This window comes from Cupressus sempervirens, chromosome 9 (assembly GCF_028749045.1).
Source record: "Cupressus sempervirens isolate cs-2001-9-10 chromosome 9, ASM2874904v1, whole genome shotgun sequence".
Taxonomy (NCBI): domain Eukaryota; kingdom Viridiplantae; phylum Streptophyta; class Pinopsida; order Cupressales; family Cupressaceae; genus Cupressus; species Cupressus sempervirens.
Genome location: NC_143126.1, coordinates 662,270,308 through 662,342,396, shown reverse-complemented (window position 1 = coordinate 662,342,396; position 72,089 = coordinate 662,270,308).

Here is a 72,089-nt window from a genome sequence, read left to right as displayed (position 1 = left end):
AACCTTCTGTTCATCCTGCTTTAATAGTGGAAAATACTTACGAAAACTATTAAAGGATGTTCTTCTAGATCTTCCAAAGGTAAAGGAGTTAACCTATATGTTTGACCATCCTTATGTACCATGTATGTGTTATGGATCCATCATGAATTGTCCTTCTAAGGTACTGCCATGGTCTTCCTAAGATGAAGTGTGTAGATGTCATAGGAACCACATCACACAAGACTATATCTTGATATGAACCAATGGAAAGATTCACAAATGCTTTCTTCCTAACCTCTACATACTACTGTTGGTTAACCCAATTGGCCTTGTAGGGATTAGGATGATCAAATGGGACAATTCCTAACTTAGTGATCATATCAAGAGACACAATATTATTCCTAGATCTTGAATCAACAACTACTTTACATACCTTGCCTTTACATAAACAATTATTCTTAAAAATGGATACCTTTGGCTCTTGATAAAGTTTCTCTCCTTGCCTTACTATCAAGCATTCACCTTGTTCAGGGTTTTTTGGCCTTGATTGGTTAGGAAAAACTATTTGCCACTCTTCTTGCTAAACCATATACACTCTTCTTTCTTTGCCTTGATCTGAATCATTCCACTTTGGACATCTGAATGACCGGTTCCCAACTTCATTGTAACGAAAACACTTACCTGTAAACACTCCATGTCCTCTTCCTCCTCCAAATCTTCCTCCTCTATTACTATATCCATGCCTAGGTTCTATAGTAGATCCCTTGTCTTTATCCTTCTCTTCCAAGTCTAATTTGTTCTTTCTCCTCTTCCTCTCATTGATCCACCTCCTCTTGTACTTCCTTGTCTCTCATTCTTTATCTTTATCTTCTTCTCTGCTCTGATTGCCAACTGAAAGCATTCCCCAAGGTTTCTAGGAACATTCAGACCAATTTCATCTTGAATATTGTACTTCAGCCTACTCATGTACCTTGCAACCTTTTCTTCTTCATCTTCTACCCCTCCTCTGATTCTGAGGGTATGAAATCGCTCAGTATATGTCATAAAATCCATATCCCTCTATTTCAAATTATTCTTGCTCATCTTCATCTGTCTAGCCAAATCTGATGGAAAAAATTGACTCCTTATCATTGTCTTCATCCTATCCCAATTTGAAATCTTGTTAAGCCCTCTAGCCATCCTCTCATTCTGCAAACTTGTCCACCATGTAAGGGCTATTCCCCTTAACCTTTGCTTTGCCACTTTCACCTTCTTCTCCTCTTCTATATCTTCTAGATTAAAGAAATTCTCAAGTGCCTCTATCCAGCCTAACACTTCTTCACTCTCCATCTTGCCTTGGTAAATAGGTAAATCCATTCCTTTCTTTAAACCAATACCTTATGCTACCTTTAGTATTCTCAGAAATCTTCTTTCCTTAGGAGCATTTGCTACTCCATGTTGTTGTCTTGCATCATTGTCTTCTTCTCCTTCATTACTCTCTTCATGTTCTTCTTCTTGTACAACTTCCCTTCTAGGTTGTTCCTACCTTTCTTTGTCTAAGGCCTCTATCCTTGCAATCAACTACAATCTCTCCCTTCTCATCTCACTTTCATCCCTTTCTTTGGATGCTTCAAGATCCCTTCTTTCTCTTCTCTCCTTTTCCAACACTTGTCTCAACTCTTCTAATTCCCTAGCCATTTTTACCTTAGGAGGCATATTTGAAAACTAGTGTTGTTCTACTGACTCAAGAACCTTCTACCTGATACACCTTTACTATACCTTTCAACTCTAGGACACTTAAGGAGGGATTAGCACTCCAAGGTTTCAATAAAGGGACCAGTATATAAAAGATGACAAAAGACTCCTATGATGATTAAATCTTCAATGTTCAATTCCCCAAAAGACCTTGCTAAGGCTCTGATACCACTTGATGTAGAGTTCTTAGCAGAAGTGGTGGAAATATACAAATGCTTCTTAAATGACACTAAATTCCCACTAGCTCTTCATGTTCACTTTTGGCTACATAATCACAATTTACTTAATAATGCTTCCAAACACCTAGGATAGGTTCAAATGATGTAAAAAAGATAGATTTAACAAGAATAAACCATTTTTGATATCCCTTGCAATATTTATTGATCAAAACCCTTCAAATTGACTTCTAGCCCTATAAGCCCCAATTAGCCCTGCTGGACCAATTTTCACACGTTTTCTTTGACTTCTTCCAAACAAATTGAGAAAAAAATTACACTTTTAGATACTCTTTTCAGGGCACCACAACATATCAAAATTTTAACATGGACTCCTTTGGACCAATGTTGACCTCCTTCATAAGGTAACCATCAAATAGCATTAAAAACAAGCATTTAACATAGCAACTATCCTTTTATCTTATCCCCAACACTCCAAATCTTCAACACAGTTGTGATATGACATAAAATGATAGAATTTAAAATATTTTTGACTTATTCTTCACAAAACACTCAAATCACTCATTACATAACCCTTATTGCATAGGGTTTTCTCAAACACCTATCTCCACACTCTTTGGTGATCAAATAATGATTCAAACACCTTCACATCAATGCCCTAGGACATTCCAAGTCAATAAACAACCCACTTATTCAGGCAGAATACCCATTGCTATATTGTTCCCATCAAACCACCATGGCACACTTCCATTGTTTTCTCCAAACTCACTGTCTTGGCACTAGTGCTGCATCAAAACTTGTTGGATTTCTATTGTACATGTCAATAACATGCCTCCCATGAAGTCTAGGCCCTTGGATTCATGGGAGGTTCATTTATTTAAAGTAAACTTTTGACTGTCACAGGAAAAACTCAAGAAAACAATCTAAAATGAAGAAACAGTCGTATATGTTGTTTCAAAACAAAGTTCTATTCATTCAATAATGAGTGAAATGTATTTAGATACCTTTCTAGTTCATGTATTTGATAGTCCTAGACAAAAAGAAGTTCAATACATTGAATGGAACAACACCAAAATGAAATTATATTGCTTGTTGTCACAACAGTCCGTACAACAGGCTTTTCCTCACTGTCCTCTACCCATACAAAGGATACCTTGAAAATTTATTGAACTCTATCTACCTGCCTCAACTAACTCCAAGTAGTTGGAGGATTAATTAAGCTTAAAAACCTTTTAAAACCAATTTCCCTCCAAAATTCCATGTAACCATTAGCATTTAAAATTCAAATTTCAAACTTTGCTTTTTTATACATTTTATGACTTTCCTAATTGCCTAATCGATTCTACTAACCAATGAATGGTCTAATGAACTTATTTTAGTGGATTTAACTATGAACCCACCTAAATCTACCCATATGGCTTTATCAACCATTACATTGCTTTTATTCCCATTACACTGTATTGTCCTTCTTATTACATTATATAGTGACCTTTAGGACTCTTATACAATTTATTGTTTTCAACATTATAATAAGCCATTATAGGCCACAAAACGTTCAAATTGACTCCATTTGATGAAATTTGACCTTTCTTGGTCCTTGGCTCCCTCTCTTGTCCAGTTGTTCTCCTAGATGCCTCTGCATCATACTCCCCAGCAACAAAGAAATTCTTGTCCCAAGAATTGCTCCTATGACCAATCTAGCTTCTTTGTGTCATCATCCTCTGAATAGGGATCAAGTAGTCCCCAATAGTAACCTCTTTCCTACCTTTCCTACCTATATTCACATCACACAAAGAGTTAGAAACAAAACATGTTTTAGTATGTCCTTTGCTAGGACCCTGCTACTCATAATTAGTCTGTACTTCTACCTTTCTCTAGCTCATTTGTTGACTCTACAATTTCTTTTTCCCATTTACATATCTCTATCCACCAATAGGACATTTTACTAAACCCACTTGCATATAAGACAAATATTTTTTCTACAACTTTGGATTCTTTTCTTTTGGAGGTTCCTCATCCTCTACCAATATGAGCTCAGGTGATTTATCCTTATCTATGTTTTTCTCCTCTAGTGAAGAATCAATTGTGATGGTGGAAACACTAATGGTCTCATCAATTTTTTACTGATTAATGTCTACAAGTGAATTGACTATTTTTTGAGTAGGTTGTGTGCCATTGTCCTGTGTGACTAGTGGGGCATTATTCAATTTTTTCAATATTTATAGCTTGAGTCATAGGAATTATTTCTTTTGTTTGAGGTCCTATAGACTTTTCTTAAGTGGCTTATGTGACCTTATGTATGTCTTCCTTTGGTTTCTCTTCCTCTCTTTATAGACTAGGATTTTCTTGTATTCCTCCTTTAGTCCATGTGTCTATCTTAGTTCTCGTATTATGTTCCTCAACTATATTTTTGACTTTGTCTACATATTTTCCTTTTGAACCAATGTTCCTTAATGCTTTCTTGTGGCTGATTTTTCTTGATATAAGTGTCTATTTCATGCAAAATTATTTGTCAATATTGAGCTATTATTGATTCTATTGCATTGACATGACCAGTTATGATATCAAACATGTCCTTGTTAGTATTGAACTTTCTTCTATATACTACCATAAACAATATTTTTTGTGCCTCTTTCATGTTTGGCCTTATTTAGGTAAGAGATTCTTGTACAAATATTTCATGGTTCTGTACACCTATACTCCACTTTTCATTTATTATCTTTTGTAAATATTTGGGTATCCATACCCCAACATCTAGTGGTTTCTCACCAATTTCTCTCATTCTTTCTACAACAACCATTTGGCTTTATTTTTATTTTCCTTAGAATATTTTTAGAATATATTCCTCAACATTGAGTAATTGTGCTTCTTAACAATTATCTCTACTATTTCATTAATAGAAAGTGATTTGGATTTCTTCTTACCTTTCTTTGGAGTCTTTTCTACTTCAACATCCTCTATTACCTTTGATATTACTATTGATTTTATTGCTTCTTCATTAGTCTCAGTCTTTTATGAGTCTTTTATGAGTCTTTTTTCTAGTGGAAACTTGTGTGGGGACTCCTTGTGAGTTTAAAATCTATTTCTATGGTGCTTATCACTTTGGCCACTACATTATTTTGTGGTTTCAAGACTTAGCTTCTTGTTACCCTTGTTATCCCCAACTAATATGGTAAATGGGAATGCTATTATTGTATGTAAAATAATCATGTAAGTTATTATATTGTCATTGATGTTAAGCCTTAGTTAGTTAAACATGATGCCAACTCAGTAGAGTGCCATATCATTTTATTGATGAAGAGGATTCAAAGAAAGCATGATGATGATAAACTTGATAAGTATGGGTATTCAATGGGCACTTGAATGAATTGGACCCTAACAATATATTATTGGTTTGATTTTTTTGCAATCATGTAATATTTTTCACTAGGAAAATAGGTTTTGAAGGGCTCCTAAAACCTTGTACATAGAGAAATTAAAGATATATCATTAAACCCTCAAGAAAAAAACATGACTAAAAGGGAAAAATCCAACAATAGAACAAAATCCCGCATCAAAGGAAAACACCCCTACCACTAACCACTTGACAACAATAGTCAAGACACAAAAGCTAGAGATAGAAGGACATAATATGGGAACTAACCCATTTTTTTAATAATCTTTTTAGCTTGCTCCTCTAGCTAATCCATCTTCTTAGTAGCTTCCTTGATCTTATTAATGTCTAAAGAGACCCCTGTTGAGTTGTCATTATGCATGATGCTAAACTGAAGGAATTCTTGTGAACTCCTCTCTTGAAAAGATGATCTTGTGAATCAACTCCAAGGTTCTAGGTGATCTTGCGACCTACTAGAATTTGTTCAGTTGAAGATAAATATGATTGTTCATGAGGAGGCCTTTGTTGGTATATTTTATTATGGATGAGATGAAGAATCTACACATTGCTTCAAGGTAAAACATGCAAAAAAAAAAAAAAACAATGTTTTTGTATTTTTCTATTTTTTATGAATGCAATCTAACAATGCAACTAGTGTGAAGTCCTATTCTAACAAGGGGTTTAATAAAGAAAATAACAATAATTTCAAAGAAAATAACATGAAATTAAAATCCTAATGGACATAAGCTATAGAAAACAACATGTTTATGAGTTAAGCTTTCAAAGAAATCAGTAGGTAACCAATGAAAGTAGGAGTAGTGCTTTGTGAATTCCACTGATGAAATCATTAGTGAGAAACTTAGTAACCATATGATGTTTCACTCTTCATAAAATCACAAGGCCATGGAAAGTGTGCTCATGCAAGACAAAGAGCTATGCATGTACAATTTGGTGATTTATTCTCGAGCTAGATATGTCAACAAAATTTGTAAAACCATAGCAAACACCAGAATTAAAAAATTGTACAACCAAAAACAAAGTAATAAACTTTTGGCTCAATCACATTCCATGAACATACATCCACAAAAATATGAGACATTTATGCAAGAATCACTACACTCCAATGTGAGTAGCAAAAGCATAATTTTATTACAAAACAATGGTGGCCCCAATTACATATTACAATGGATTATTTATAAGAAATTGTCTCCTTAATTTGTGTTGATACTGAGAGATATCTTCATGCAATAATATGCTTTTAAATTAATAAAAAAAACTAATTATATACAAACTAACAATCTAACTAGTGCAGACATATTTTAGATTCGATTATCATGGTGCATGAAGTGATTCACTCTATGGAAGATGGTAAGAAAGAAGGGATGTTACTCAAACTTGACATGTCTAAAGCTTACGACCGGGTGGATTGGTCCTTTTTGGAGTTGGTGTTGAAGGCTTTTGGCTTTGATGTCAAATCTTGCAAGCTAATTTCCTAGTTGGTGACCACCCCCTCGCTAGTTATTTTAGTGAATGGATCCCCCTCTGATTTCTTCAAACCTACTAGAGGACTTCATCAAGGGGATCCTCTATCACCGATTCTCTTCATCATCCTGGCAAAATGTATTGGCAGACTCATGGAGAAGAAAAAGAAAGATGGGAGGATCAAAGGCTTTAAACCTTCTTCCAAATGCACCCCCTTCACGCATCAACAATTTGTTGATGATACCATTATGGGAGGAGAGGCTTCGGTCAGGGAGGCCAAGGCTTTGAAAGACACTTTGGACACTTATTCCAGAGGGTCGGGGTAGCTCATCAATTGGGACAAAAGCTCTATTTTCTTTATCAACACTCTGGAGGGAAGACAATAGAGAATCTCCAGAATCTTGGGTTGTCAGGTGGGGAAGCTTCCTTCTACCTACCTTGGTCTCCCCTTGGGCACGGCCCCCTCTGATTCCTTCTAGAATAGCATCTTGGATAGATTTAGTAAGAAGCTAGCTGGTTGGAAAGGAGCCTCTCTTAGCCAAGCTGGAAAATGTCAACTGGTTAAATCCATCCTTCAAAACCTGCCAATATATGCCTTGAGCCTTTTCACCATACCTAGAAAATATGTTGAGAGAATGGAGAAAATCCAAAGGGATTTTTTATGGATGGGAACTGATAGGAATAAAAGGTACCCCCTTGTTGCTTGGGACAAAGTTTGTCTCCCTAAAAAGAATGGGGGTATGGGGATCAGGAAGCTCACTCATATCAACAAGGACCTCCTGGAAAAGAAAATTTGGTGCATCTTTAGTAGCACAGGGGAATAGAGAGACACTGTGGTGAACAAGTATATAAAAAGGCCCTCTTTTTAGTTCACTCTTTTCAGTGAGGATTTACCTAGAGGCTCAGTTGTTTGGAATGGCTTCTTAAAAGCTAGGGATTTGGCTAACTCTAAGGTCTCCTAGAAGCTAGGAAATGGCGAGAACATTCTATTTTGGTTAGACAACTAGCTTTCTCAGGGCCCACTCATTAATAACCCTACCTATGGTGTTTGGGCTAATGATTGCATCAACCTTTTTGGGCACAAAGTCAGTAACTACAACACTGAACAGGGATGGAAGGACCTTTCTATTATCTCAGAGGAACTCAAACCAATTATGATCATGCTTAATTCCTTATCCCTCAGCACCAACAAGGATGAACTGGTTTGGAGGGATAATGCCAATGGGCTCTATTCGGTTGCCTCTGGGTACTCTGCCTTATGGAGTACAAATGTGTCCCCCCCTTGGTCGAGGGCCTAGCTCTTAGGCCTAACACCAAAAGTCAACATGCTTTTTTGGTTGGCACTTTAGGAAAAAAATCTCACCCAAGAAAATCTCATTAAAAGAGGTCATATCATGCCCAACGGATGTGTTTTATGCAAAGATGAGTCAGAGATAGGCAATCATTTGTTCATTCTTTGCTCTTACTCTAGAACAGTCTGGGACTTCCTTACCCAGGACCTTGACCATAGATGGTGCATTCCTTCCAACCTCCTGGACTTTTTCTGCCAATGGCAAGGTATGTTCAACAGGTTTTCCTTGAAGGAAATCAGCTCCTGGCTCCTGCCCCATTTTTGTTGGAGCATATGGAAGGAGAGAAACAACTAGATTTTTAGAGATAGGGAGTAGTTGGCTTTGGTTTTTGGAAGGAAGATCTTCAGTAACATAAAGGAAAATTTTTCCTTGAGGAAGGGGGGAGCTTTTGAGATAGGAGGTAGGAAAAAGGAGAAGGTAAAAGACAAAATGAGAAAAAGATAGGAAGCCAAGTGGCACCTCCCCCTTGAAGGTTGGCACAAAGCCAACTTTGACGGAACCTCCAAGGGAAACCCTAGATCCTCAAGTAGTGGAGGTGTGGTTAGAAATGAAAATGGAGGTAGTATTGAAACTTTCGCTCTCCCGTTGGGTTTCTAAACAAATCATTTTGTGGAAGCCAACGCTGCGTGCAATGCAATTAAACTGGCTTTTGAAATTGGGGTCACCAATTTATGGCTAGAAGGGGACTCGAATGACATTATTAAGTGCATTAATGGCAATTCATATCCATCTTGGATGATTGCAAATCTTATCAATGAGACGAGAGAGACCCTTGTCAAATTCAAAAAATTCCACGTCACCCATACTTTCTGGGAAGCAAACCTGGTTGCCGACAAGTTGGCAAATATAGGGGTCAGCACAGACCAAAAAATGACTTGGCTTCCCGAAACTTCTTTTCCAGTGGATGTCAAGTGTCTGATTGACTTGGAGAAAATCCAAGGAAGTACGGAGGATATCAAGTTGTAATTATGAATATGAAAGGGTTAAGATATATGGGTACTTTTCATAATAGAAAATTGGGAATTTGTAAATGTAGATATCCTTCATTGATTAATTGCCACGCTTTGTAGGTTGTTTATTGCAATCATTTCAGGGGCAACAATAGAGTTATTTTTCTCTGCTCCTTGCTTAATCTCAGTGGTTCTTTCCAGTCTCACAGTGAAGAGCTTATGAGTAAAACGGTTGTGTAGAGTGAGGAGGTGGTGGGTGAGAGATGTAGAAAGGAGTCAGTGGGGGACTTTGAGAAATGGAGAAGTAGGCTAAAAGTTTGGGAAAAGTTGGATGAGGCTGGGGTAACCAAGTATCTCATGAAGCTGCATGATTTTGATCAGGAGGTGACTAATAGTATGGTAGGGTCTTGGAAAGATGATAGGGTTAAGGTGAATGGCATCTACTTCCGAATAACAGAGGAGGTGATCATGACTGTCACCGAGTTCCTTATCGAGGGTTTCAAATTCTTCAGGGATAAGAAGCTCTTAGCTAATGTGGTTAGGGATTTTGTGGAGAGTGAGAAGGAATTGAATGCGTTAAAAAAAATTGACACCTACTATGTCCCCAACTCCATGAAGAAGCGGTGGAGGTATGTGCTGAAAGCTATTATTGAGTATATCACTTTGGACCCAAGGTTTGATAGAGCCCGTACCCACCACTTTGTTATTTTAAATCATTTCCAGAAGAAAACCAGAATTTCTTTTCCTTTTTATCTATTAACCTCTATGAGTAAGGCAATGGACAGCTTCAAAAAGAAGCCCATTGCAAACTCGGCTCTGCATGAGGGGCTGCTACTACTTATCCATGAGCACTTCAAAGCTCAAACTATTAGCAATGCCCCTCCTCAGACAGAGACTGTGGAGGCTGGAAGTTCCAGTTACTCCTCTGACTCGGATGAAATTCAAAGCCTTAGTTCTGAGAAAGGTGGGATCTCCTCCTTAGGGAAAGTTGCGACTTACCATGTTGTAAAATCCCCCTCCCCCATAACCCCAAGCAGAAAAAGCCCTAGGTATCTCGGGCAGAAGTAGGATGAGAAGGCTGAGGAGGGAAGTAGCGATGATGAGGAGGATCCAGAGTCTAAGGAGGTGGTGAAGGAGATGCAAGAGGAAACTAAGGTGGATAGTGGAAGGAAGAAGCACAAGAGGGAGAGTCTAGAGGATGTGCACTCTCAATATGAGGAGATGTCTGTGCTGCCTCTTTCTCCTGTCCAACTCCACCCTGAGGAGCAGAAAGAGGAGAAAGCTGGGTATGCAGAAGGGGAAGTGCATACCAATGACAGGAGGAAAGCATGGATCAATTTCAATGTCAAGACTACCAAAATGGGAATCTTTACAGAGGCCATAAATCCCCAAATCCTAGTGGATAATCAAGAAGAGAAGAGGCTAGAATATTTAATTAATATGACGATTATGGCTATTTTAGATAGAGCCAGGGAGATAGGGATGAATCTATTAAATAATGCTTGCAACAACATGATTGATAATTTTAGATCAATAAAATGGCTTTTCCATGAGCTTGAGGAGGTTAAAGACTAGGTGAAACACATTGAGGCAACAAGGAAAGGTATGGATGCCAACAGGAGAATAGATTCAGCCAATAGGCTCACTTTGGTGGAATAGAGGATACACAATCTGGAAAACTACGATCACAACCTTGTGAATTAGATGTTTTCCTTGTTAAGCTCCATCAACAACAACATCATCTCTCTCATGGGCTAGATCAAAGACAGAGAAATCCACGATGATGAGGATGGAAATGATAGGGACAAGGCTAGAATAGAGGATGACCCTGCAAAGGACAACTCCACTCCTGCTTAGGACTAGGGGAATCAAAGGGTGCAATAGATGGAAATGGAGGAGAATCAATAGGCCTTTGAGGTTGCTCAAGTGATTCATGATCTGGAGTGAAAGAACAAGGAATAACTCTTGCCTGTTCTTTTGTTTATCGCTATCTTTTGGCTTTTTGTTCTGGCTTTTGGCTGTGGCTTTGATAGTTTCCTTTTTTTGGTCTTTTCTCAGTACTCTTTCCTTTGGCTGGGCTTAATGATTATTTTCAGCCTTTGAACTTATACTTTTTTGGCTGGGTTGTCACGCTTATTATCAACCCTCTTATGTACTAACTTTTGGGTTTCAGGTTCCCTGTAAAACCTGTTTATCTAATAAAAAACAATCTAACTAGTGCTTAGTAGGACTCCATCCATTTTATATTCATTAATTGGATGCATGAGCCTTTACATGTCAAAAAAAAAAAATTTATGAGAGGAGAAAGAATAAGAAAGCCTTCAGTTGAAGTAGAAGTGTCTAGAAGTGCCAAAAATGGAAGTTGATCCTTCACCAGACATCTGTCAAATTTAAACTATCATTAGAATGCATTTTCAATGCATGGAAAGCTCTATTCTTGTAATTGATAGTTCACTATTAGTACACCTCTAGAAAAGTGCACCTGCGGACCCATGGACCTACAGACCTACACACCTCAAAAGGGTCCAAAATCTCAAAATTTTACTATGTCAAAATTAAAATTTTGGCTTCTGGGTTTTGTTTCCCTTCATCCCAAAGCTATGTTGGGATGTTTGCCCTTGAATTTCTCTATAATCTCAATGATCTTGGCCACATCCAACAAATCTAAAGCCTCATACTTTTCTTTTACCTTCTATTTATAGATGTCTACCTTAATTTGAGTCTCAACAAAATCCTCAAGTTTGGTATCGAACTCTAATAAGGCTTCCTCTATCCTATAAGCCTGTTGGATGTCCTCATCATTAGAAGATTCTTTAAAAATCTTCCTAAATTTCTCCACTACTACCTCTACAGGCATTAACTTCTCCCATTTCTTATCCTCAAAAATCTTTAGAAACACATCACAATAATGCCTCTCTAGCTCCAAAATTTGCTTTTGCACTTAGTCCTTGAGCCGATGAATCTTTGCATGTAATGTCTCCATTACTTTATTGCTATCTACAATCTTCTCAATCCAATCATCAATTAAATATAATTCTTCCACTATATATACATCTATCAAAATCCTATACCTCTTCCAGTTTATAGCTTGCAAACCTTGTAAATCTTTGCTCCAGGCATGCACTTCATCCATTATATTAAAATCCAACTTCAAAATTGCTACCATCTTATTTATATTATCTTGCATAGCATGCAGCAACCTCAGATTCCCTTAGATGATTAAGACACCCTCTTCTTCAAAACTTTCCTACCACTACTGACAGGCTTTCAAAGATGGATTTAGATGCACACCTCCCCCTTCTCTGAGTACAACATTTAGAGTCTCCTCAAGGTGATCGAGATCTAGGGGACCAACAACTTTGGCTAAATATCCTCTTAGGATTTTATTTTTCCTTTGAAGTGTTCTAAGTTTGGCCCCTTCTTGGTCCATGCTTCTAAAAACTTCACTTATTCCCATGGTCACCATTAATCTGGCCATATCCAATGTGGGCTTCCCAAGCATGACCTATTTTATTTGATAATCTTGTGCACTTAAGCTTTCTACATCTACATCAAGAGGAGGGATAGCCACTTGAGTGAATAAATCTTGATCCCAAGTGTTGTTGATGAATGCAAATGCTCTTGCTTCTTGTGATGGGGACTCAAGTTTATTCAAGACCTTATCTAATTTAATGATATCCTCCTCATCAAAAAGGAATTGTGGTTTCATGTTTCTCATCATTTATTTCCTCAGCCACCTTGGAATTCATTCAACTGAAGGCCCACGGATGAAGGAGTGTGCTTAGCTACCTCCTTTCCCTTATCACTCCTCCATGGAGTTATTTCTCTTTCTGAAGGCTCTCCTTCTATGGTCTTTGTTTTCATGGAACCTGTAGTTTGCACTTCAGTGTCTTGGAAGGCTTGTTGAGAATATTCAACCATTTTTCTCTCTTTCAACACTTCATCGATTGCCATTTGTTGTGCTCCTCATCTTGTGAAGGTTTCTTTTGAACCTATTCCTCTTTGGGAATTGGAGGTGGAGGAGTAACATAGGATTTATCCACCACCATGACTTGTCGTGGGGATGAGAGAGTAAGATTAGGACCCTATGATTTTGGTGGCATCTACATCTAGTCCTCCTGTTGGGGTATCCCTAATCTTATCCCTAATCAACTCCATCCCTATGGGCATAAAATCAAAATTTGACATCTTGAATATGTCATCACTCTCTTTACTTTTCTCATCCACCCATTGTTTTACTTCATCTTCTGAAGAAGTTACTTTCAAAGGTTCCTCTAGGGTGGATGGTAGTGTCACCATGGAACTTCTCCTCCTTTCTTGTTCTGTGGCTCTAGCTAGCTAGGTTCTTCTTTGTATGGGTATATCCTCTCCTCACTTTCCTCTTATTCTTCTTTCTTCTCCCTCAGGAATAGGTTCTAGGATAGATGGGAAAGGAACCATCCTTCTAATCACCCTTTGCCTCTTCTTCATCGGGATCTTAATCTTCTTCTATTTCTTGGAGGTAGAAGGGGATGCTGGTTTTGCCTACAAAGGAGGACCAATTTTTTGGTTTTCTCCCTCAATTTCTACTTGGCTAGGTGTAGTTGGTAGCAACTAAGGGTCTCGCTGGTCTTGAGAAGCTCCAGTATCTTTTGACCCTTGCACATTTTCTTCCTACTTCTAAGGAGGTGCTTGTACTTCACCCTCTTCTATTTTGGCCCTTTGAGGAGAATTCTTCTTTCTTTTTCCCTTTCCTTTCCTTTTTGGAGGGTGATAATATCCAACTAGGTAGTCAAGTTGGTATACTATTTCCAGCCTTATCAGTGATTGGGCTACAAAGGTAGTAATAGTAACCTTCTTTCCTCTACCTTTGTTTGGGTGGGCTTATGCATGAAAAACCACTATGTTAGGTATTGGATCAAGCTGGTTTCTTGATCTAATCCTACATCATATTAATGATGTTCCTTGCCCTATGATTTAAATCATCACTCTTCTCCCTATCCACCTTATTGTTCATTATGGGGCTTTCCCCAATTTTATCTGTGTTGAACAAAGAGTCCAACAACTCCCTAGAATCTTGCTACAATATCTCCTTAGGAATGCTTATTTTAAGAGCCTTCTTAGCCAAATACAAAGTCACATTACATTAGTCCCTGATACGAACATCATACTCATTTGTTGCATTCATCCAATGATCCTCAATAGCCTCTTCATGCTAAAATTCCCCGCCTATGAGACTTTGGACTTTCCCAATATTATCAACGCATGACCTTAGAGAATTGTATTCCTCTAAGGGATACTGATCCCACTCCCTTTTAAAAGATGAAATATCTTTCTTCTACTTCACTTGATATGGTCCTATGACTGGGGGCAATGTCCAACATGGTCTTCATTGCCTCCTTACTCTGTCATATGCAGACTCAATCTATTGTGCAATCTCCAATAGGGCAAGTCTATCACTAGGATATCTAGGGAGCTTCTTTGGGTTAATAGTGGCACTAGCTACCCTTAGATATGTGAATGTTTTGAACTAAATGTAATAGGCCTCAAGAGCTATTATTTGTACTACTACATCAATAGATAATCTTTTTGCATAGTCTCCCTATATGAATCGAATGATGGCAGATATGAACACTTCATTCATGATTCTATATTCTTTTCTTTATCCCCAGAGCTTCTTCTTCACCAATTGAGGGTAGATGATATAAGGCCAGGCATTGGAATCCTGCATGCTACCCCTTTTGTATAATTTGATATAGTTTGCTGCCCTAGTAGCTAATAGATATAGTAAATATGAGGTCATGTAGAACTTCTTCTTGTCCTTGACTACCTCCAATTGTTCACATAAGTTTTTGCTCAAGGTGGTGGCCTAGTCAAGTGTCATCCTTGCCATCTTAATAGTCTCAATAAAATTTACCATGAAAACATTCAAGTGTCCAGTTGCTAGCAAAACCATCACTCTACTCAAAAGAATGATAGAGTATCCAATATCTTCCTTCATATAACCCCTTGTCATATCCACCTTTCCTGTTACCTTTCCTAGAGAAGTCTTCTAAATAAGATAAGATGACTAGATGATCTCAATTGCCTCACATAGGTGTTCTCTATGCCACCTTCCCACTGCCTCATAGGTGACTTTGATGAATTGATCCACCCTAGGGAGATGAAATACCCTCTCAATGTTGTTAGGTCAGAGGTCAAGGACAACTTCTCTAGTCATACTCTTTACCACCCTTTCCCCAAGAACAAAGTGTTGTGCTAGTGTCATTATTAGCTTTGAGGATTGTACTGATGTCGAGTGTGAAGCTGTGTTCACCAAACTTGATCAGATTAATGTAGATACCATAATTGACCTCTCCTTGGCCTTGTTATGATCCTTAGGGACTCTCTCAAATCAGTGTGTCCCAAATTTGAATCCTTAATTTTTGAATAATCATCCTGGAACCTTGACTTTGATGATACACCTTGGAACTTGAATACAATGGGCTTTGGTGTCATTTTCTCGTAGAATGAAGATTTCATTATATCTACATGGAAAAAGAAAGATGTCTATTAGCTAATTCTCATCCTAAAAAAAACCCAAAAAATTAAATGCGCAAAAAAAAATCCTATTAACCTCTTTTTCTTAAAACAAAATTTAAAATATAAGGTGCACACTCGTGCAACAAATCAAGCACACAAGTGTGCACCTCATTTGGTTCTTTCATTTTATGTTATGGGTGTGCACTTGCACACTACATTAGGTGTGCAAGGGTGCACCCCTTTATAGTTTTTATTGTTGTCTTTTGCAATACCTGGTGTGCACCTATGCACCAAGTTAGGTGCACAACTGCGCACTTGATTTCACTCAAAATGTCAAGTGCGAGGGGTGCAAAGTAGCACACCAAGCCGGGTGTGCTATTGTGTGCCCCTTAATTTTTGTGAAAGTTAAGAATTTCATTCTTTTTTTCAAAGTTTTAACTCTCTTGTAGAGGTGCACACTAGCGCACCTGTACGGGTGTGCCAGTCCCCACCTAGTTCTTTGAGGCTTTTTGGGGATGTTTCTTATATATAGGAGTGCATAATAGTGCACCTAATTAGGTGTGCTCCTACATACCCTTGTGAGTTTGAAGTTTCTTCAATGTTTAGAGGTGTAGATCGAATTGGATACAATACTACTCTTGGTGTATGCTAAGATGTAGAGGTGTGACTTAAAGTGTGGAGCTCACATATATGGGAATTGTGGCACAAAGGAGCTTAGTGAGGATTTTATGACACAAAGATAAGGGTAGAAAAGGTGAGGAATGAAGTAGGTGGGGGGGTTTTATAGACCCCAAGTTGAAAATGTGTCACGGAGCCATGTGGGTGTGTAGCTACGTGATTGCACAAGTGCATAGCTGTGTGACTATGTGGGTGTGTGGTTACACAACTACATAAGTGTGCACATATAATGTTTACCTCCCTTGCACTTGGCACATCTGATTAGGTGCATAGGTGTGCACACTTCTACTTTTTCAATTTTTACTTATTCCTTCTCCAAATTGATCTTTGACAATGGACCCTCCCCATTAGGATAATGAGATGCAAACTTGGGGGGCCCAGGCTTCCAAAATAATCCAAGACCCTGGACTTGGGCCTTAAAAAGGCCATAAAGTAAAAAGAGGGGGGGGGGGGGGGGGGGTAGACATTTCTTCACCAAGAAGCATTCTTTCAAGTGTGTGTCAAACATCAACCAAAACTTAAACATTTTAGGAAAATTTTGATTGACTTCACAATCAAAACTTTAGGATCCAAAACCTTTGAGCTCAATGTGTGATCCATGTATTGATTCCCTTCAACATCTCAGGATGCAGTCTATCAAAGTTTTTTGAATCATGGAAATGATCTTCCACCCCTCCTGGCTTATCTATTAAGAATCTTCACAAAGGTTACTTATTGATCTCTTGCTTGACCAGATGAGAGGATCATTTAGAGGGCTTTCAGCAAGATGTCACTTTCTTTTTAATTTTCTATCAAATTTTGAATAATTTCTTTATGTAGTTCATAATTTCACTACTTGATGAAGAAATGTTTTAGTACAAGATATTTCATTTTGAAAATGTATCTTTTTCCATTTCAGATCTTTTAGAATCCTTCAGTCTTAACACTATTCTTTTCTTTTATTATTATTATTTTCTTTCTTTTCTATCCTGACTATGCTTAGACTATGTAGCTAGGACATCGGTGTCATTTCTTGGATTTGATCCTTTGTGAATATCCCTCATGTTCCTCTTTTAGAACTTTTTAGAAAATCTCACACCAAACAATGATCTTAGTAATCCTTCAAGAAGACCCCTCCTATTTGAACCAATTAGGGTTTGAATCGTTCCTTGCTATCTTCAACCTCAATTTGACAACACCTGAGACAATCATTTTTAAAGTCCACATATTTTTTAGAGCTTTTTGGTTTAGAATCTTAAGTTTAAGACTGAAAGTCTCCCTACTTTTGCAAGCAACATTCATTCCTCAGTTGATATAAGACACATAATTGTTTGAATATTTTGACAAAGAAATACCTCTTCCTATAATCAAAACAAAAAGAGTAGTTAGTAAAATATCTCAAGATAAAATCTCAAGTGAACCTTATCCCCTAGGATTGAGACAACTTTGAAAGAAAACACATGACTAAAAGCAAACACACAACTAAAAGAAAATACATAGCTAAGAGAAAACACACAACTGAAAGCAAACATGCTTGTATAAATAAGATCTAACCAATTGTAGAAATAAAATCGAAGTACTTTTGTTTTTGGTTTTTGTCATTTCTTTTAGGCCTCAAAATAATGTTTCAGAAATTGCCCATTTACTAGTAAGGGGAGAAATTCCCCCCCTAAGGAACTAAGCCTAAAAGTGTTTTCTTTAAGAATTTCCACGAGCTGATAAGGACCAATCCATAAGAATTGAAACTTGGTATGGCTACCCAATTTTTCTTTCACCTTATCCCAAAGTAGAACAAGGTCAGAAATCCTAAAGGATTTTATTGTGGCTCTCTTCTTGAACCATCTCTTCAAGATAGCTTGACGTTTAGCCATGTGCTCCAATGCAGCTGTCTATTTCTTGTCCATCTCTAAAAGATTCATCAACTTGATTTGTACTTTATCAACATCTTTAGCATATCCACTCATGAATTTCAAAATAGGAATCCTAAGGTTGAGCAAGAATACTAGTTCTTTTCTGTAGACAAGCAAATATAGAGAAATCCCCAAAGCATTCTTGACCCTTACTTGATCTGTCCATAGGGCATATTTGAGTTGTGTATGCCAATCTTTAGGATTCTCTTTCAATAACCATCTTATTATGTGATCAAGTTCTTATTTGTATATTATGCTACCCCATTTCCTTGCAGGTAATAATTTGAAGAGAACTTATAATGACTTGATTCTCAAATTCCCATTAAGTCAAGAATAGCCATGCAAAAGCTATTCCATTATCACACACTAAAGTGAATGGCATCCCAAATCTAGTATCAATTTATTCCTCCAAGAAATCCATTACTACCTTAGCAGTACAATTTTTGAAAGTTTCTACTTTTGTCCATCTTGTACAATAATCAGTGGTTGTAAGAATGTAGGTGTGTTTATTTGATGATGGTGGATTAACTGGACCAATGAAATCTAACCGCCACTTTACAAAAGGGTGCACCTCATATACAGGTTGTAGTGGCATTGCCAAGTGTTTTTCTCTATTAGCACTAGTTTGGCAAACATGACAAGAGTGCACATGCTCAAAAGTGTCCTTGAATATTATGGGCCAAAAATAACCCTATCTTGAAATCATAGGAGCCATCACTTCTATTGAACCATGCCCTCTACCATACTTATCATGAAATTATTCTAGGACTTCCTTTACTTCTTCTCATCCTAAGCATTTTAAGTAGATCCCTTCATAATTCCTTTTGTATATCTTTTTGTCTTGCAACATATAGGATTTGCACTTTATTTTAAGTCCTCTATGTTGTGAACTATTCATCCAACAGGGGCACTGATTCTGTAGGAGATATTAAACAATATCTTGGTACCATACATCCATTACTATACCTTGGCCAATGTCAACTTGGGATACTATCATTTTCTTCTGATCTTCAATATCTATTTCTTTCTCAAACTTAAATTTCTTTTCATTGCTAATATGGTTATTAGCTATCATTCTTGACAACCCTTGACCTCTAACTAATTTCATAGGTTGGATCTCTAGGTCAAACTCTTGGAGTATCACCATCAATTTATGTCACCTTCACCAAGTTAATTTTGCATCAATAATGTCTTTACTATTGGGTTAGGTATGATAACATACACCTTACTCCTTAATATGTAATGGCAAAACTTTTTTACCACTTTAACCAAGGCAAAAGACTATTTATTGACGCTAGAATAATTCAACTTATCATTTCTCAATGGGAAACTCATAAAAGCAATAAGTCTTTCATCTTCCTTCTCCCTTTTCTTGGTCGAGATCCTTGCGCATGAATGCTCTGAAGCGAAAGAGTATATCTTAAAGGGAAGGTTATAATTAGGGCTTACCAATACTAAAGCCATACAAAATGGCTACCTTAATATCCTTGAATGATTTCTTTACCTTAGAGACCCATTCCATTTTAGCTCCCTTTTTTAGCAAATCATTAAGAGGACACACAATCTTTGTAAATCCACTTATGAATTTTTGAACAAAATTTATCTTTCCAAAGAAGGACTTGAGTTCCTTCTAACTATTGGGGGGTGATAACTTCAAAATATCTTCAACTCTATCATAATCAATGGAGAATGCCAACTTTGAAAATTACATGACCAAGGAGGTTTCCCTTAGTGACCCCAAACGAACATTTCTTGGGATTGAGAGATATGCCATATTTACGACACCTATCTTAGATTAGCAATGTGAGTAGTTTGATCTTTTGAAAAGATAGTCAAGTCATCCATATAGATAACTATACATCTATTAATCAATCGCTTAAAATGTTCATCCATGGCCCACTAACATGTAGCCCCTGAATTAATCGATCCAAATGGCATCCTCCTATAGGCGAAGGTTCCCCATTTGGTCATAAATGTAGTCTTTAGTCTATCTTCTTCTTCTACTATTACCTGATTATAGCTTGAATATCCATCCAAGAAAGACACAATTTTCAAACCATTCACAATTTGTAAGACTTCATCCAGTGAGGGAAATGGGTAATTGTCCTGCTGAGATGCCAAGTTCAAATTGTGAAAATCTATGCAAAGTCAAATCTCTCTAGTCTTCTTTTTTACAGGAACTAAATTAGTCACCTTTGTAGAGTAATGCACAGGGAAAATAATTTTTGCATCTAGCAATTTCTTGACTTCCATCATTATTAGAAGCTCAAGGATGAGGTTGATGGGTCTTTGCCTTTGTCAAAAAGGTTTGGCATTAGGTTTAAGTGGAATATCATGTGTAATAATTTGAGGATCATACATCTTCAATTCTTCATAGCTCCAAGTGATGATATCCTTATATTCTATGAGCTATTTGACCATGTCTTCCCTTTCCTATAAATTTAATGCTTTCCCAATCCTTACCATCTTGGGATCATCCTCTGTTCCTAAATTGTATGAATCGCATTCCTTGGTACCCTTTTCTTTAGTGGTTCTTTTATTAAATGTAGATTCATCACAACCAAAAATGTACTCCAACTCAATCATCCCCTTGGAAATAGTATAAGTCTTCAAGTTCAATATTCCATCTTCATCTTGAGTTGTGATATTCTTAGGTGCATCATCCAGGGTGTCATCTATTTCTTGTCCCTTAAAATGGCCACTACACATAATACATTCTATAATATGTTGACCATCCTAAAAAACTTGGAAGTTTGTGATAGTGTCAGGAATAGATGGAGCAGTGACCGATTCAACTAAAATCATTTCAATTTTTTTCCTTCAACTGGTTGTAACATGCTTGGTGAAATAGCAAGGGCATCTACTACCATGTTTTTCCTTCTTGGAATAGACTTTATGTTCAAAGCTTCAAAATCATCTAATAGATCCCATACCCTTTTCCTATAGGCAAGCAATCTCTTATCATTACAAGAATATAGTGATTTTATTTGTTGGATAACCAAGAATCTCCTTCAACAATGAGAGCTATAACTCATTTCTCCAGTGCAAAGAGAAGTCCTCGAATCAATGCTTCATATTATGGAACATTGTTAGTACATCTAAACTGCAATCAATATGCTACAGAGAAAGACTTTCCTTTTGGACCAATTAACTCAATACCTATACCAGCTCCTGATTTGCATTTGGAATTATCAAAGAAAAGTGTCCAAACTTGGCTTTCCTTGGGTTTTCTAACCCTATGCTTATTTGTCCTCAATTTCTCTTTTACCTGAGCTTTAAAGGCTTGTTTCTTAGGAACCAATTGTAATTTTCTAGGAGGTGGACTTGATGATTCTCCATTGTGAATTCCTGATAAAGGAGGTGTGTGTTTTTCTTGTTTGTCTTGAATTTCCCCTATCAATTCTTTAATTTCTTAAACTTTAGGTAGAGGATGAATGACCACTGAAGTCCATCCCTAGCCTTTTATGTACTACCTTCTTCTTTATACTTTGATCATTCTAGGTGGAGGAGAAGACAAACCTCCACCATCTGAAGAGGTATCACTATATGATGCATTTAGATCTTCAATTTCCCCTTCAATCTCTTCAACAACATTATATGTATTTGTAAGACTTTGGTTTTCTATAGGTTCATTTTGTGGGTCATCAACTTTCTTTACTCCCACCATTTGTGTTAATACCTTAGCAACTGCTTCTTGGCATGATGAACATTCAAACTCTGAATGGTTGACTTTATGTAATCGACAAAATCCTAGAAGGAGGAGGATATTGGGATCAACTTCTTCTCCTAGAAATTTTAAATTAGCCATCATATGGTCTATGAATTCTGTTATGACCTCATCTTTTAGGGTTGAAATCATGGAGTCCATATCTTGATCATCTGATTTTCTGGTCAAAGTTGTATTAAAAACCATCACCTTGTAGGAGCCTAAATCTATTTGTAAGAAGGCTACCTCATTAGGAGCATTTTAATCTGTGATCATCTTTTTTAACTTTGGCTCTACATCTATTTTGATTTGATTTTTTAGACCTTTTCACGGTAACCAAAGCTGATTGAAATCAATGGAAAACCATCCCCTTAGACACTTCATCCCTTCTCTAGTGAGGTGTAATCCATACATCTCTGGGATATCAACCACATGTATATCAATGACATCTTGAATTTGTGGGTTGACTACCAACTGTATTCACACATCCTTCAATACACCTATGAGTTTCACCTCTATTTTGTCCAACTATATCACTATCTAGTTGGTAGGTTGAGGACTGACCCCTAACTTTTGTGCTATGGATAACAACATGACATTGCATGAAGCTCCCAAATCAATAAGGCAATTGTGAAGATTCTTCTCGTGTATTTTGATGCTAAGCAAAAATGGGGGCACCTCTACCTTGTCTTTAAACATAGTGGGCAATGCCTCCGCAACATTAACTTGTTGCAACACCATCTTTTGAGGGGTCATATTCGCATTGTGGGAATTTTTTGTATGGTCCAGGGTCTTCATGAGTGCCTCTCATTGTTGTGGATAGTTTTGCAACATGTCAAATATGGACATGTTGACCTTTTTTCATTTCAAGTCCTCCATCGCACTATATTTTTTGGTAGACCAAGCAAGATTTTTCAATATTGTTGGTACATTCACTTGGTTTTGATTTTGTTGTCCTCAACATGGTGGTTTAACTGGTGTCAGATTTTTGCTCACCCTTGGATCAAGAGGATTTGGTTGTAGCACTAGGGAATTCCATCTGTCAGAGGTTCCTTTCTACTTCTTAAGTTGTACGTATTCTAATTGTCATTGTGAAAAGAAAACATCTCTTCATGTTGAAGGTTAGGTTCTTGGCTGAATGGAAATGAGAACTCTTCATCAATCGAATATTCTACCTATGTTTTCTATGTGGAATTGTAGGGTTCTAACAACATAGCATTAAATTGCACAAGAGGAGTATGATAATTTACTTGTGAGCTTTGAGCCATCTCTTGATTTCCATTATAGTATGAACCATTGTTGTTAGGTGCATTGTGACCATCATCATACTGATTCATATCGACATATTGATTATTGTTATTGTTATTATCTGGAGGAATACTTCCATTATTTGGATGGGTGTTCCATTGTCGGTTCCATCTTTGGAAGCCATTATTTCAATTAGGAGGATTGAAGTTATTTCCTCCATTATTATTTTCTGCATTGTTTTTGTTTCCATTGAAGTTTTTGTTGTAATTTTTCCCATAATTGTTGTTGTAAGGACCAACATTGTTTCTTTGAAAGTTGTTATTCTATTCTTGTGATAACCTAAGATGAGTCAATTTGTTTTGCATTTGTGACATAGTCTTTTTCATCTGACAAAATTCAAAAATAAAGCCATTTTTTGCCTTAGTAGATACTATTGCCTTTTACTCAAAGAAGGTGACCTTTAGAGGTTCATACTCTAGATATGTTAGAGCAGGGTTCTATAGAGTAGGTACCTACTATAATGGAATTGGATTCATATGTACAAATTGACTAGGCACAATGGGTACTCTGACAGGGTATGTTAGCATTGCCATGATAGCTTGGGTTGGAAGCATCAATCCTCCTCCATTAGAATTGGCTTGCTTAGTGAAAGTTATTGCTTCTATGAAGACCTTTTCCAATATATCAAAATTTGCTGCAGAAAGCCTTCTTAGAAAGATAGCAGTAAGAGGGTCCATAACATATAGATAAATTTAAATAGTTGCTTCAACTGGTATAGTATATGGTGTTTCCAACCTACGAGAAGCCATATGAAAGCAATGATTGAAGCATGAAACTGTCTTAGCTGGATCCCTTTTGATTGATATGAATTGTTGATGTATTACTGCTAGGTTGAAAAAAGTTTTAAATTGTTCTAGGAACAATTTCTCAAAAGTGTCCCAATCTCCAATACATCCAGGTGGCAAATTAACATACCAATTGTAAGCAACTTCCCCCAAAGAGTAGGGGAATAAATAAAGGACCACATCCTTGTTCACAATCTATTTTTGGTTGCAAATTTCTTTGAATACTTTAATATGATCTTTGGCAGTTCATGTTTCTCCATAAATAAACCTTGGGCAAAACTTCTCAGGATTCTTAGGGAGGTCATGGAGTGCACCTCTCAAGTTTATTAGTGAGTCTACAATGTTTGCAAAAAATGCCATCGAAGGATTTGGCAGACCTAAGGGTGGTTGTTGACGTGGAACTATTGGAATATGTTGTGGTCCACTAGGTGGTTGGAGTGGAGGTAGAGTTGAAGAAGATGATGAAAGTTTGAACGAAAGTGGTTGAATTCAAGGTATTCCTTTATCACTATGTGGTTTGTGAAAGTGGGTAAGCTCAAGAAACTCATGGGCACTTGGTGAAGATCTTACCACTCACTAAAATGGGGATTCTAGATCAAAACCCTCCAGCTTGCATCAAGTCTGGAAAAAGCACACCTCTACAAAAGTACACTTTCTCACAAAAGTACACTTTCTCACAAAATGAAATGCACCATAGAATTTTGTGCACCTATGGACTTGTTGACTTGCGGAGCTATGCACCTATAGAGTAGTGCACCCAAATTTCTAAAAAAATAAAAAAAATTTGTGAATTCACAAAAAATGAAGAATTTCAAAACTTTTGGTAGACTTTTCTTCTATTTTAAAAATTAAAATATGGCCCTCCTTCTAGCACCACTTTTGTTGAGCTATCATTGTGCACGATGCTAAATGGCAGTAATTGTTGAGATAATGGGTGTTGCAAACATTGCATACTATTGTTATATTTATTTTATTTTATTTTATCATGTAATGTTCCACCTAGATGGACGTGCAACATGTAAAGATTCCCATGGAATATTCTTGATGAGTTGTATTGTAACATTGTGATAATATTTTATGTAATTATTTAATATTGGGGAAAAGAATTAAATGCCCAATATTAAATGTGGGGTTAGTGGGTTAGGTAGCATATGGTTTTAGCACATGGTTTATGTAATACCACTTAGTGGTTTTGTGGGACTTGCTACTATATAAGTAGCCACAAGGGTAGTTGTTTTAGAGAGTAAGAGTGAGAAAGGCAAGAGTCGAGCGGGACAAGGCTTGACAGGTTAGCCAAGGGAGCATTTGTGAAGGTTGAAAGCATGGCATGGGATGTGTAGATTCATGCTTGTTCACATAGTTTGCTCGGTTGTGGCTATGGCCATGAAGGCTTCCATGGTTGTATGGCAATGGTATTTTTGTTGAATAATACATGGTGATGGATGCTTTTGGAGGCTGGGTTTTTCTCTCAATGAGGGTTTCCTAGGGTATATCTTGTGTCACACTTTTGTGGGTATGTTGTCTAATCTCTTGCATGTGGATTTTAATTTCATGTTTATTTCAGATCTATTATGGGTTATGTGGAAATAGTCATATTCTTTGTTGCCAAGTTTCCTTACAGTAATTCTTGTGAACTCCTCTCTTGAAAAGCTGATCTTGTGAATCAACTCCAAGGTTCTGGGTGATCTTGTGACCTACTAGAATCTATTCAGTTGAAGATAAATATTATTGTTCATGAGGAGGCCTTTTCTGGTTCATTTTATTTCGGATGAGATGAAGAATTTGTACACTGCTTCAAAATAAAATACACAAATAAAAAAACTATGTTTTTGTAATTTTATATATTTTATGAATGCAATCTAACAATGCAACTAATATGAATTCCTATTCTAACAAGGGGGTTGATAAAGAGAATAACAAGAACTTTAAGAAAAATAACATGAAATTAAAATCCTAATAGACATAAGCTACAGAAAACAAAACATCTACAAGTGAAGATTTCAAAGAAATCTGTAGGTAACCAATGAAAGTAGGAGCAACACTTAATTCCATTGCTACAATCATCGGTGAGAAACTTATTAATTGTATGATATTTTGTCTCTTCATCAAATCACAACGCCATGGAAATTGCACTCATACGAGACAAATAATTATGTAGGTACAATTTGGTGATTTCTTCTCAAGCTAGATATGTCAGTGGAATTTGTAAAACCATAGCAAACACCAGAATTAAAGAATTGTACAATTAGAAACAAAGCAATAAAATTTTGGCTCAATCATATTCCATGAACATACATCCACAAAAATAGGACACATATAGGCAAGAATCACTACACTCCAAATGCGAGCACCAAAAGCATAATTTTATTGCAAAATAATGATGACCCTAATTACATATTACAATGGAGTATTTATAAGAAATTGTCTCCTCAATTTGTGTTGAGAGTGAGAGATATCTTCATGCAATAATATGCTTTTAAATTAATAAAAAAAACTAATTATATACAAACTAACAATCTAACTAGTGCTTAGAAGGACTCCATCCATTTTATATCCATTAATTGGATGCATGAGCCTTTACATGTCAAAAAAAATGAATTTATGAGAGGAGAAAAAATAAGAAAGCCTTTAGTCAAAGTTTTTGGAAGTGCCAAAAATGGAAGTTGACCCTTTACTAGGCGTCTGTCAAAGTTAAACTGTAGTTAGAATGCATTTTTGATGTATGGAAAGCTCTATTTTTGGAACTGACAGTTAACTATCAGTACACCTCTAAAAAAGTGCACCTGCGGACCTGTAAACCTATGGACCTGCGGACCTATGCACCTCAAAAGGGTCCAAAATCTCAAAATTTTATTGAGTGTAAAAAATGGAATTCTGGCTTCTGGGTTTTGTTTCCCTTCATCCTAAAACTATGTTGGGATGTTTTCCCTTGAATTTCTCTATAATCTTAGTGATCTTGGTTGCATCCAATAAATCTAAAGCCTCATACTTTTCTTTGACCTTCTAGCTATAGTTGTCTACCTCAATTTAAGTCTCAACAAAATCCTTGAGTTTGGCATCCAACTCTAATAAGGCTTCCTCTGTCCTAAAAGCCTACCAGATGTCCTCATCATTAGAAGCTTCTTCAAAAATCCTCCTAAATTTCTCCACTACTACCTCTATGGGCATTAACTTCTCTTGTTTCTCATCCTCAAAAATCTCTAAACACACATCACTGTAATGCCTCTCTGCCTCCAAAATTTTCTCTTGAGCTTGGTCCTTGAGCCAATGAATCTCTGCATGTAATGTCTCCACTACTTTATTTCTATCTACAATCTTCTCAATCCAATCATCAATTAAATCTAATTCTACCACTACATATACATCTATAAAAATCCTATACCTCTACCCTTTTATAGCTTTCAAAACCAATAAATATTTTCTCCAAGCACGCACTTCATCCATTATACTAAAATCCTATTTCAAAATCACTACCATCTTATTTACATTCTCCTATATAGCATGTAGTAACCTCAGATTCCCTTGGATGATTAAGACACCCTTTTCTTCAAAACTTTCCTGCCACTACTGATAGGCGTTCAAAAACGGATTTAGATACACACCTCCCCCTTCTTTGAGTACAAGATTTAGAGTCTCCTCTGGAAGACCGGGATCTAGGGGACCAACAACTTCAGCTAAATATCCTCTCAGGATTTTATTTTTCCTTCGAAGTGTTCTAAGCTCAGCCCCTTCCTAGTCCATGCTTTTAAAAACTTCATTTATTCCCATGGTCACCATCAATCTGGTCATATCCAATGTGGGCTTCTAGAGCACAACCTCTTTGATTTGATAATCCTGTGGGCTTAAACTTTCTACATCTACATCAGAAGGAGGGATAGCCACTTGAGTGAACAAATCTTGATCCCAAGTGTTGTTGATGAATGCCAATGCTCTTGCTTCCTGTGATGGGGACTCAGGATTATTCAAAACCTTATCTAATTTAATGATATCCTCCTCATCAACAAGGAATTATGGTTTCATATTTCTCATCATTTCTTTCATCATCCACCTTGGAATTTGTTCAAATGAAGGCCTACCTTTTGAGGATGAAGGAGTGTGCTTAACTACCTCCTTTTCCTTATCACTCCTTTTTAGAGTTCTTTCTCTTTCTAAAGGCTTTCCTTTTATGGTCTCCATTTCTATTGAACCTATAGTTTGCACCTTAGTGTCTTGGGAGGCTTCTTGAGAATATTCAACCATTTTTCCCTCTTTTGACATTTCATCAGTTGCCATGTTTTGTGGCTCCTCCTCTTGTGAAGGCTCCTTTTGAATTTTTTCTTCTTTAGAACTTAGAGGTAGAGGAGTAATAGAGCCTTTATCCACCACTATGACTTGTAGTGGGGATGAGGGAGTAAGATTAGGACCCTGTGATTATGGTGGCATCTATCTAGTCCTCCTTTTGGGGTTCACCTATTGGGGTATCCCTAATATTATCCCCAATAAACTCCCTCCCTATGGGCATAAAATCAAAATCTGACATATTGAATATGTCATCACCCTCTTTACTCTGCTCATCCACCCATTGTTGTACTTCATCTTCTGAAGAAGTTACTTCCAAATATTCCTCTAGGGTGGATGGTGGTGTCGCCATGGAACTTCTCCTCCTTTCTTGTTCCATGGATCTAGCTATTTGGGTCCTTCTTTTTATGGGCACATCCTCCTCCTCACTTTTTTCTTCTTCTTCTTCTTCTCCCTTAGGAATAGGTTCTAGGTTAGATGGGAAAGGAGCCATCCTTATAATCAACCTTTGCCTCTTCTTCATAGGGATCTTAATCTTCTTCTATTTCTTGGAGGTGAAAGGGGATGCTAGTTTTACTTGCAAAGGAGGAGCAATTTGTTGGGTTTCTCCCTCTATTTCTGCTTGGCTAGGTGTAGCTAGTGGCAATTGAGGGTCTAGCTAGTCTTGAGAAGCTCTAGTATCTTCTAAATGTTGCACATTTTCTTCCTACTACTGAGGACATGCCTGTACTTCACCCTCTTCTATTTTGGCCCTTTGAGGAGAATTCCTCTTTCTTTTTCCCTTTCCTTTCCTCTTCGAAGGGTGATATTATCCAACTAGGTGGTCAAGTTGGTATACTACTTATGACCTTATCGGTGACTAGGCTACAAAGGTAGGAATAGTAACCTTCTTTGCTCTACCTTTGTCTAGTTTGGCTTGTGCATGAAAAACCACTATGTCATGCATTGGATCAAGCTGAAATGGTTTCTTGATCCAATCTTGCATCATCTTAATGATGTGTCTTTCCATATGATTTATATCATCACTCTCCTCCCTGTCCACCTCAGCGTTCATTATGGGCCTTTCCCCAATTTTATCTGTGTTGAATAGAGGGTCTAGCAGCTCCCCAAAATCTTGCTATAATATCTCCTCAGGAATGTTTATTTTAAGAAGCTTCTAAGCCAAATACAAAGTCATGCTACAATAGTCCCTAATATAGACATCATAGTTGTTTGTTACATTCATCCAATGATCCTCGATAGCCTCTTCATGCTAAAATTCCCTACCTACCAGACTTTTGGACTTTCCCAATATTATCAAAGCATGGTCTTGGAGAATTATATTCCTTTAGGGGATACTAATCCAACTACCATTCAAAAGACAAAATATCTTGCTTCCACTTCACTTGATATGGTCCTATGACTAGGGGCCATATCCAACATGATCTTCATTATCTCCTTGATATGGTCCTATGACTAGGGGCCATATCCAACATGGTCTTCATTGTCTCCTTACTCTATCATATGTTGACTCAATCCATCATGCAATCTCCAATAGGACAAGTCTATCACTAGGATATCTAAGGATCTTCTTTGGTTTGACAGTGGCACCAGCTACCCTTAGATATGTGAATATTTTGAACTAAATATAATAGGCCCCGAGAGCTATTATTTGTGCTACTACATTATCAAATAATCTTTTTGCATAGTCTCCCTCTATGAATTAGATAATAGAAAATATGAATGCATCATTCATGATTTTGTATTCTTTTCTCTGTCTCAAGAGTTTCTTCTTCACCAATTAAGGGTAGACAATATAAGGCTAGGCATTGGGATCCTGCATGCTATCACTTTTGTATAATCCAGGATAGTTTTTTGCCCTGGCAACTAATGGATATACCAAATATGAAGTCATTTATAGCTTCTTCTTTTCCTTGACTACCTCAAATTATTCACATAAGTTTTAGCTCAAGGTGGTGGCCCAGACAAGTGGCATCCTTGCTATCTTGATAGTCTCAATAAAATTTACCATGAAAATGTTCAAGTGTCCAACTACTAGAAAATGCATCACTCTACTCAAAAGAATGATAGAGTATCCAATATCTTCCTTCATATACCCATAGAGGAGTCTTCTCAATAAGATAAAATGACTAGATGATCTCAGCTGCCTCACTTAGGTGTTCTCTATACTACCTTTTTGCTACCTCATAGGTGAGTCTAATGAATTGATCCATCCTAGGGAGATGAAATACCCTCTCAATGTTTTTGGGTTGGAGGTCAAGGACAACTTCTCCAATCATACTCTTTACTACCCTTTCCTTAGGAACAAAGTGTTGTGCTAGTGTCATTATTAAAATGAGGATTGTACTAATGTTAGGTGTGAAGCTATGTTCACAACCCTAATTAGATTGATGCAGATACTATAGTCAATATCTCCTTGGGCTTGTTGCAAATCCTTAAGAACTCTCCTAGATTAGTGTGTCCCAAATTTGTATCTTTAATTTCTAAATAATCATCCTAGAACCTTGATTTTGATAGCACTCCTTGGAACTTGAATACAATGGGCTTTGGTACCATTTTCTCACTGGACAAAGATGCCATTATATTTGCATGATAAAAGAAAGATGTCTATTAGCTAAGTCTCATCCTAAACAAAACCCAAAAAATTAAATGTGCAAAAAATCCTATTAACCTCTTTTTGTTAAAACAAAATTTAAAATATAAGGTGCACAGTCGCACACCAGATTAGGTGCACAGGTGTGCACCTCATTTGGTTCTTGCATTTTATGTTATGGGTGCATTCTTGTACACCACATTAGGTGCAAAAGGGTGCACCCCTTTATAGTTTTTATTGTTTTCTTTTGGAATACCTGGTGTGCACCTGGGCACCAAGTTAGGTGCACAAGCACATACCCAACTTCACTCAAAATGTCAAGTGTGAGGGGTGCAGAGTAACACACCAAGCCAGATGCACTGCATGCCCCTTAATTTTTTTTAAAATTTAAGTTTTTTGTTCTTATTTTCAAAGTTTTAACTCTTTTGTAGAAGTACACACTAATGCACCTGACTGGGTGCACTAGTGCGCACCTAGTCCTCTAAGGCTTTTTGGGGATTTTTTTGTATATGAGGGTGTGGAGTAGAGTAGTGCACTTGATTAGGTGCCCTCCTATTCACCCTTGTGAGTTTAAACTTTATTTAATGTGTAGAGGTGTGAATCAAAGTGGATACAACACCACACTTGGTGTATGTTGAGATGTGGAGGCGCAGCTTATAGTGTGGAGCTTATAGATAAGGGAACTATGGCACGAAGGAGCTCAGCAAGGATTTTATTACACAAAGATAAGGGTAGACAAGGTGAGGAACAAGGTTTATAGACCCTGGGTTGAAAATATGCTACAGAGTCATGTAGGTGTGTAGTAGCATGATTGCATAGGTGCGTAGCTGTGTGACTGCACGGTGCATAGTTGTGGAAGTGTGCACATATAATGTTTACCTCCCTTATACTTGGCACATATCATTAGGTGCATAGGCATGCACACTTTTACTTTTGAAATTTTTACTTGTTCCTTCTCCAAATTGGTCTTTGCTATTAAATCTCCCCATTAGGACAATGAGATGCAAGCTGGGGGGGGCAAGCTTCCAAAATAATCTAAGAGCTTGGACTTGAGCCTTAAAAAGGCCATAAAGTAAAACTGGTGGTACCCATTTCTTTGCTGAAATGGGGTGTGCATTGAGGAACCACAACAACCCCTACTACCTATTTTCCTTGTGCTAGCTTTGATCTTTCTCCCAATCCCTTCCTTGCTATCAATAGTAGCACATTGATCATTAGAAATAGTAATAATGGTTTTTTCCCCAGGACTTCCTTCCAACTTGATATATAGAATTTTGACATGTTTATTGTAAAATTTGATAATTTTATAGCTCTAATATGTAATACTCTTGAGGGTACCCTTAATACTATTAACCCTATTGTCTAACTCTAGCACCCTAGCCTTTAGCCTATAAAAAGCTGCCATATTAGTCAAAGATCCCATAGAAGGGTCCTCCTTGTTAGTAGTGTAAAGAGATTTTTTCCCATCAATACTCCCCAACAGAGATCACATTCTATAGTTTAAGTCCATAATTTTATAAAACAACCATTTAAAGGACCTAAAGTTGTCTAAGAGACTATTTCTAGCATTATTAAGTAGGTCCATATTCTCCTCCTTGTTGTAATCACTTAGAATAATCAGAGGGATCAATTAATTTTTGTGCTCCACTTTACCTAGTTCCACTTCACAACCATAAGGTTAATCTTCTCCCTAGTGATCCCTAGCCTCAATGTATTAATAATCATGTTCTTCTATGCCAATTTCCTTTGCTTAAAAGGGATAGAAGCATCAACAGGGGCCTTGGTTTGAGCAACCTAGGAGGGAGTAACATCCTATTCCAAAGTCACCATAGGATAATCATCCCCATACTAGTCCTTGATGATATTCAAAGGGGAATCTAAATCCTTGCTACCTTTATCACCACCTTTTTCCATTTTTAGGTTCTTTTTAGAATTCTTTGTGCCCTTATTGGTACCTACTTCCTCAATATCATTGTTAATATCATCTTCATAATCATTCGATGAAATGACCACTTTAGTCTATTTTTAAGGTATAGATTTTTTTCCAAGATTTAAGGTTGACATTTTCCTCATATTATTATCCACTCCCTTCCCTTATTTTTTCTTACTATAGCCAACTTCTTCTATAACAGTGGCCAAAAAATCATCCTCATGAAAGATATCTTCATCTAAATCCACCATTTTCCTAGTCTTCTTCCTAGCAAGGGGAGTAGTAGCCTTTTTTATTTAGAGTCTTTACTTTCACTAGGGTTTTTAAATGACCTCTAACCCTTTCATTTAATTTTAGGCACATCCACCTCATCCTATGAATGCATCCCTTCACTATCCTTAGTTTTACAGAGGCCCTGAGAATCATCTAAAACATTCTCCTCAATGTCCCCCATACCTTTCATCTCAAGGAACTCATAAATTATTTGCATTAAGTCATCATGGAGTGGGGTATTAGAGAGAATTTTCTCCCTTGTACCATTAATACTTGCAGTCATAGAAGAATAAAGGTAAAATAGGATGATGATTTTGATTCCATGCCTAAAGTGATTGAATAAAATAAAATGATGCAAGAAAACCCTAGAGAATCTCCCATCCAGAGTTGTGTAATGAAAAATCACACATAGGACAAAGTGTCAGAGATTTTTAATGCAATCAGGCTGAAATCAGGTCATACCATTCTTCTTGACAAGGGCCTCACTCTCACTAGGCTCTTTAGGAAACTCCTCGATGGTAGTGCTCAAGAATTTATGATCTCTATAGAATTTCCTTTCAACAATTAGGATGCCCTTCACCCTAGAAATTAGCTTCTCATTGATAAGAAAGCTCCTTCCACCAACATGTAGGGTGCCCTCATTCCACCTCCTCAAAAAGAGTTGAGTGACATGTGGGTTACCACCATGTAGTCTCTCTATGAAAGTGGTGATACCAACACTTTCCAGAATTTCCTAAACTTTCATGTGTCATTTCCATGTGGCACAATTAGATGGCTCATGACATCTTCGCTAACCTCCCATGGATTTATAATACCTCTTAGTGAATAGAGACTAGTTTTAGATAGACTTCAAAAGAAATTGTAGAGCCAAAAGATAAATGAAAGGTCTAAAAATAAACCAAAAAGAATGAAAGAGAGATTAATCATTAATATAATTGTCATGCACCTCAAAATTAGTAATCCATCACCTCTAAGTGTGTACATTCTCATTAATTATTACTACCACTTTCCTAGTAATGATGTCATAATCAATGCTTGATATGAACTCAATAGGTAGGTTGTCATTACCCTACCATTGCATTCTCTCATCACCAGTCATTGCTAAGTTGGTTATAGAATCTACCACCTTGTTTGATTCATGATAGACATGAGAGATAAATTAATTCTCTATATATTTAAGTATTTTTATTATTTTAGATTAAGGTAAAAATAGGTTTTGAAGGGACCTCGAAACCCTTTAGATCAAAAAGAAAGATATTCCATGAAGCTCTACTAGGTTTTAAGCGGACCTGAAACCAGCAATATAATTAAACCAGGTCAAGCAAGGACCTAAAACCAACAAAAGTGATCAGAAAGAGAAACTAGTGAGGACACTAGAACCTGGAAAAATAGACTAGAAAGTGAGGTGACCTAAGAAGCCTCCCAGACCAAGAAAATCACCAAGGATTGCAGATCAAATATATTCTTCTAGTTACAAATTCCTTAGAAACGTTCTTTCTCCAACACTTATCTTGAAGTAGGAGAAACTCAGACTTTTATTATTTAACAAAATCCTAACAATATCGAGATTATGAATACTGATCAACCCCCTAATATACCAATTAATGATTTTCATATCTATTTTTTAGGGGTAAAATCTAGAATAGTAGCCTGCCTTCCATCAGCAATATTCCGCATACTTTCTAACTCTCTGGTTTTCTTAGTGGTTCTTCTTCCAAATTTTTTTGGATGACCGACATCCGATTTCACCTTGGACTGCTATTCTACTCTTTTTCCAAATTTATCTAGAGTAGAAGCAAGAGAATTTATCTTGGTTTGCTAGACCATTTTGCTACTTCTAGTCTCTACCCCTTTAGTAATGTTCTTAATATCAACTCTTTTTCTTTGGTTTGGTTTATGCTTTGAGTTGTCTCCTTTTTCAATCGCAGCATCTAAGGGGGGAGGTTCATCCAAAGGAAGGTCATAATCAGTCTGAGATAAAATCTGGAACTCCCTGGACTAAGAAATAGGAAGATCACCCATCTCTGATGATTTCCATCTTCAGCCAAGAATTCACCTTCCTCTAGCACAGATTTATCATCTAACTCTCTCCTTTGATCTTCTATCATTTGATAAATAACAATTTGTTTTGATAAATTAGCCAGATCATCTATTCTTTGCTTAGGAATTATGGTATTAGATTGAAAACCATGTCCTTCTTCCTTAAAGATTTCTTTCTCAAATGAAGGCTCTTTATCTACCTTTACATGTGATGATTTAGAATCTTCTTTGGGTTTCCATACTTTCTTTTGTTGGATCTTGGTCTTTTTCCAATCTGGAACATTGTTCAGATGCTTTCTACTTTTGGAAGGACAGTGTTTAACCAGATGCCCCTGTTTCTTGCAAGCATAGCAAGAGTTAGGAAGATCTTCAAAAATAATTTCTTGAGTCTTTTTACCAAGTTTGGAAATTAGTTCACCTTGTCTGGGAGATGATTCAGGTCATCCACTTTAACATAAAGTCTGGCACTTTGGAGTTTGGTTCTGGAAACCTTAGCATTATCCAGTGCCACTAATTCACCAAAAGAATTGGCAATACCTTTGAAAATGTCCTCATGCCAAAATTCTAAAGGAAGACCAGGAAGTCTAACCCAAATGGGGGTGGTTAAGAAAAAAGAATTTGAAAGATCCATGTTAGGCTCCCATTTTTTAATTGTGAGAGAGCATTTCCCAAAAGACCATGGTCCCCCATAGAGAACCATATTAATATCTTCAATGTAATTGAAAACAAAAGAGAAGAAACCACTCAACATTGGGGCAATATCAACTTCTCCTTGAATAATCCATTTACTTTTAACCATTTTTCTAAGAGATTCAAGAACTGGTCTTGCTCCTAAAAATTTACCCACTAGGGTGAAATCCAGGAAGGACACAGAAAAATCAACTAAAGGATCTGGAATAAAAACTTGAAACTCACCTTTCTCCTAGCCAGACTTAGCAGTCACCAAAGGGAAAAGAGGTTTTCCTATAGGTTTCTTTCCAAAAAGAGAAGACCAGGGTTTTAGTCCTTCTGAAGACATTTCCTTGTTAGAGTCAGCAACATTTTTCTCCTTCCCGAGATCTTGCCCCAACCCATGAACAGAATCCAAAGGGGGGACACGAACCCCACAAAAAATGACTAGATTCACACATCATCTTTCCAATATCCATGTCGACAAGAGAGTTTGACCCAAAATTCTTCTCAGAACCCCCAACAGATCCTCCAAGGACAAAACATCCTGCCAGATTCTCTTTGACTAGTTTCCTACTTGCTTGTGAACCAAAAATTTTAAATTTTGATTGAGTACAAGAAGGATCAGAATCACACAAGATCTTTCCATTATCCACAACGGCCAAGGAATCTATCCCAACATTCTTCTCAGAACCCCTTCCAGTGCTTGGAGTGTTGATTCCTCCTACCAAATTCCCTCCTACCCCACAAAAAGAACTTGGTTCATGCAACTTCTTTCCAATATCCACTTTGGATAGAGAATCTAACCCAAAATTCTTCTTAGAACCCCCAACAGATCCTCCAAGGATAGAACATCCTTCCAAATTCTCTCTGACTAGTTTCCCGCATGCCTGTGAACCAGATATTTCAAATTTTGATTGAGCACCAAAAGAATCAGATGCACACAAGATCTTTCCATTTTTCACGTCAGCCAAGGATTTAGTCCCAACATTCATCTTAGAACCCCATCCAACATCTGGAGGGTCAATTCCTCCTGCCAGATTCTCTCTGACTAGATTCCTACCTACCAGTGACCCAGCCAATTCAAATTTTGAAAGAGGAATCCTAGAATCTAACTAGTCCTCCATTGTATTTAAGTATTTTTATTGTTTCCTTAATGAGATTTTCAATATTTCAAGAGGGGCTATAGACACCATTTAGGTAGCTAACAATGTTCATTAAATATCCCTCTAGCCAAAGATTGGAAACCCCTTGTTCCTTATCCAATTTAGTAATCTAGAGAGTGGTTGTGGCCTCACTAAAGTGGTTACTCTGGATTCCCAAGGGGAGTTCCACCACTACCAAAAAATGACCATAATGATTCCTTATCACTCCCCCACACCCAACTAACCTAGGATTACCCTTGCCTACCCCATTGTAATCATGAAACGTTGTGATTAAGTTCATAACTATTTGGTTGGTGAAAGAAGGAATATAGTATTTCCTGAGCTACTAAAGTAATATTAACTAAGCACTTGGAAAAGTAAAGATAGAGTTTAGTGTTAACCAAGTGGAGTGTTACCTAATTCAAGTGGTAATATTTATTGGGTATGAGCTAGATGAACAAGTTAATAAAGATGAGATCTAAGGCCAACTTATGATGAAATAAAGGATGTTCGAAAAGTTCAAAGGTGAAAGTAAAAGTTTTTTATGAGATCTACTATTGGAAAAGTATAATGAAGATTTGATGAAGGAGATTCAATCAAGATAAGAATAAGAACAAAGTTCAATAAAGTTCCATTTTCTTAGTGTCTAGATTCATTGTCTTTGGGAAAATCTAAGATCTAGTAACGTGTTCAAGAAACAAAATATGGAAGGATCTCGAAGGACAAAATTATCTATTTAAGGAGATCATGTTGATACCAATGTTCAAGTAGAGGAAGTGCAAGGTGGAAGAGAAAAAGTGTGAATCGGCCAAGCAGAGATCAAAAGGAAGAAGACTAAGAAAAGAAGAGATATGAACTAGCAAGGTAGTGCTAAACCTAAACAGATCATTCTACTATTACTTTGTTACCATTGTAGGAAAAAAAATTCTTAATCAACTCAACCTAACAAGTCTATGAAATGATATATGGTGACATTGATTAGTGATATTTGTAAGTCCTTTAAAGTAGGCCACTCTTCATAAATGTCAAGGAGTGATAAGATCTAGATGATCTTTGGTTAAAATCCTCTAACCAATTTAGACTAAAAATATACATGTAAACCTTTTATAAGGTTGGCTCTTGGCAAAGCTCACTTCATATGTGGTTTCTCCCTTCACAGGGTTTTCATGTTAAAATCTTGTGTTCAATTTTGTGATTTCTTATGCGTTGCAAAGTTTGTTTTATGATTTTTGCTTTATGTTGCAACTTAGTATAAGCTAAATCATTATTTTGATACTAGGTATAGACATAAATAGTCAGTTAATAGTTTGAAGTTAAATGATCATAAGTGTGAATTGAGATGTTGAATTTGGTTACGAAGTTATTGTTGCAAAATTTTATGAAGTTTAATTTGGTGTTGAATTTTATTTAAGACATGTGGGATAGCTAGATATAATTGATTCAACCCCCCAGTTATCTACCAATTAGTATAAGAGATGAGTGCTTTAAGGAAATAAGTTTAAAGGGATTGAGATAAAGATTCAAAGATGTCATACAAGAAAGATGCACCTAAGATGAACAATGATAACTTCTTTTTATGGAAACACATACTAATGCTACACCTATTTGGAGTTGGAGATCATGCTCTAAACAAGCTAGACAATGCATCTTATGATTGTGGATGAAATGAATTAGAAAAGAGAACACAACAATGTGATGATTGAAATTTCATTTACTCTGGATTGCCTGGAATTTGATGATATCAAAAACTATACAAATACAAAAGACATTTGGGACAAGTTGTTACTTGTACATGGTGGTGATGAGAATGTATTGAGAGCTAAGTCAAAAATTTTGAGAGATAAATATGATGACATGAGAATGAAGGAAGGCAAGAATGTTGTAGAGTATGGAAGTTGTAAGTGCAATTGGAGCTAGTAGAGGTGTAATGAGTAACAATGAAATTATAAGTGAAATTCTCATAACACTCTTATCTATCTATGCTATAAAAAATTATATAATTCTAGAAGTTAGAGATATGTTTAGTGATTATCTTACACATAATGGTTTATTTGGTTAGTTGACTACATTTGAATTAGGCAATTAAAATAATAGTTTGCATATACCTAGGAATGCTTTCAAGTTTCCACTAACCGTTATTAGTTCAAACAAAGACAAGAGTAGTAAAGATAAAAGTGAGTTAGAATTAGATGATGATATAGCTAAGATTGAAGCATTGATTGCAAAAATATTGTCTATAGGAAAAATTAAATTACCTCTAATATATTTCAAATGTAATGAAGCAAGACATTTTTCTACTAGATACCCTAACAAGTAAAGGAATGACAAGAAAGAAAAAAATGGCTAGAAAGATCACAAGTATAGGAAGAACAGAGATTGCAAAGAAAAGAGGAAGAAGTCATGTTACATGGTTGAGGAAGAGCGCACTGAGTCACATATGAAGGATGTGAAAGATGGAGTACAAGTGGTATATGTTGCAGTAAAAGAAGATCCTAATGAGGAAAGGTGTGAAGAAGGTAAATCACTTATTTCACATGTTAGTAAGAATGATACTTGGACCATTGATAGTGGATGCTCACATTATATGACTAGTGATATTTGTAAGTTTAATTTTTTTGAAAAATGTGATAGAAAAATTGTTAAGCTAGGGAATGATATTTCATTTCTAGTGAAAGGTAGATGCTTATTGATGCTTAATGATAAATTAAAATGTGATAATGCATATTTGGTACAAGGACTAAGATATAATCTTTTGAGTATTGCATAGTTGAATAATATAAGTCACAAGCTTGAATTTTAGTATAGGAAAGTGAAAATCTTTGATGATGATAAAAATTTGGTTAGTACTAGTGAAAAAACTAGAGGTTGTCTATTCTACCTTGATCCTATAGTTGATACTTTCTTGTTTGCAAAATATGAAGATGTATGGTTGTGGCACAAAAGGTTATGTCATGTTAACTTTGAGAACATGGTTAATATTAGTAGAAAGAAGAGAGTTAGAGGCTTACCAAATCTACAAAAACTCAAGCATGCTATGTGCAAAGAATGTCAACTTAGTAAGTTGAGAAAGTCAAGATTTTCAAGTAAAATGCATAATTCTAATAGTATCTTGGAACTTGTGCATATTGATTTGTGTGGACCAATGAGAGTGGGAAATTATTATGGTGACAGATATTTCATACTATTTGTTGATGACTATTCTAGAATGATAGTTGTCATGTTCATAAAATTTAAATCACATGTTTTTGATATGTTCAAATGGTACAAAGCTAAAGTTAAAAAAGAGACTGCTAAACAAATGAAATGATCAAGATATGATAGAGGTGTTGAATATATGTCCATTGATTTTACTAACTTCTATGTAGAGAATGGAATTAAAAACCAATTATTTTCCCCCAAGGCCACCACAACATAATGAAGTCACTAAAAGGAGAAAGAGGCCTATTGCTGATTGTGCAAGAACACCAATGATTGAGAAAGATAGTACTGAAATAATTTGGAGAGAAACAATTAATACTACATTCTATACTCTCAACTGAGCTCAACTAAAGAAAATAACAAACAAGATACCTTATGAACTCTGGTGTGGTCATATGCCTAATTTGAGCTATTTCAAAGTATTTAGAAGAGGATGCTATATTCATAAAGATGCTATAAATTGTAAACTTGATTCTAAAGGTGATGATGGTATATTCCTTGGTTATTCCTCTAAGAGCAAAGCTTATAAATGCTTGAACAAAACTACTAACATAATGATTGAAAGTATGAATGTGAGAATTGGTGAGTTTTTAGAGATGAATGACGAGGATAGAAAAAAGAAACCTGAAGATTATAGTAAGTTTATCTATGTCTATAATAATACACTTGATGTAGTACTTGAGAGTCATCATACAATACCTAAACAATGGTATAGTATTATTGAGCATCAATAGAATGTTACCAAGAAATAAGCTATGCTACTTGAGCCACACATAGAATAACCCAAGCAAATGGATGAGCCCCAACTAAGTTGAGATAATATTGGCTATTAGAGAACTAAACCTTTCCTAGCCAAGTATGTGAGAAAGAACCATTCACCTGGACAAATCATTGGAGATAGAAGCATTGGAGTCATGACAAGAAGTAAGTTGAGTATCCCTGCATATTTAATTATTTAATTTGAACCAAGAACTGTGAAATTTGCACTTGAGAATGAAGATTGGATAAATGCTATGAATGAAGAAATTGATCAGATTGAGAAAAAAAACACATGGAACTTATACCGATACCTACTAATAAGAATGAGATTGGACCAAAAAGGGCCTTTAGAAATAAACTGAATAAAAATGGTGAAGTTGTGAGGAACAAGGAAATATTAGTTTGTAAAGGATATGCTTAAGAAAAGGCAATTGATTATAGTGAGACTTTATCTCCTATTGCAAGATTTGAAGGAGTCATAACTTATTTGGTGTATGCTACTTACAAGAGGTTCAAAGTGTATCAAATGGATGTTAAATTCATATTCTTGAATGAAATACTTAAAGAGGAAGTCTACACAAAACAACTAGAAGGATTTGTTGAGCTTGATCAAAGGTACATGGTTTGCAAATTGAGCAAAGCATTGCATGGACTAAAGAAAGCATCAAGATCCTAGTATGAAAGGTTAAGTTTATACTTTATTTAAATTATATTTGCAAGAATTTGTGAAAACAATAATTTTGACTTTGAGAATGAAGTTGAAAACATGGTTTGATTGCTGAATTTTTTGTGGATTATATCAAATTTAGTAGTAGTAATTTTCTATGTAAATCATTTAATGATCAAATGAGTAAAAATTTTGAAATGTATATTTTGGGTGAGATCAAAAATTTTATTGGGTAATAAGTTCATCATACAAAGAATGGTATATTTGTGACTCAGTCTAAGTACATAAAGGGGATCTTAAAAACTTTTGGCATTGATGATTCAAGACTAGTCGATACACTAGTGATTGGATGAAAATTATCAAAAGAAGATACTACAACTGAGGTAAATGAGACACATTACAAATCAATGATTGGTAAATTATAATATGCTTTGTATAGTAAACTAGATATTGCACATGTAATTGGAATTGTTGAAAGGCTTTCCTCTATTCCTAAGGAAATACATTTGATTGTTGTGAAGACGATATATAGATATCTTTAAGGGACTAACAATTTTGGATTATAGTATAAAAAAGATGGTAATTTTGAAAAAAAGTTTACACCGATGTTGATTGGTCTAGTAATATAGGTGACAGAAGGAGCACAAACGGTGGATCTTTATTCCTAGACATGGTTGAGAAAGAAATGGAACTACATTTCACAATCTATTGTTGAAGCTAAGTACATTGTTGATGTAATTAATTTTTCTAATATTGTTGTGATTAAGAAATTGTTGGAAGAAATGCAACAATAATTTATCAATTCTATTACTATTTATTGTGACAATACTAGTGCAATAAATATATCAAAGAATCTAGTGATGTATATAAAAACCAAGCATATATCTATCAAGTATTATTGTTGGAATTCTTTAGAATAACTTAGAGGAGGGTGAATCAGTTATTCAAGTTCTAGATGTACAAATAAAACTTTTCAATTCTTAGTAGACCCATATCCATAAAACTTTATCGTGCATGCATCCATTAGACCATACAATACTTAAACTTTGTAGGTTACTGTCTTAGGTCAAAACAACATTGCGAAAATCTAAACATGAAACACCATAAGAACACTCACACAATTTGACACAAGGATTTTACATGGAGACCAAATTTGGGGGAAAAGTACCAGTAACATGCTACTAATTCTCACTATTCTAAAGTGATGCCATGTGAAAGGTCAACCTTGTTAAAGGTTATAATACACATTATTAAATGTCACCTGGTTAAAGGATTTCAATCACCCTTAGTCCAAAGGATTTACCCTAGACTAATACAATGATTAGAAAGTAACAATAAGGCTTGATTCGATAAAAAAATTACAAATCACTCATAGATTACAGATCTCTATTTTAGTCCTTCATTCTAGTAGGAATTCATACACTTAAGCTCTAATAGCTTATTCACCATTCAAGCATTCATACTCTTCAGCCTTCTTGCTCTATTTGCCAACAAAAATCTCTTATGTTTGGCCACTGAATGAAGAAATACCCTAGACTCCTTTTCTTCCTTAGGTTCTTACACATGACAACCTTTACTTCTAACTAGCTATCTCTATAAATAGAGAATTTAGATCTTTTCCACTTAACCACAATCATCCATTTTAGGATTAGGTCAGATTAGGTAGGATTCAATGAATCAACCCACTTTTTCATTTGGTTCCTCTAGAAGCTTCTTCTACATTCTTCTTTGAATTCACCTCAAGATAGTTTACCTTGAATTCTATGCCACCGACTCATCATAGTTGTTCTCTTTATGCTTTACATAATTCAAAAAATCAAAATAGTCAACCCACTAATACATTAGGGGTCAATTTACAACATTAATTTGCGACGGCAAGAAAAGGTAATGTGGTTTTGGCTTTTTTTTTTCAATTTTAGCCCGATGTCGTCGCAATTGCGACACCAACAAGATATAAGAGAAAAAAAAAAGCCAAAAACCCTCATTTGAATGAAATCGCATGACACAGGGTTCTTCTAAAAGGAAAGGCACATTGCAAGATAGCCTTTCGCATAACATTGGAAGTGAAGGTACATGGTCATACATAGGAAAGGAATTACCAAAATCTTCCAAGCAGGTTTTTTTAAATAAATATTTAGCTGTGCAAGAACTAGAGGAATCAAATTTGTGTTCAGAGGATGTTCCATTGGATAGGCATTGTGGCCATAGCTTTCTTGCAGAAAATCCGAAAAGTCTTGTAGATAGAAATAAAGAAGTAAAGCACCCCATGGTTCATAAGAAAAGCTCTCCTGAAAATGCAACAAAGTGACTTGCAAAAGGGATTATTGGAGTGGGAAGCCCTCGGACCCCTGATCGAGTTTTTCCCACTCCTAGAGTAAAAAAAGATTCTGTAAAGAAGGCACATCTTACTCAAGGCAGGCAATCTGTAAGTTCCAAAGTTTTAATATTATCAAAATAAAGGCATTTTGAAAGGCACTAACTCAAGACCACGTACATTATTATATTTTTGTATTTGAAATAGATATTTATATTAGCTAACACCTTACAGGAATCACTAATAACAAGATTTTGTCTGGTTCAATGACACAACTATGGACATTCTATCAAGTTATCTTCGAATAAGGGCTTATTTAGTTCTCCTAAAATCCTTAATATTACTACTAACTATAACCGTCTCCTACATATATGCTTAAATATTTCTAAACGTTTATTGATACCCACAAAAATAGAATTTAACACAACGAATAGACCAAGCAAAGAGTAAGAGAATGACTCATTCTCGACAAAAACTGAAGAAAGTGACAGAAAATTGATTCACATTCATAGAAAGAGATATTTATTATACACAACAAATCCTTTCAATAGGCATCAAATTGAATGTAAATCAATTGAAAACACAGCATTGTAATAGCATACTCTTCATCATCACCATAATCTCTCTTAACGTTTTATCACTTTAAAAATAGCAAGTACCCTAATAACCTGCTAAGTAAACAAGTACAACTTAGAGGTACTATGAAAAGAAGTGGCAAATGAAACATGAAAAGAAATATTCAAATTCAGAGAAAAGACACAGTGAACATGCTATCAGTATTACAATTCAAAATAATAATATGTACGATATAGGAAAACATCAATGCAAGAGAATGCACATAATTATATTCTACATCTAGGTTCTACATAATTATCTCTCGCTCACATGCATCCTACTTGATTATTTTACTTTGGCATATATGGAGCATGGTTCAAACTTCAAACAACTTGGCAAACTGGTGATTACATGCAGAAAAACTCAGTAATAGAAAAAGAAGTGGTTCTAGCATTTTCCTTTAGAGCAGAATCAAACTCAGAAATAGTTGGTTACTTATTTGTACTGTGGCTACAGTCTCGATCAGCTGAGGAATGAGAAGAGATCAAGTATTTCAAAGATGGTACCCAATACAAAGAGATAAGATCTCATAACATCATTAGATGTATTCCAATGGTGCTTTTGGAGACATGCACAATAGGATTTTACTTTCCATGAGGCAGGGCATTCAACATCATCATATTCGACTTTAGGAGTAGCAACCCAAGAATTTCTCGCCCACACTTGTTAGTGCAACAAAATATATTAACTATTCATTGGTAAACATCTTTCTATTTGGTGAATTAAAAACAACTTTATGTTATACATAACAATTTTTTTGCTATCCAAGATTTTACTTGATGTTGTTTCTAGAAGAGATTGTATATGTTTTTTGAATCACAATGTTTCAGATCTCACTCTATGACAATCATATGGGATCTAGTTATGATCCTCTATATTCATATTAGAGGATTTGATGTTGAAATTGGCTTAGCAAATAATCATGACGATGACCATAGGGTCTCTTGATAATTTGTTTGGTGACTAATCTATTTATGTTAAAGCAGGATGTATCAGCATTGACTGTAGCAGAAAAACAAGTTACACAGATGAAAACTTGCATTGTTGCACTTACAGTTGACATTTGACACTTGGAGTTGATATGCACATTTCTTTGAGGTGGGTGATAACAAAGAACTCATCAATTTTCACTGTGTTATCTTCTAGCTACAAGTCTACACCATTCTTCACTGTTTTTTATTTATACCTAATACAATTTTATTTTTCAAAATGTTTATCACTGCCACAGTTTTTGACAGTTGGCTTCTTTGTATTAACACCTATAAGGAGCCATTAGATATTGGAATATAAAGGTTACAAATCTCAGGTAGTTTTTCTATGAGATTTCTTTTGGATTTGGTTGTGTTACATGAAATGTTGAAGTAAGATGCACTAATTTCAACCCATTCTGATTGATTTGTACAAATTCTTATAACCAGTTCCATATATTTAATTACATTTAGACACTATCTTTTAATGATTTATTTTAGTGTGCTACATATTCTATTTCATATTTGTGATATATGATGAAAGTATTATAACATATGGAGGAACAGTCCATGAGTGGCGTGGCCAGTTGAAATGGTTTTAGTTTCAATTTTACACCATTTGATACAAATAATCAGTTTACCAATCGACCACTAGGTTCATTCCATTTGTAGTAAAATCTTCATTACATAGAAAATGTTCACAAAATCTATGTCAATGCTCACACATCTTCTTGGACTTACGCAAATCTATGTCAATCCTCACACATTTTCTTGGACTTACGCAGGAACTATGTTGTCCTGCAGCTCTTGTTAAATATGTTATCAACTTGACTTTTCTATTAAAGGCTCTCATGCTGAATTGAAATCCAGGTAAAGAAAAAGATATTATACACTATTTTTTTGGTACCCTGTGCAGCACAAAAAACTTGTTCTTACTATAAGAAAATTTTATTTTCTTTTGTTTCATTGCAGATCTTCTACTTGCATAGAGGTTTCTCCCCATCATTGGACACACTTGATAAAATTTGAGCTTTGGATCGCATACAGGAAGTGCATCTATACACATAAGTATAAACTTCTTCTTTTCCTGCAACACATATAACAACAATTTTAAGTGCTTGCAACTTAAATGTATGAAAACAATTTTCATTCCCTTTAAGCTTCATTCATCTCGAGGTGCAATTCACAAACTCAAGAATAGTGGCTTTTTTTCTTCAGGATACCTTTAGGGGAAGAGTATGTGAATGCCCCCTCGTGTCTGGAGTCCAGTTTAGAGGAGATGGCTATTTACACTGCTAAGGTTTGTTGAATCTAATTCTAAATAACATTGCTTGCTATTGTTGAATCTAATCTAATCTATATTTTAACTAGACTTGTAGCTTATATGTTTTCAAATTTTTGTTAGACCTTTTAGTTTGTATAATTTGATTGCTGGAGAGCTTCTACAACTAAGCAAGAAGGCCATTGCACGAGTTATAGCCGCGCGCTCGAGTATGAAAATTGTTTTTTTTTAAATTCTAATGTATATTTTAACTAGACTTTTAGCTTATATGTTTTGAAATTGCTTTTAATGGCTTAATGTTGTAAGGTCTCTTGAAATAAGACCTTCAGGCAATTGGTCAAAGTTTTACAAATAATCTTAGGAATAAAGTCAAAGAAAGTATTTTTAAAATATTAAAGTATTTAGCTAGGTCTAATAAGATTTGTGTACTTTCGACAGTTTTGCTTAGTTTGTGAAAGTTGTAGACCGAAGTTTTCATAGCCCAATTTTTGCTTCCTGCAAAGAACGATCATGTCAGATAATATAAGTGAAGAACAAAACAGGGAGACAATGGCTAGATTGTGGTCTAACTTGAAAAGAAAAGGTGATGGAAAATGTTATTGTCCTTGCAATATTTGTAAGGGCTTAAACCATAGAAGACTGCTAATCAAAATAGTTTAGAGACATTATAGGGAGAATGGTCACATTGAAGAGGGGCATGACTATCATCCACTGGTAAGTCATTCATTATATCATTTTAACAATTTATATACATATGAAATCACTTGATGATGAGTTGATGATCATGGTTTATTTATGTTAATCAATTTTATATAGGTTGATCTTCCCAAGGAAGTACATGATATGAACCACAACAATTTGAAGAATATGGTTTTCGAAGTGGAGGAACATGGAGGTGCAAATATCCAAGGTGAAGATAATGATCCCATGGAAGATGACGATCATGCACCAGAAAACACAATTGAAGAGGATGATATAAATACATTGATCCATGACACATCTAGTCCAAGCGTATCTGATGATGATGATGATGATAGCCTCGATGTACCTCTACTTCAGAAGGCATACGTGCCCCTATACAAAGACTCCCAAACAACTCTTCTCTCTACTGTATTGTTGTTGTTGAACTTGAAGGTTATGAATGGTTTATCCAACATAACAATGTCACGTATGTTAAGGTATGTCATATATGTCTTTATAGTTAACAAAGGGTGAATAATGTACCACTAATATTGTTTATATTAACAACTTATATTTTTTTTTGTAGATTGATAGGTGAGTTTCTATTACCATCATCAAATATTCTACCTCGCTCATATCAAGAATTAACTGCTGTTATGAAAGATATTGGAATGGAGTATGAAGCAATACATGCTTGTCCCAATGATCATATTATATATTATAAAGAACATGAATTTGCAACACAATGCCCTATATGTCATATGAGTAGATATCGAATAGATCGACTAACAAAAAAGGTGCCTCAAAAGGTTCTTCATTACATCCCATTATTCCACGGATGCGACAATCATTTAGGTGTAGTAGCTTGGCTCAATTTATGGATTATCATGCATGCAATAGAAGTCGAGATGAAATTATTTGAATCCCTACGGATGGTTCAGAATTTATGCACATAGAGGAAAAGTGGCAACACTTCAAAGAAGAACCTCGTAATCTCAGGCTTTCATTGGCAGCGGACGGTGTCAATCCAATTTGGAGAGATGAGATCTGTTTACTTGGTGTGGCCTATTTTTGTTATCAACAATAACATTCCTCCGTGGATGTCAATAAAGAGGGAGCACATTATGTTGGCAATGATTTTTCCAGGTATCTTATCATTTGATAGTTATTAATTTACACGTACTTACAAATCTTGCAGTAAAACGGTCACAATAACTATGCAATGTTACTATCCATTCAAGTAGGTAAATATCAAGTAAAAGATATGAATGTATATATTGAGCCTCTTATCGACGAGTTGGTGGAGTTATGGAACGGTGTCACTATGTATGATGTGTCTAGACCAATATGACAAAGACAATTTCAATTCCATGCAATACTTGCATGGACAATACATGATGCCCCAGGGCTAACACATTTTTGTGGTATGTTATAGTGAATTCAAGTTGCGCACAATAATTCTAATTATAAAAATCAACATATTTAATAATCCAATTACATCATTATCTTGTAGGTCTTCAAACAAAGGGAAAATTTTCATGTCCAGTTTGTGGTCCAAAGATGAAATCTCATCATTCAAAAAGTTTAGGAAAGCAGGTGTTTGATGAGTGTAGACACTTCCTCCATACAAATCATAATTATCGAAGTACAAAAAAACATCTTTTCAATGGGAAAGAAGAGACCACATCAAAGCCACGAAGAATGACACCTCGCCTATGGAAGTTGGAATATAATAGAATTAATCGTCGAGGTAATGCAGTTCCACCTAATGGTTTATGTTTGTAATTTATATATTTCTATTGTGATTTTTGTTGACTAATTGTGTAATTGATGATCGTGAAGGTCGTCAAGGCAATACTGACAACATTCCAAAGGGACTAAAAAGCTATCCCATACAATTTAGTAGGTTGCCCTACTACGAGCACTTACAAATTGTGCATTTTTTTGATACTATGCATATTGGAAAGAATATAATAGAGACATTGTGGAAAATATTGGATGGAAGGCATGACAAAGAAAAAATTGTCAAAATTTGTAATGACATACATGAATCCAATCATGCATTGAAAAATTTCATTCACTCAAATAGCAATAGAGATCAGATTAATATAAGTTCCCTTCCATGGTTATTAACGAAGCAGCAAAGTGATGCCATAAAAGAAGTCATACGAAAAATTTGATTTCCCACAAGATTTTCTGCGAACATAAACAATCTCATATAAAAAAAAAGTGAATTTGGGCCAAGGCTCAAAATGTATGATTGGCATACTTTCGTCAAGGTAAGTTATGTTCTTCTGTATTTACAATATATTCATAAACTACGTGAATTGTTCGTTATGTTATGTTAGAAAATAATGAAATGATTGGTTTATAATTACTATAGTACGTGCTTCCTCTACCTCTCCTAGAGCACTTCAACAATAACATCAAACAAGTGATATACGATCTTGGAAAATATATGAGGTAAGCAGTAATATCTGTTCAATTTGTTGTATATATTTATTATATTCGTGATTTTTTTTTTTTGCTATGTAATCTATTGTATATTATTTTGTAAAGTCTCGTATCTATATATTTTTTGTGACTTGAATCTCTTAATGTAGGTGGTTTTCATCTAAAGAAATCCATAAAGAAGATATAAACTATTGGAAGAGAAGAATTCCTCATTTACTGTGTGAAATGCAAAAGTGTCTACCTCCAACTTTTTTCAATGCACAAGAACACTACCTCATACACCTAGTTGAGGAGATTGAATTATGTGGACCTGTACACACTAGGTCAATGTGGATGGTTGAGAGGCATTTGAAATCTTTGAAGGCTTTGGTTCAACAAAGAGCACATCCTTACGGTTCTATGGTAGAGGGATATATGGTATACCAGACTATGGTGTACATTACTGAATAACTTCCTAAGTTTGCATCAAATATCCATGTAGATCACATTTGGGATCTCGAACCTTTTAAAAAATTAGAAGGGGAGTACTTGATGGGGAAAGGTACATTGAGGAAAGTGAGAGGTAATAAATTATAAGATTTTATTGTAATAAATTATTTCTTAATCTTCAAAATAAATCAGTTGTAAGTTGTCTATTTTTTTTTTGTACAGGTGCTCGAGAGTGGGATGCACTACATTTGTATATTGCAAACAATCTTGATTGGATGACAGTATGGATTGAACGATGTCAACATTCTGGTCGCACATTAACATGGGAAGGTGTATCTTCATTGGTTAAAGAAGCTCATCGTAATGGAGATTCCAATGTTACGCAAAGGGAAATAGATTTAGCATGTGGTTCAAAAGATTTCTAGGTACGTACAAATTTATTAATCACCCGTATGTTTATCAACTCACGACACAATAATTTTGATATGTTTCACATATTATTGCAGGTTAAACACCACAAGGCTATGTTCTGTAATGGTCAAAAATTTCGTGTCAAAGTGTTGGATGACACGAAGAAAACTTGTGATTTAGGAATAACTGCAATCTTTCAAGTGACTAATATTTCATCTAGAAATGACTTACATCCTCAAGAGTCTGAAAATTGATACTATGGTATTTTGGATGAGATAATTGAGTGTGACTTTAGTTCCTTCAAATTAGTACTCTTCATTGTCAAATGGTACAGGCTATGACTTAATCCAAATGATCCTGATAGAACTGTTATTGAACATGATAATGGATTTACAATGGTTAATACAAGGTTGTTTGAGCTAGTTGGGGATGAGCCTTATGTTCTTCCAAGCCAATGTGAGCAGGTATTTTACTCAGAGGTTCCACATAAACCGGGTTGGTCATTTGTTGTTAGACATGAACCGAGAGGAAGGCCAATAAAGTATAATGCGATGGAAGAAGAAGATACCAAAGAAGTAGAAGATGATGTAGATGGTGATCACGATCGACAGTTATTGGATGATGTTCCTGACACAAATTTTCATGAAGAAGAAGAAGAAGATGATGACAATGATGCTGCTACTGATGATGATGATGACGACGATGATGACAACGACGACGATGATGATGGCAAGGAGGATGATGATGACGATGACGATGATGATGATGAGGACGATGATGATGATGATGATGACGAGGATGATGATGATGGAATTTAGAGGTATGCCATCAATCCTTAATCTATTTAATATTCATTTCTTGATAGAAATATATTTGTCTTATATATATGGTTACATAGTTTATTCATTATCTATTTAAAAGCTACAAGTTTCAGCTACAAATAGAATACTGCTAATCTAAATTAACTATTAATCTAAATTAATTAAATAAAACTATTTAAAACACATATTGATTCGTGAATGTATTGAGCCTTATTTTCTTTCAGGTCAAAAGCATTTGTAAGTGTTTAGTTTATAAAAGGGAATTCATTAAATATCTATAAAAGGGAGTTGTACCTAGAATAAAATTCTTAGGGAAAACATAATATAAGTGCTTACCCAATTTGTTGGTTAATAATTCAAGTATCTCTAACATTTCATTTTAGAATAGGAATAACATTGTATTAGTATGTTGATTTACAGACTAATACTAGAAAACTTATTTCAGTACATGTATTTGGATCTATGGGATTAAAGAAACCAGTAATCCATTTTAAAATTATTATAATGGGTTTTGGAAGAAATTACAATTATCTTAATTAATATAAAATATCTAACTGAATTTCAAAATGTTATGCAAGTGGCTTTAGTCTAGGTGTTTCCTCCACCTCCACACACATCAAACAACTTCAAATAGCATGTCCCCAAGGTGACTAAGCCCTCAACTCATCAGCTGATACAAAAACCCAATTTTAGCCCTTCACTAGGCCTACTTCCCTAGTAGGCTTATAATGTGAGCCTGATTTAAGTGTTTTATTGTGTACCTTTTAATGTTTTTAATTTTTATGTGATGCTAATGATGGATGTGATTATGATTATGATGTGATTATGCTCACGATAATTGAATTACATTTGCAGGAAATTGAACCCCTTTCATGAGCATCCCGCACAGTCTCATGGATCGACAGGTATAAGTCAATACTCCTTATAGACAGTCTATTTAATACACTTATCAATAGTAAGATTGACATCTTCTAAGATCTCTCCCATTTGTAGGTACCAGCGAATAGGTATTTGTCAGAAGTGTCTTCCTTGAGTGAGGGAAATATAGGAATAGAAGAGGAAAGTGAGACATGCAATTTATCTAGAACAGGGAGATTAACTAGAGGTCAAAGGACTAGAAGGAAATTCAATAAACACATGAAATTTTTCCTTGCTCAAGGGGGGTCATGTTCTTATGATGATGAGATGGAAGGCAACATCGAGGTGCCCTTGAGGTACCAACATCTACAGAAACATTGGGTACCCAAGGAACTTCCTCCAATAAACACTGATTTTTGTGTTAACGAGAGGATATATCGCATAACACCATCATCACTACATGGTTTGGGCCTATTTTCTATGGACGGCATAAAGGTGTCTTACAACAAAGTTTCTGAATTGATGGAGAATGTTGGACCATGTTATGATTACAAAAGTTGGATGAATATTGTTAAATATAAAAAAAGTATGTGTAGGTATGCCCTCTCGGAAAATTATATACAACAGCAAGACAATAATCAAAGTAAAAGTGTGGCTATATACATTGATGGAAGGCCAAAAGCAACAGGGAATATTGCGGGTTTTATAAATAGTACATGACCTAGGTCAACTATAAAGCAACCCAATTGCATATTTGAGGCGCGCGAGGCAAATCGTGTATTCATCTATGCGATAAAATCAATACGTGCAGGGGAAGAGCTTCTTATTGATTACAATTTGAACCGCATAAATACAAACAAGGCTACTATCATGGGGATGGTACATACTATTAAACCAACTTCTAATCAATGACTCCAACATACCATTTAGTCAATAAATTTTTGGCTAACATTTTTATACTTCATCTTTGACACAGGGGCACAATATGGAGCAACTGCCCGGAGGGGATGCTGACGATGCTCTCGGCTCATCTACACATGAGCAGGTAAAACTCATTTGTAATTGTGCAAACTAGATAGAAGCAAAATGTTAATTTTTTAATATTGTTTTCTTTATTGTTTTGGAGTAATTTTGATAATACTAATACTATTGTTGTCACAGAGGGCTAGTGGTCGGAGGGAGGGAAAGGAACTTGCAGTCCCTCAGTAGGCCCCCCCTAAGGAGGACCCTTTCTATATCGATTTAGCAGAGACCGATGACCCGATCGGTTCGATTAAAATTAATTTAAAGAAAATTAGCAAAGAAATTCTACATTTGGCAACCATAAAGCCTATGACTCAACAAATAAAAGATAGGGCATCTGAATTGTTGCACACCTCTGAGTCCTTAAAAGTAAGTATTAATGAAATTTTTAATTATAACAAGAGTTTAATAATGGTTTTTATGTTATGCTCTTTTATGGCATTAATTAAAATATGGATGCGTTGTCTTTAACGAGTTTTTGGCTTGATTTCGAGCCACGTTCCCATGATGAGGGTGCTGCAGGTGGTTCAGGTATATCGCATGTTCCATTCCCCACTTCTATTTTCCACTGAATATATATAGGAATGATCATAATCATTGACAATACATGCTCGAACAATCCTTTTTTTTAATGCTCTAACAATCTTGTCCATGCTAGTCCACGCATTCTATATTTATGCATGCTCTAACAATTTTATTCTTCAGCTTCACATCAATTGAATCCTATGATGACGCCGCCTCCATCCAAGACAACCACAAATCTCTTTCTAACTGCTGAGTCAACAACATGCAGCTTACATGCATCGACTGTTGCACCATCTGCTGGTACACAAATCCCTCTTTTTCTCTCTTATGACAGCAACAAACAGTTTCTTTTTTACAACTTTATAACATCAATTATCATTTGTTCTTTTATACTTCGATTGTGACAAAGACTTATGAAACTTATGAAACTTTTTGCAATAGGACTTGCAACATCATTTCCTAGATGTTCCTATGTTCCTAGTACAGGAATGGTGAAGGATGTCACATTGATCGTCAGTGACGATGAAGGCATTCCATTAAAAGTAGCCAAAGTTCTAGGTACTTTAAAGTTATTATTATTCTATAGTGATATAATAGTAATTTAGTTTTTGATCACTCTTCATCAACTAATGATCCCATGATTGTTTTGTAGGGAATGATCTTTTTTGGAGAAAACTTGGTGATTGTTTGCGAATATTTGGGCCCACCATGCGTACCTAGTGGAACATCATATCCTAACTAAAACCCCAAACCACTATTTTGATTTCATATCATTGCTATAATAGTTTTCCTTTTTGTCCATTTATTGAACTATATTAAAGGTAGCTTCACTTCATTTATGAGTCTAACATGTTTTTTTTAACTTAAAAGGTGGAATCACCAACGCAAACCGTTGAAGGATGATCTTATAGAGAGCATGACCCAACTCTTTGGACCTTGTGCATTCGAGAGAAATAAGCTCCTTGAAAAAGCTAGTTTATGTTTGAAGTATATTAGGGACCAGTACAAAAAAAATTTACGGGATAACCCCAAGTACGAGCGTCCACCCTATGTTCCTGAGGCTGAGTGGCAGGCTCTGATTTTGGATGGAAAGTATAAAGCTGGCAAGAAAAATAATATTACACTAGTGGAGAGTACAACAAGGTATGTGATACTGTTGAGATTCTATTATTCCTAGGAAATGATCTGTTGTGATACTAGATCTCTAATTTGCTGTCTTGATCGCAACACTACTCTGATACCATGTTACTGAAATAGGATCGACTATTCTGTAACTTTTAATAGCACTTGTGGATCTTTTATGTGTGTTTCAAGTTACTATATGAATGAATATAACTGTGAAATAAAGAGACATGTCTCTTTAACATATTAACTTATATTAGTTATAGTTATAATACAAGTAATATACCCTCAATATATTATAATTGTTATATAACAATATATATAATAAGATATATATATATCACTCTTAATATAAGTTAATTATTCCATACATAATATTTTTCATGTATTATATTTTCTTTAAAAAATCAAGATATTTTCCCAAAAAAAGGTTGATCAGGATTTTCCCAAATTTTTCCAGAATTTTGGCCCACATTTTGTCAATAATTTTTTTCCCCTTAGCATTAGCTAGTAAGGAGGAAAATCAAACTTGTTGACTTCTTGCCTCCAAATCTGACAAGAACTCCACAAGCTCTTCATCTAAAAACATAGTGATTCTTTTCAAATGCAAATACATCACTAGCAATTCATTTTGTTTGGCCCGTCACAATAAGCACAACATTTCTCCTTTCCATGTCACTATTTGTGATTTCTATTACATCACCATTGCCTATATAAGCTGAGTAGAAATGGATCAATCGAGAGCACTTTATTATGAATTTAGCTTTCAAATTGCACAAAACTGGTTCTTCTGAATCGTAAAAGATGGTAAACAAAACTTGTGAAGCCTAATGAGCATTTTGTGCCTCCTTGAGGTACTCAAATATATGAGCAAAATTACCACAAATTGTCAAAAAGCTATGCAGATCTTTCACACACAATTTTCATTTCAAAAATAGAAGTAACATCATTTTTGTAGCTTCCTGTGTCATTTGTAGGCAAATCATCTTAGTGAATACTGTAAAAAACAAACAAAAACAAGTTTTTATACCCCTATGCAGAAATCGCAATTACTTAGGGTATAGTCCCATGAAGAGAGGGGAGCCACTTAAACTACTAAGAAGTTTAGGAGACTCATAAATCAGCTGGTCCCATGGCTTTTATAGGGAAAATTGTACTAAAAACAAATTGGTTGAAATTTTTTGGGACATTAGCAGTCTCATAATTCTATGGCATCAATTAATGCTAAAATAATTAATTGAGAGTCTTTGTAATGGCTGATGTATTTGATGTGGAACAACTGAACCAAATTAGGAGTTAAAACAAAGCTAGACTTTTTCATTAAGAACTACAACCCCCTCATGGATCGTAGATCATAGCAGCCAGCCTTACTGGCTCATCTGACAAGTGTTTCTTTGTTGCTTGGCATTTACCTTTTGTAGTTTTTGATTGATTTTGAGGGTTTGACTTAGAAGTTAAATACATTCTAGTTATGAGCTAATGCAATGTATTTCTTTCCCCTTATGCATAATTTTGAAATATTGCATATCATAAATACATGTTTGATATTTTTTTGTGAAAACACACCCATCCTCCAAAAAAAATATCATCGTAACACCATCATAACTTTCACACATGACAATTTTTTTCCCATTATTTTACAAACATTTCAATGTAGTAAACATATAATTATTGCACTAGATATCTTGCACACTTTTCTTGTAGAATATATAACTATTGCAGGTTACATAAAAATACTTTATCAAGATAAATCTGGTTGAGATCCCGCAACCCTTCTAGAAAAATATTTGAAGTGTAGTTCATTAAACCCATCTTTTTATTAGAGTTCACATTTGAAGAAGGGAGCATGATAGATTGGCCTAAAACAATCCTCGCACTAAGACCAAGCACAGACCCTCGCCCTCTTGGCCCCAACTAGCAAGCACATAGGACATCAAGCAAGAGGTGGCCTACCTAGTGGAGTGTTGGTATCTACCCTCCCTATTCATGCCACATCTAAATTTATTTCACAGCATCCAATCACCATACAATTGGAATCAGGGAGCATGACAGGTTGGCCCAAAGCAATTCTCACACTAAGCCCAAAAGCAGACACTCGTCCTAGGAAAATTGGATTTCTAGCATGGGGTGCTCTACCTAGTGGAATGCTTCTATCTGCCTCCCTATTCGTGACTCCTTATCCATCCTCTCGTGTTTCTGATTACTCCAACAATCAACCATCATAGAGATTGAAATGACTCCAATAGTGTCCAAGCTAAGAAAAAGCACAAATACTCACCCCCTTGCCACCTTTAACCAAAAAAAAAAAAAGACCCATGATGATAATGAAAATGAGTCAAATTTGTGATGTAATAATAATAATTGGACACATTTAAAGATGATCCAAGTTCCATAAGAAAAAAGTGTAAGCCCGGCCCATCCAATATAAAAGGCAGCCTGTAATCTAACAAAAAATGTAGGAAGCAAAAAATGAATAGGTCTCCTATTGCCTCTGTTGATGTTTTAGCCCGGAAATAGAGATAAACAGCAATAAAAAAGCATAAACAATTCACTGAACACTCAAAGCATTTTTATCTTGGGAAAAATCTTCGATAGGAAGGGGAAAACTAAGCCACACCAACAAAAATATATTTTATTGATCATAAAATATTCATGTACAAAGCTCAATTTTACATATAATGATGTGTGTGTTCTGTTCTTCTGTTTAAGATAGTATGGTCCTGTAATTCACTAACTTCAATGTCTGATTCCTATTACTATGATTTAATTTTACACTTGGTTATTGATATAAATTAAAGCAAGCTTGTATATATCTCTATTGGTACAACCCATGGAGCTTCATCCTCATACCAGTGATTCTTTAGCAAGCTACACCTTATGAGAATTACAATGTTATAGTAAAAAGTATAAATTCTAGAAGCATGGGTAGCAAAAAGGCAAGAATATATATTTTTCATTTAGCTGCGTAATGGAGTTAGAAGATCAAGAGGATGTCATTACCATCTCCAACACCAGCCGAGGGAGCAACAATAGGGCATCGACAAACAATATGTGTACAACCAACCTCCACAATAAGAAGAGCAAATGGAATGGAAGTTTCTTGGCACGCCATCCAATTGCGTGATATGACTCGTAGGCCCATTGATCTGACGCTTTGGGGCTCAACAGCCGAGAAAGTGGGTAGTGAATTGCAACAAAGCTACTACTTGCAAGACACTACAATTCTAGTGGTTAAGGGAGGCCGTGTTACTGAGTTCAATGGAAGAGTACTCAACACCACAGGTAATACACAACTAATGATCAATCTCCAAATTCCAGAGACAGTGGAGTTAAAGTCATGGTTTGATGACAATGTTAAGGACAACAGTGAGCCATCGATTAGCTATGCCCCACAACCTCCTGCAGTATTGAGAATGAAAATTCATGACATACATGATCAAACTGTGAGTTCTACTTGTGCTATAAAGTGCATCGTGAAAGCAACCATTATAGAGGTCAACACAGACAAGCTATCCTACCCGGCTTGCCCCAACCAAGTGGCAGGAAAGCAATGCAAGAAAAAGTTGTCTGAAAATGCAAATGAAGAATGGTATGGTAAAAAATGTGACAAGCAATTTACGAAATGCAATTATAGCTACATGGTCTGCCTATAATTGCAAGACCACACTGGGGAGCTATGGGCAACCACATTTGATGAAGGAGCAATACAACTGCTCGACATGACTGCGAACACATTGCTAGAGCTAGCAGCTGAAGATGATACTTGTGGCGGGGTTGTTGTGGTGGTGATGGTAGCATCACTGCCATAGCGGCCCCACCATATTGCTAACCATGAACATCGCAATTGCGACATCCACACGCGCATTGCGACAAAATAAGCATCGCGTGCATAGCGATGTCGTCGCAATTGATGATTTTGCGTCACAATTGTGACACATTCGCAAACATTGCGATGGCTAGCAATGTCGATAGCACCGTCGCAATTTTCCATGGATATCGCAAGTGCGACGCCCACAGAAGAACTGTAAAGGCTCCCACCTTAGCGAACTCGTGGGCAGATCCCGACACCACCCCATCGCAATGCGTGGTGAAGACGTCAGAATTGCGATGGGAACCACATCCATTGTGATGGGAGCAATGATGGGATAGAATGTTGAGCTTGCGATGGATAGGCGTTGAAATTGTGACGTCCAAGAATAGACGTCGTAATTTGTGACTAAAAAACAATGACGTCTGCTGCCATCGCAGTGGCGACACATTTGCGTCACAATTCTGACACTTGGCTGTTGCAAATCGATGCCAAATGTATTAGTGACCTAGATTTGTTAAATCTTCAATTTGACATATTTATTATCACTTGACATCAATATGTTGTCACTCAACATCTATACTATTCTGTCACTTGGCCAACACTGGTTCACTTGACAACCACTAAAGTTTACTGATGCTCGGCATCAACTAAAATTTACTTGGCATATACTAACATTTTCTTGGCTTGTACTATTTTTTTATCTTTTCTTAGCACCTCTTGACTTTCACTTGGCTTCTACTAATTTCTACTCAGCTTGCACTAACTACTTGGCCAGGCTTGGCAGACACATTTTGTACTTGATCTTCTTCTAGTCTCAACTTGAGTAATTTTTCATTTTAGACTTTAAGTAGATAAACAATACACTATAGTATCAATTTATTACTTGTTCTTGGTGATTCTTTTACATACCAAATAACTCAACCTTTCTTCTATGTGCTCTTGATATCTTCTCTTTTCAAATCCTCTTCATCAATCAGCTAAATGATAGCTTTCATACCAATAAAGAAATTGTCTCACCAACAAGAAGCATGCTTGACATCATTGACAAAATAATGATTGTTCCATTACAAGTTCTTCACTTCAAAAAAAATTCATATCAACATATCACTACTTGAGAGAGAAAGTACAAGAGAAGAAAGTAAGGCTTGATTATGTGAAATCCAAAGAACCAATTGCTGATATATTCACCAATACATTGCCTAAGGATGATTTTGAGTATCTATGAGGTAAGTTAGGGGTGCTTCCCCTATCAAAGATTCACTAAGAAAAGATGCATGTTGTATCAATTAATGGATGATTAGATATATTTTTGGAGTTGATGCAATAGTTCACACTTTAGGAGCAATTCTAAATTTGTGAAAATATTTGTGATGAAACTAATGTAAATAGTACATGCAAGGTACAAGGTATAACTACAAGGTTTTATAAGTTGCACATTGGAACTTTTAGATACCTTTGACACTATTTTCAAAGGGGGAGAGAATGAGAGAATATGAGTAAGAAAAGGGAGAGAATCAGAAAAAGTGAATTATACCCAAAAAGGGAGAAATATTGATGATGAGGCTACAGACTAAGTGATTCTAATGTTAAATATGCTGCAAAGAACTTGAATAATGTTAGAGAGATAAAAAAAATTATTATTATCAATGAATACATTTGATTGTCTTATGTGTAATGTTTTGTAATGTAAAAAGTTATTTTATGTGTTTCCATCAATGCCAAAGGGGGAGATTATTAGCCACAACTAATATGGTAATTGAGAATATTATTATTGTATGTAAATGAGTCATATCAATTGTTATGTTTTCATTGACATAAAGTGTTAGTTTGTTAAAAATTATGCTAATTTAGTAGAGTGCCATATCATTTGACTAATAAAGAGTATTTGAAGAAAGTATGATGATGATGACAGAGTTGATAAGTATTTGTATTCAATGGGTACTTGAATGAATTAGACCCTGATAATGTATTTTTTTATTATTATTTTATAATAATGTAATGTTGTGATTAGGTTCATAACCATTTAGTCAGTGAAAGAAGGAATACAATATTGCCCAAGCTACTAAAGTAATAATCGAGCATCTGGCAAAGTAAAGATTGAGATTAGTGTTAATTGAGTGATTTTAGTGTTAACCGAGTATATTATTACCAATTCAAGTGGTAATATTCACTAAGTATGAGCTAGAAGAACCAGTCAAGAAAGATGAGATTTGACACTGACTTATTATGAAAATAAAGAATGTTCAAGAAGTTCAAAGGCTAAAGTCAAAAGTTTGTTACAAGATATGTCTAGAAAAATATAATGAAGATCTAATGAATAAGATTTAAGCAATATAAGGATGAGCACAAAGTTCAATAATGTTCTATTTTCTAAGTGTCAAGATTCATTATATTTAAGAGAATATGAGATCTATGGATGTGTTTAAGTGACAAAAGATGGAAGGATCTGAAAGGCTAAAGTTAACTATTTCAAGAGATGATTGAGACCATTTTTAGTTGTTGGTTGAATGTTGATTAAGTGTGTAGTGAAGAGGTTATAAGACCAAGGTGAACCAAACATAATAGAGGAAGAAAGATCAAGCAGAGGAAGTTCAATATGGAAGAAAAAGAGTGTTAATCATCAAAACATAGATTAGAAAGAAGAAGACTAAGAAAAATAGAGACCTAAACTAGCAAGGTAGTGTTAAACCTAAACAGATCATTGACTATTACTTTGTTTCCATTGTAGCACAGAAAATATCTTAATGGAGTAGACCTAAAAAGTATATAAAATGTTATATGGAAACATTGATTAGTGATGTTTGTAAGTCCTTTAAAGAAGGCCACCCTTTATAAATTTCAATGAGTGATAAGGTCTAGATGGTTAAAATCCTTTAACCAAGTCACAATAAAAATATGCATGTAAAACTTTTATAAGGTTGGATCTTGGGAAAGCTCACTTTACAAGAGTAAAATATTTGGGTTGCTAGTCCCATGTAGTTTTTTCCTTCATAGTGCTTCCACTTTAAAATTCTATGTTCAATTTTGTGATTGTTTATGTGTTACAAAGTAGTCTCAAATAGTAAGCTAACTGTTTCAAGTTATTGTTGTGAAATTTTATATATTTTAATTTGGTTTTGAATTATTTTTAAGTCCTATAAGATAACTAGACATAATTGATTCATCCCCCCCTCCACAATTTTCTAACAACCCTCTTAGGGTTTCTTTCTTTACCATTATTCTTTTCTCTAAGTAATTTGTTCCTAATTTTTGAAAAGGTTCCAAACCTTGGTGAGATTGATCTTTCTTCTAGTACTAATAGTTCTATGTAAGGATTATATTCTTCTTCTTTAACTTCATATCCAAAGGGTGTCTACTAGTTGGTTCTTGGGTTAACTACACAAATGATGCACATATCTGTGCCTGCAAGAAAATAGATGTCATTACCATTTCCTTTTGAAAATTCTTGAAGTAATCCCACAACATGGCACTACCTTTTTCTTCTAATTTCTAGTCAAGATCACTTATTTGCATGGTTTCTAGTTGATCTTCTCTCCACTTATAAAGTAGGAACCCTACAAATTCTCCTTTGAGATAGAATAAACTAATATAGAACCAAATCTTAAGGTTTGAACTTTATAGTCATTTATGAATTTACTTAGGTTCTCCATCATCTATTTTATAGGTATCAACATAAGTCAATCAATGACTTTCTATGAATGGCTCAAAATGCTCCATAACCTATTTTGCTAGGGATCTAGTTTTCCCTACTTATGTGGCACAATTTTGTTGAAAATAATTATACAATCATATGAACAACCATTCGAGACACAAGCCTAAAATATTTGAAGAAGAAATATGTAGCACTTGTTGGACCTTTTTCTATGGATCAAATTGTGGAAAATAAGAATCATAACATAATGATGATTGACATTGCATCTACTCTTAATTATGTTGAATTTGATGAAGTTAAAGATTTTCCTACTGCTCATCAAATGTGAAATAAGGTGAAAGATATCTATGGAGGAGATGAAAATGTGAGGAGAGATAAGGAAGAAAGTATAAGAGGTCAATTTGATCAAATGAAGATGAGTGAAGATGAAAACATTGCACAATATAGTAAAAGAATCAAAGCAAGTGTAAGTGTAATCAAAGCTTGAAGAGGGAAAATAGATGATGTGATAGTAGTTAGCAAGGTACTCAAAACTCTTCTCCCTATTTATGTAATTAGAGTGTTATTCAAGAGATGAGATGCAATCCTAAAAATGATATAACTTTGGATGCACTAGTGGGAAGGTTAACAATCTTTGAGTTAGATAATTTTGATAATTATCTTCCTAACTCCAGTAATTGAGTCTACATTTCAAGCTAAACTATCACTCAAGAAGAAAGGTGGAAAATCCAAAAGAAAAAAGTATGACAATGAAGATGAAGATAATTTTGATAATGACCTTGAAGTCATTGAAGCCCTTCTTGCAAGAAGATTCCCTAAAGGCAAAGGAAAGTGCAAAGATAAAATACCTCTAATCTATTTTTCTTGTGAAGCAGTTGGTCATATTGCTGCTAGATGTCCAAACAAAGAAGGCGAAGAAGAAAAGTAGTATGAAAAGTTAAAAGGAAAGAAAGATTTCAAAAGCTACAAAGACTACAAGGATAAAGGTAAGAAATCTTGTGACATGGCTAAAGACTTTGATAGTAGTGATGAAGATGAATTAGATGATGGAAATGATAAGATGGCCCTCATTTCTCATATTAGTAAGAATGACATGTAGATTATTGATAGTGGTTGTTCTCATTACATGACTAGTGATTAATCTAAATTTGAGCACTTAGAATAGTATGATGGTGGGAGTGTTAGATTTGGAATTGATTAACCTTGTTATGTGAAAGGAAAAGGTTGCATTACATTGACTGATGAACTCAGATGTGATAATGTTTATTGTGTTGAAGGACTAAAATACAATCTACTTAGTGTGGCATAGTTGAACAACATTGGATTCAAGGTAGAATTCATGAATGGCAAGGCCAAGTTATTGGATGGGAAAGGAAATCTAGCTAGGACTGGCCATCAAACCAAAGGTAATCTATTGAAGTTCATGTTTCCTAACTCAAGTAGAGGAAAGTTGGTTATGGCATAAAATATTGTGTCAGGTGAATTTTGATAACTTGCTAAACATAAGCAAGAAAAAAAAGTGAGAGGCATTCTTGGTCTAAAGAAACCTAATATGGGCATGTGTAAAAATTGTCAAATTGGAAAGATGGGAAAGACAAGTTTCAAAAGAAAGATTTATCATTCTGAAGAAGGTTTGGAGTTGGTTCATATAGATATTTGTGGACCCATTGGCATAGAAAGCCATTGTGGAGATAAGTACTCTATTTTATTTGTTGATGATTATTCTAGGATGATGATAGTTATGTACCTAAAAGATAAATTTTAAGCATTTCAAAAGTTCAAGTGGTATCTAGCTAGAGTGGAGAAAGAAATAGGAAAGAAACTAAAGTGTCTAAGGTCAAAAAGAGGACAAGAATTCATATCTGATGAATTCTATAATGAAAGAGGAATCAAAAGATAGGTATCTTCACTTCATACACCTTAGTAGAATGACATAGCAAAAAGAAGATATATATCCATTATGGATTGTGCAAGGATATTGATGATAGAGGAAAATGTTGCAATCAAATACTGGAAGGAAGTAATCAACATAGTAGTTCATACCTTGGGCCAAGTTTAGCTAAAGAAGCAATTGGATCAAAATCCTTATGAATTATGGTATGGCTATTAACCTAATGTTTATTATTTCAAGGTATTTGGAAGAAAATGTTATATCTTGAAAGAATCCAGAAAAGGAAAATTTGATGTGAAAAGTGGTGAAATAATATTCTTGGGATACTCCAACAAGGGAAAACCATATAAATGTCTCAATCTTTCTACTCACAAAGTCTTAGAAAGTGCACATGTGAAAATTGATGAGTTTTCTAAAAAAAGTGAACAAAAAAGTAGAAAAGAACTTGAAAACTATAGAAATTATGTTCACTATAAACCTAATACTTTACCTAGAGTTTAAGAAAATGCAATTAGCAATCAATAGTTATCACCACTAGAGTCCCCAAAATCTCTAATTCAACTCAAGTTACAGCCAATACAACCTAAGTCATAGTTTAAAGGATGTCACAGTTAGAAGGACTCAAGTCATAGATAGTGGGACCTAAGCCTAATTTAGAAGATTATTTTGAGCATGGTGAACCAAGTGAATTTAGAAAGAAGGTAGATGTACTTTCTAGATATGTCAAAATGCATCATGCACCCAAGAAAATCATTGGAGATTAGTCAAAAAGCATAATGACAAGGAACAAATTAAAAGGTACATGTTTTCTTATTGAGGTTAAACATAGAACTATTTTGAACCTAGAACTGTTAAATATGTATTATAAAATAAAAGTTGGATTGAGGAAATGAATGAAGAGATTGATCATATTGAAAGAACAAAACTTGGACTCTTGTTCCTAGACCTAATGACAAAGATTTAATTGGAACAAAATGAGTATTCATAAAAAAGTTGAATGAGAATGGAAAGGTTTAAAGAAATAAGGCAAGATTAGTTTGCAAAGGTTATTCTCGAGAACAAGGTATTGACTATGGATAGACTTTTTCTATTGTTGAAGGATTAGAATGTGTTAGAACACTACTTGCTTATGCTGCACATAAAGGATTCAAAGTATATCAAATGGATTTGAAGTCAATATTCTTGAATGGAATCCTAGAAGAAGTCTACATTGAGCAACCTGAAGGTTTCATAGATTCTAACAAAAGGGATATGGTTTTTAGACTAAACAAAGCTTTATATGATCTCAAACTACACAAAGCTTTATATGATCTCAAACAAGCCCCTAGAACCTAGTATGAAAGATTGCATAGTCATCTTGTAAAGATTAGTTTTCAAAGGACAAATGACAATAATAGCCTATACATCAAGGAAGAACTAGATAAGAAGATAGTGCTGGTAGAAATCTTTGTGAATGATATATTATTCACTCAACATGATGATTTATGCAAATCTTTTTTATGAAGAGATGAGTAAAGAATTTGAAATGTCAATGTTTGGAGAGATTCAATTCTTTGTTGGTTTGCAAATTCAACAAAAGAAAGATGGTATCTACATTACTTGATTAAAGTACATCAAGGAGATATTGAAAAAAATTGGAATGGAAGATTCTAAACCTATTGGAACACCTATGTCTTCTGTACATAAGCTTTCCAAAAATAATGATTCCAATGATGTAGATCAGACCACATATAAATCAATTATTGGAAAAATTTAGTATGTGGTACACACAAGACTTGATATTGCATTAGCAGTTGGTATGGTGGCAAGATTCTCTGCTAATCCAAAGGAAAACCATATGGTGGCAATAAAAATAATTATGAGGTATCTAAAAAGTACTGAAGGTTACGGTTTTTCCTATAAGAGAGGAGGAAACTTTGAACTAAAACCCTTCACTGATGTTGATTGGGTAGGAAGTATTGATGACAAGAAAATCAATAGTAGTGGATCATTATTTCTTGGAAAGAGGCTAGTGTCTTGGACAAGCAAGAAGAAGAATTGCATCTCTCAATCAAAAAAAAAGTAGAATATGTTGTAGCAATATTTAATTGTTCCAACATCATTTGATTCAAGAAACTAATGGAAGGTATGAAGGAAGAGATCAAGTATCCAATATTTATTTTATGTGATAATGGAAATGTAATTAACATTTCCAAGAATCTTGTGATGCATACCAAGAATAAACACATTGTAATAAAGTATCATTTTCTAAGAGAATTGGTGCAAGAAAAGGAGGTGACAATGGAATGTGTGAATACAAAGGAAAAAATTTCAGACATATTCACCAAGACATTACCTAAGGATGCATTTTTATATCTAAGAGGTAAGCTATGGGTCATTCCCCCATCTAAAGCTCACTAATTAGATTTTAGTGATGCATCAACTGAGCATTTTGAAGACCACAGAAGTTGATGAAATATTGTAGGAGAAAATTATATATGAATCAATACATTAGGTACATGAAAAAACATATTGATTGTTGTCTTTGGCATGATATTTCAAAGAGAGAGATTTTTTTTCATATCAAAGAAATTTTGTATCAGTAAAGAAGGAGAGGTTATTATCAAAGGGAGAAATTATAGTAAGAGAAATTTAGAGAATCATTCTAGAGGAAGAGATTGATGTCAGAGGGAGTTCTCACTGATAGAGGGAGATCTCATTTAGATGAGAATTAGAATGAGACTAAGGATATTATCCTTACTTCTATTTTTCTCTAAAATTCATTGTACTATGACATGTTGTGTTGCCATCAATGTCAAAGAGGGAGATTGTTGAAAATAATTATGCAATTGTATGATTTTCTTTGATGTTACACAAAATATCAAGCCTTACTGAGCAAGTCAATGATTTTCAAGCTCACTCAAGCATTGGTGACTATTTCCTATGTATGCTGAGCATTCTAGTTATAACCAAGTTTAGAATCAGTTCTTATTGAACTCACTTGGGCATCAAAGAAAGATCCTATGTTAACCAAGTTTACTCAGTTACCAAAGGAAAGTTGGCATGGATTCTGAGTTGACCAAGTTCACTAGGTTAAAAAAGGAAAGTCAGTTCAAAACCAATATTAATTGAGTTGGATTAGTTAAGAAAGAGTTTATATGAGTTGATCAAGTACTCAATTGTATGTTAGCTAATTGACAACATATTAAGTTTGATTGTTTTATTGGTTAATTCTAGTTGACTTAAGGGATGAAAATTGTTTGTTCAAAAGTATATTCAAGCTGACTTGAAAAGTCTATTCATATAAGTATAAGGTCAAATTAATGATTTAAGAAAGAAGCATGGAGTTGAAGAAGATAAATTAAGGAAGTGAATTGGAAGAATATTAGAGTATCTAAGTTGACCGAGCTGCAAAGAACATTTTAATCAAGGAGGATCAAGTATTCAAGCCAAAATAGAGATCTAAAATTGACAAAGACAATTGCATAAAAAATAACAAAAATATCTCATTAAAGGAATGGGGTTTGGTAGAGCTTTGGTAGGTGGGAACTTGGTTGGTAGGAATTTAGTGGTAGGGATTGACCCTAGTGGTTTAGGGAATCTGGAAGCAGGGAGTTTATAAAATGGGATAGGGAAGTTAGTTTCAGGTTTTAGTGGGCTTCTAGAGTAGGAAGAAGACAAAGTTTTATTGGGATTTTTTTCTAGAAGATCTGGGGTCTCTGGTTATAATCATTCTAATTCTTTCACTGAGAGCTTAGTCCAAATAAGGGACCCATTGAAGGATGGGAATATCTCAGTGGATGTGAGAAAGAATGCTAAAGGATCAAGTTTTGAGGAAAAGAAGGAGGATTGTGAAGTAGGTCAATGAAAGTGGTCTTTGTTGTTTAGAAAAAGGTTGGGAGGAATGTCTTCTTTTCCACCTATTACCTCAAAATCCTACAGGGAAAAATGTGAGTTTCATACTTTTATCCTAGATTCAATAGTTGATTATTTTGTTTTGACTATGGATTTTACCCTAGTTGGGAAATTTTTGGGGGCCCGTCTATATATTGAAGACCTTAGAAAAATGGTTAAAAGGAAATGGGTTATCTGTTGTCAAGTGGATATTGCTTTAATGATGAAAGGGTTTTTCTTCTTCATTTTTACATGCAAGGAAGATTTAAATATGGTCTTATGTGGAGGTCCTTGGTCTTTTGGTAATAATACCTTAATGATAAAAAATGGGAACCAAATATGGATCTCTCTGATGTTTTTTTCCTTACTACTCTAGTGTGGGTTAGACTCCCAAGGATCTCGCTTGAGTTTTGGCATGAGGAAATTTTGAGGAGATTGTTCATTCTTTTGGAGAACTTATAGCTATTGATAATGTGATAACATCTAGATCTAAACTTCAATGTGCTAGAATCTATGTGAAAGTTGCACATCTAAAGGACCTTCCTCAAAAGGTGGAAATTAATTCAAAATTAGGAAAGTGGATGCAAGAGATTTCTTTTGAAGATCTTCCTAATTCTTTTTTTGTTTACAAAAAATATAGTCATTGCGCAAAAAATTGTCCATTGAAATTTTAAAATAAACAATAGATGGTGAATGTGGAAAAAAAAAAGATTCAAAAAATGGTTTGGAAACCTAAAGTTCTTCCTAATAAGATGGTCTTCCAAGAATAGAAAGATGAATCTCAAGCTATTCAAAATAAGGAGAAACTGAAGTAGGAAGAGGAGAAAATATAGAACATTAAGGATATTAGTATCAAGTAAAATGAGGATATGGATATTCTAATGAACTAGATGGTCATATATCAAAATAAAGATGACAAGATGGAAGAGAGAGAAAATTTAGAGGAGGCTGAGGAAGGAGAAATTCCTAAGGAAAGTAGTGGTCAATTAGATGAGATTGAAAGTTTAGAGGAATCACAAGATGAAGAAACCCTCTCTCTGTTGCATCCTCTTTGTCAAGACTGTCCTCTTATTGGAAGTGTATTAGATTCTAAATATTTCGATCTAATAACTAAGAAGAAAGAACCCAAACAAAAATAGAGTCAAAGGAAGAAAATAGATAAAAAAGCTAACCCTTTGCCAATAGGAGTTGAGACCCAAAGAACTAAATTGGAAATAGGTTGTCTTAAGTTAAAATTGAATGTTGAGACTCTAGAGAGACAACTTGGCAAAAAAACAACTAGAAAGACAAGAGAAAGTGGAAGCTTGCAGAATATTGTTGATGGGAAGCAGGCAACTATTCTAGATCTTGCCCCTAAAAAGTTATAATGAAAATTATCACTTGGAATATAAGGAGGATGAATAGTATCCATAAACTTGATGTTGTTTAAAATTTTGTTAGAGAGCACAAACCTAATATAATGGTGCTCCAGGAAACCAAAATGGACAAAGGTAAAGCTGAAAATTTTAAATATTTCAATAACTATTGCATCATGGCAAGTAGTTCTAAAGGGGATTTTGGGGGAACGATGATTTTGTGGAAGAAGTCTTTGTTCTCTGGTACCTTGATGGATGCCAATAAACATTTTATCATTGTTAAGGTTTAGAGTTTATCCCAGGCTATAAAAAAAATTAGTATGTTGCCAATGTGTATACTCCTAATAATAAGAATACTAGAAAAAAGTTTTGGGATTCTCTATCTAAGCTTAAGAGTGTTGATTATTATGGTACCTGGTTATTTCTGGGGGATTTTAATGTTCCTCTTTATGAACATAAAAAAAGGAGGTAATTCTAGTCAATTGGATAGAAGGTTGGATTTTATGGACTTTATTAACAATGAAGGCTTAATGGATCTAGATCTTCAAGGGAATTACTTCACCTAGAGTAATAGAAGAGTTGGAAATGATTGTATCCAAGATTTTTTGGATAGAGTTCTTATATCTCCTAATTGGACTAAAGATTTTGTGTGTAATCTCAATGCTATTTAGAAGATTGTCTCTAACCATTTTCCACTTGTGTTTAAGGTAGAGACTATTCAAGAAAAATTTCCCTTTCAATTTTGAGAAAATGTGGATGTAGCACCCACATTTTGAGGATCTATTGGAAGAATTGTGGAATATTAATATTGAAGAAAGGACTCTATTCTATGTTGCCTCTACACTTATGAATTTCAAAAAGAGAGTTAGAGAATGGAATAAAAGAACCTTTGGGAATATTTTAATCAAATCTAAAAGATGATCTAAAATCTATCCAAGATAGAATTCAATAGGAGGGATACTTGATGGAGATGGTAAGAGAAGAGAATGAAAAGTTGGTGGACTACCATGATATCATTTCTAAAGAAGAAATATTTTGGAGGCAAAGTTCTAGATCCATTTGGCTGGAAGAAGGAGACAAAAATACTAATTTTTTTCATTTGTCAACTATGAAACACATAGCCAAGAATTGTATATCTATCCTTACTAAGGGAAAAGAAAAAATTAGTAATGAGAAGGATATTTATAGTGAATTAGTCTCCTTTTTTCCTTCTTTGCTATCTTATGACCCTAATGTTGATGAAACTAAACATTTTGAGCCATTTGAAGCTATTCTCCATTTGGTTTTTAATAAGAAGAATAAAATGTTGAGTGTTATTTCCAAGGGAGAGGAAATTTTCAAAGCTGTGTACTCATTTAAAGGAGATAAACCCGCCGGGCTAGATGGTTTCCCTATGTTTTTCTTTCAAAAAGAGTGGAAACTAGTTGGTAAAGATGTGTGTAATACTATCAAAGAATTATTTGGAGTGAAAATAATGTTGAAGGAGATTAAATCTACCTTTCTTTTTCTTATCCCTAAGAAGATTGGAGCCAATTCCCCTAAACATTTAAGACCCATTAGCCTCTATAATTCAATTTATAAAATCATCTCTAAAGTCCTCACTTTGAGATTATTGAGTATCCTTCCTAATCTAATTTCTGAGGAACAAAATGCTTTTATTCCTAGAAGAAAAATTCTTAACTCTATTCTATATGTTGATGAAAATATCCATTCTTTATCTCTATCTAATAAACATGGGTTTATTATGAAAGTAGACATTGCTAAATCTTATGATAGAGTCAAATAGACTTTTCTTTACAAGGTTTTACTTTATTTTGGCTTTAATAATAATGTTATCAATCTAATTATGTAGTTGGTCTCCACTACTTCTTTTGTTGTGTTAGTAAATGGGAGCTTCAATAAAATTTTTAAGCCCTCTAGGGGGTTGAGGTAGGGGGCTCCTATCTATTCTATTCTCTTTACAATTATGAACAATAGCTTGGGTAGCTATATAAGGAAGTTGTTGGGTGATGCGACGCGCTCCCCTGCCCACAGGTGGTTAATTATGTGGTGTTCCATGTTCACTAACAGTCATGGCTTTTGGTGCAACGGTAAATGGGCCCAACAATTGGTATCAGAGCCTGGTTTTGGCTTGGTCATGGGTTCAAATCTCCCCGGTGCCTTCCTGACCTGCATAAGCACCTGGTATGCGCGTCGAGGGGGAGATTGTTGGGTGATGCGACGCGCTCCCCTACCCACAGGTGGTTAATTATGTGGTGTTCCATGTTCACTAACAGTCATGGCTTTTGGTGCAACGATAAATGGGCCCAACAGAAGTTGGTTTTAAGAAGGGAAGTTCAAGGTTTGAGACCTTCTTCTCATCCTCTTATTTTCTCTCATGAACAATTTTTGGATCATACAATTTTTTTAGGTGAAGCTTAAGTTAGGAAGGCTAGAAGCCTTACAAAGTCTCTCAATCTTCATTCCTCTATTTTTGGGCAGCTGATGAATTGGAGTAAGAGATCTCTCTTTTTTATTAACACTCTTGATCTTTGACAAA